We start from the raw sequence: 72089 nt of genomic DNA, 5'->3' as shown, positions 1-72089 counted from the left end.
TTTACGTGCTTGCTACCCGTCTGCTTTTCACTGTACTGACTTAGAGAGCTTATCTTTCCTAGTTCGGATATTTTTCTGAACCCTTTTTCTCACACGTTTAACCCTAAGGATTAGTATCGTAATCCACATGTTACTACCGTTCCACCGTTTCGGAGATTGAAACATTACTTCACGCAATCGAGGAGGAGTACCCCTCGGATTACACACCCACTAAGGTTGATCCTCGGAGGAGGAGATATGCGAGGACTTGTCGGAGTAACCACACCCCGTCCCACCGCCCGAGCTCACCCTAATTAGCCACGTACAATGTATGAACAACAGAAGGTTGTTCAGTTCCCGCAAGTTGACCCGTATCCCGTACGATTTCATGATCGTCACTTATCTCTTTCATCCTTCACCACTACTCGACGATCTAACGACACTTCTGGACTTAGGTCCCTAACACTCTTAGGCATTGGAGAAGTCAGGGAGGACATCTCCTTTCACAAGGTCATAGTATCTTTCACTGATGCTCAGCCATACCCAAAGACTTGGGAGTCGCCTCAAAACATATCGTATTACTACTTGCTACACGTACAGCTCGACGCGAGACCCAGATTGAATCTCTATAAAGGAACCTAACGACATTACCAGAACCCGAACATTTTAAAGAAATTTCGGGACCTTTAGGCATTGGTGCATGACCTACGGAACCTACGCACCCACACCGGGGAACCGTGAGATTAATTATGTTGATTTTGTTTTGAGATGGCATAGATAAGGCACCATTAGGTGGAATTGAGTAGAACTTGAAGTGAACACGTTACATTGACCATATGGAGTGATATTGGAATGAACGTACGATTTAGTACAATATAATGACGCCAGGCCAGCGTGATTATATTGACGTAAATCATGCAGAAATCTCAATGTTACTATATAAGGAATATGAAGCGATTCAAAGAAAATTTTGGTAGGAACCACTTGAGTATACGCATTATGGTCTGATAAAGGTAGGAATAACCACTTAGCCTAGGTACTGTAAGAGAAGGGCCTGGATTGCAGAACTGATAACCCGAAAATTTGTTATAGATATACACACCCTGGGCACTTAAGTAAAAAGTTCTCAAATAGGAAAAACTTTAGACTTACTTGCGGAAGAGCAATCGTTATCTCAGTTATGGAGACTCGCATGGATCCTGATTTTAGTTAGAGTGCATTTCTTCACAACGTTTATTGTCTCTGAGATGTTTAATACTAGAGTGATAGAAACCTTACATCTAAGAACTTTAGCGTTATGACTAGTAAGCCATTAACAACCATAAAAGTTAAGTATTCTATAGGACAAAGTAATGGTAATCTGGCAGAGATAGAGGAATGATTTAAGGTAGTATCTTATAATTAACAGGTGGGTCATTTGGAGATGACCTCATGCCGATGAAACTTGGAAGTTTTATAGTAGTAGTTGGAAAGGATTAGTTACCTACGCACAAGCAGATGTTATTTGAGAAGGTTGATGGAATTTTTCGAGATAGTATAATAAGATTTAGTTGGAATGGACTTTAGGATTAACCTAATACTCATCAAGTTAGGAAGCTTTGATGAAATAGTTAGAACAGATTGGCTTTCAAGGATGAAAGCGTGAGTTATTTATAGTAAGAATATTATTCGTATACCTCGCGAGAATGGTGAGCCAGAAGCCATCTGGGTTACTTCAACAACCCGAGATCCCACAATGGAAATGGGAAGGGATGACGATGGATTTCATCCTGAAGACTACCAAAAACAATAGGCAGTTATGACACCATATGGGTTATTGTTGACCGCCTCACCAAATCTGCTCACTTTCTAGTCATGAAAGGAACCGATACAATGGACAAACCTGCACAACGATACATAAAGGAAAATGTATCCCGTCACTTCGGCAATTCAAATTCTATCTTAAGGACTGGCCAGGAATCTTATTTGATACTCATTCTTACGCGACTCTAAATCCTAACTTACTCCGAGAGATTTCTTATTTGATGATAATCGTACCATCATCCTTCTTACGTCAATATTAGTCGTACCAGTTCGGAATTTCTAAAATCAATGGATAGATAATTCCCATCCTCATACTCTCTCACTCGTATCTCACTTATAAGCAACAACTTCACACTTAAGCATTTTTGGTCAAAGGACTTATGTCCTACTAAAAGTCATCAACCACATTTAAATTCAATAGTTTTTATTACCTCAAATGTCACCCGAAATTTTCAAAAATCTTTTACTCGATCTTTTCCCAACTTGTAATCTCCGAAATATGAAAATTTGTTTGCCAAAATTTTACACACACTATTTTACTGTGCGATCCTCTCAAAGTTTTATAAAAATTTATTTTATTGCCATTCGTACAAATTTTAAAAACCGTATATGTTAAATAATTACTTATTTTGACTAGTACACATGAAATTTTACTTTCACTTTTACAAATCAAAGCTTTTATTCAAAAGATATTTTACCTTAAATGGTACGTGTTGCACATAACCCTAGTTTGCTAAGAACTTCGTTTCTTTTCTTACATTGTCACCCTAAACGATTTTTATAAAATTTTCGTTGCTTGTCAATATAAAATTTTTCGTTGCTTATTCGTATCCAAGTCTTCATGGAGACTTTACAACCATCGAAACCGAGAGATTCATGGGTGTGTATGTGATGAAGGCACTTACTACCACATCATGCAGAGCCTTCGGGCATCCATCAACACTTAAACCATTCAAAATTACTGCGTTACCCTAGGGATCTTATCCTTCACACCTGTCGGAGCGATACTCTATCTTACACAACTCAAAGTCCTGACTTATTCCAAGGGATTCTCATCTAGCGATATTAACATCATCAGTACTCCGACTTTAATATTGGCCATAACCTGTTTGGCATTTTTGCAAAGTCAAGAAACAATTAACTTCTCATCCTCATGCTCTATCCTTCATACCTCACTTTTTAGCAACGGCTTCGCACGTGAACATTTTTGGTCCAAAGACTTAGGTCCTGATAATTTTCAAAACTACATTTAAGTCATTAGTCTTCATTACCTAGTAACATGTCAACCGATGATCCAAAGATTTTTCACTCGACCTTTTTCAACTCATAATCTCTGAAATACGAAAAAGTATATTTATCAAAATATTTTGATTTTACACGTTGCTTATTTGTGCGGTCCGCACGAGATTATGGACAAATGAAAGTAATAAAATTTTTCGGTCACTTACGCGATTTATAAAATCATATATGTATATATATAATTAAGTTAACAAATTTACCCTTACTTATTTTGGTTAATACCTACTAAGTTATACCTTCAAATTATTTAACAATCGCTCCTTTAATGAGTTGTTTAACTTAAGTCAAATAGTTTTATGCAAAATGGTACACGTTGTACATATTTCTAAATTTACTAGGAACTTCGTTCCATTTATGTTGTCACATCAAACGTTTAAAGGTTTTTCAAAACTTCCTTGGTTGATTTTAAAGGTTTTCGTATTAAGTTACACCATGTATGGATCACACTTCTTCTCGCCCTCCATTAGGGATGAAGCTTGCTATTAAAATCCTTGTTAAAAACGCTTGAGCCACTTTGGGTGGCAGTTTTTTTTTAAAAAAAAAAATTTGTGCTCATGAAATGTTCCTCTTAAGGTTAGACTTGGCAAAAACGCAAGCCGATAAATCAGTCTTCTGATGTACACTCAGTGTTTACCCGATTGTAGGAAAGGAACTAGTTAGGTTTCTACTCTCAATATTTCACGGCTAATCGCAACACCCTCGTAAACGTCATCTCTAGGATTCATTATGTTGAGGTGCAAGAAATCATTATTGGAGATTCTCTTAACTTGGAGTAAATCATTCTTTATGACCAGGAGTTCACGTATCTTCTCATCCGCGCATCCCCTTAAGTATAAGGATAAATTCAGAACGAACTGTTCGGAGAATTCACTCTCGTTCAAGGACCACACCTTTCGTGCTATTTTCTTTCGGAAATGTAACATAAGATACCTTAAGGATCTATGAATCTTGTTATCCTCTTGGAAGGGACTGCTTAAAACGTCTGTAACACGGATATGGTTACTCCACACATTCCTTCCTTCACCAGTAGCAACTATATGTTGTTCTAGTTAATGTTAACCCTAACCTCAACATGTAACTGAAAGGAAAAAGTTACATTATGGAACTGTTCACCTGTAGTATGGTAAACTAAGGTGATATACTTCATTGTTCGTTCAGACCGTCCTGAAGACACTATAGATAATTATGGCTTGCATTGCAAATAAGTCCGATTAGTCACTTTCAGCTAAAATTTCAATTCATTTAGTCAAATGAAACGTTCTTAAATATCGGGTTCTTTATGCCTGTGGTCTCCTTCTAAAATTAAGGGATTAGTAAAATCCGTGGCTAACACTATCCAGACATCAAATTGCATGGTTGTGAATCACCATGTTTTCCATTCTATCTGTCAGCTTTGTATTACTGCATAAGCGCTCAATGTTTTAGATAAGCTTAGTAACATTCATGATGCATTTCATGCATCCAGCTTGCTGAAGATGCCTGTAAGGCTAAAAACATCATCTTTCCTTTTGTGGGTATATATTCAGATGACATACTCATGTTAACCAGAAATGAAATCAATTTGTTGATCTCTTAGGACAAAAGACTTAAATAATGGCACATGCCTATTCTTACTTTTATACGCCCAAGTACCTTTCAAGGTAAATAGCTCACTTTGAGCCCACGAATCTTTTGGAACTTTGATACGCTACTTCTTATTTAAATACGGTACCATTTTTTTAGTCACTCCTCAAATTTTGGGACGAAATTTCCATTAACAGGTGGGTAATGTAACGACCAGGCTTTTTCGACTTGCTTTTATGCCTTGTATTTTTGCGAAACTGCGTATTTGTGCGTACTGTGTTACTTTATTACTTCGGAACCTTGGCACATGATAGTGCTCCAAATGAACATATATTTAGTAGCAATATCCTCCCAACATGTAAATTATTTAGTTGTAATTGTCCTATTTTAAGTTGTAATCGTTTATATTAAATAAGTGCGAAGACAAAAGGCGAAAACGATGATTTGAAGACGCAAATGACCAAAAAGCTCAAATGTACAAGATACAATCCAAGTGGTTCAATTTATTTATAAGAAATGTCTAAAAATGACAAAAGTACAAGTTGCGGGACGCAAAGTACAAGATATTAAATTATACGAAAGGACGTTCGAAAATCCGGAACCGGTACATGAGTCAACTATCAACGCCCGACGCAACGGACTAAAAATTACAAGTCTACTATGCACAAGAATATAATATAATATATAAATAATTATATTAATTATTTATACTTTATATTTATATATAAATTATGTCGACAAGCTAAGATCCAAAAAATTGTGAGCTGAAAAATCAAACTCCACGACTTGCGGAGTTTGAAGGCCAAAAACTCCACGACTCGCGGAGCAGCCAGATTCCAAAATGCCTATAAAAGGCCACGAGCTTCTGCAGTTTTAATAAAAATATATATATATACATAATAATAATAATACTCTGTAATATATAATAAATAAATATATATATAATATATATATATATATATATATATATATATATATATATATATATATATATATATATATATATATATATATATATATAGTATAGGTTAGTTTTATATTAGATTAGTTTGGGTTATGTAAAGGTTATTTTACGGATTTTAAAGTCGGAGCTCTGTCCGTGTAACACTACGCGATAAATAATCAATGTAAGCTATGTTCTCCTTTTTAAATTAATGTCTCGTACTTAAGTTATTATTATGTTTATTTAAGACGAAGTAATCATGATGTTGGGCTAAAAATATTAAAATTGGGTAATTGGGCTTTGTACCATAATTGGGTTTGGACAAAAGAACGACACTTGTGGAAATTAGACTATGAGCTATTAATGGGCTTTATATTTGTTTAACTAAATGATAGTTTGTTAATTTTAATATAAAGATTTACAATTGGACGTCCCTATAAATAACCATATACACTCGATCGGACACGATGGGCGGGGTATTTATATGTACGAATAATCGTTCATTTAACCGGACATGGGAATGGATTAATAGTCTTTGGAATTATTAAAACAGGGGGTGAAATTATGTACAAGGACACTTGGCATAATTGATAATAAAGTATTAAAACCTTGGGTTACACGCAGTCGATATCCTAGTGTAATTATTAAACAAAGTATTAAAACCTTGTTACAGTTTAAGTCCCCAATTAGTTGGAATATTTGACTTCGGGTATAAGAATAATTTGACGAGGACACTCGCACTTTAAATTTATGACCGATGGACTGTTATGGACAAAAATCAGACGGACATATTAAATAATCCAGGATAAAGGACAATTAACCCATGGGCAATAAATTAAAATCAAAACGTCAAACATCATAGTTACGGAAGTTTAAATAAGCATAATATATTTTATTTCATATTTCCTCGTACTTTTATTTATTGTCATTTTAATTATTGTTATTTATTTTATATTGGGTAAATATCGTCATTTACTTTACGCTTCGCTTAAAATATAAAATCGACAAACCGGTCATCAAACGGTAAACCCCCTTTTATATATTATTAATATAATATATTTTGTACAAATATAATTGTTTAAAAATATAGTGTGCAATAAGCCCGCTCCCTGTGGAACGAACCGGACTTACTAAAAACTACACTACTGTACGATTAGGTACACTGCCTATAGTGTTGTAGCAAGGTTTAGGTATATCCCATTTGTAAATAAATAATTAAAACTTGTGTAAATTGTAACGTATTTCGTAGTAAAATATAGTACTATCACGTACCCCCACGCTACCACATCAAGTTTTTGGCGCCGCTGCCGGGGACTCGGCGAAACGCTATATTTTTAATTTATTTTTGTATAAATATATTTATATATATTTTTAGAAAAACAATATAAAATTTAAAAAAAAAACGTTTTTCAAACTCCACGACTCGCGGAGTTTGCAGGCTTAAAACTCCACGACTCGCGGAGCCACCCTGACAGGCACACCCAGGAACCCTACTTCGCATTTATTACGGAATAATATTAATTATTATTATTTTAAAACCCTAATTAGGTTTAATTAATTTAATATTTAATTTTTAGTTTTAATTAAATTTGTAATAATTACTTTTAATTAGTTTTATTATATATAAAAATTAATACTTTTATAAAATAAAAATATAAAAATAATATTTTTATAAAAATTGTACTTTTTACAACTTTAAGTTTATTTTTATATTTTGTATTTTTTAGTGTAATATTTGTATCTTTATTGTTCGTAGCTAGTTTTAAGTTCTAGTATTTTGCCGTAGCTTATTTTTATTTTTAGATTTTTAGGCTTTGCCGTTAAATCCCTTAAGTGCTATTTCTTTAGACTAAGATTTAGGTGCTTTAGAATTTTGCGACTATTTTAAAATTTTAGTGCCTTTTAAGTCACGACTCGCTACTTTCTTATTTTTATTTTTCGACGTTTTTCGACGCGCATTCTTTTTCTTTCTTATTTCTCGACGCTTTAGTTTTTAGGACTTAGAAATTTTCTCTATTTCTTATCTAATATCTCAAATGGAAAGAAAAATTATTTAAGTGGTTAAATTAATGGACGTTGACAATTTTCTGCTTCGTAGTAATAGTTGGATTTGTTAGTGGCTGAGTTGTGAGCTTCCGATTTAAAGGGTTCTGGCTCCCTGCTGCATCTTTTGGCTATTCGAAACGTGGGCAAAAGCAGAAAAGTCTATTAATTGGACAACTTATATAAGTTTTTTTATTTTTATAACTAATAGGATAATTAGTAAATGCACCACATTGTAGCTAAAATTTGGCCATCGCAATAGAATGGAAAATTTTGAAAACAAGGCTATGGAAACTCTTTTTGATATCCAAAATCAATTAAATCAATACTCTCAAACAGGTGTTGATGACAATTCGTTCGGTCAATCTTGGATCACGAATGACGAAACAATAACTGGTTGTGAAATCTGTGGAGATTATCACTCAACATGGGAATGTTATTATTACGTTCCTATGGAAAATTACGCACCCACGAAACCTGAATGGAATGATTATGAAGAATACAATTTAAATTGGGATTATTCCCAAGAATATTTCCAAACTCAACAACTAGTAGACGAGGAAAATTACGTGTCTGGAAATTTATTAGACAATATGAAAATCAAACTCGAAGAACTCAATGCTCAAAATGAACAAATGAGAGAGTTTGTAAACCGGCAAGCTGAAACTCTATCAGATTACACACCTGTTGATCTGAGGAGTCGTGTGCAAGAAAATCTCATATCATCGAATTTTGATGAATTCGAGAGCTCCGAAATCACCAACTATCCCGATGATACTTTTTATTCAGTCTTACCAATTTCACAACATATCGACACATTAGCCTCTACCGACGAAATCATCGATCCATCAATGGATAAAGAAGAAGTAAGGGTGACAAATTGGTACTCTTGGGAATACGATAACGTTGAAAATTTTACCCCCGAGGCCAAACCGAACTTCACCATTCCACAACCTTCCAACCCAATATTCTCAATAGACCAGTCATCCACCGGAAATGAACTACGAGCTGTAATAGATAATGACACCTCGAATTTCACCCAATTGGGTAATAGAGGTGAAAACTTTGATCCTGAGAATAAAAGGAAGGAAATATTAGGAATTGTCCACCCTATAGAAATAAGTATGTCGGTGTATATCGATCCATTTGACCAAGAACCAGAAAAGAGACATCCATTTACTAAAAGCTACACTTAAAAAAGAATTAAGTAGTGACGATCGGGTGAGTCTAAACTTTAAACCCATTGATATATTATACACCACCCGAGATGTAAATAACTGGCTCACTATTTTAATTCGTGGAACTTATTCTACCGACTTCACATGTCGTCAGCTAAGTGTGAGGAAGTCTAACTCCACTTAATGTTAAATTAGGGGTTCGGGTTAGTGCATAACTCGTTAATAAACATGCATAATAAATTAGGGTAAAAGACGCATTTTTAAAGATTAGAAAACAGTTCAGAAAAGCAACCGTTTTTGAAGAAAAATATGTGTGATAAAACAAGAAGGAATGAACGATGAGACGCGCCATCTATCATTCGACGAGCTTTGTAATTACAAACTGGGTATTTTTAATTACTTTTCTACACTAATCACCCTCATAAATTTATAATTATAGTCTGATTTCATGCAAATGAGGGCATTGCATGATCTCAAGTGTGGGGAAGGGTTATAAATTCTCTCGGGTTTGCACTTAGTTTATTTGCCAAATTTTGTGAAAATTTGAAAATTTTTCAACTAAATGAAGTCAAAATCATGTTTATACATATTTATGAACGATGAAAACTAGGTGTTAATACGTAATTATCGTTACCTCGGAAAGGACATAAATTGAGAAACACCCTAAAACGATTGAATTCATTTAAAATGGAATAAAGGAGAATAAAAAGGCAAAGAAAGAAACTAAGTGTGGGGAAAATGTACCAAGTTATTCAATTAAAAACTATCTATCACATGTTTCTGCAAAGTTATTGCAGGTACTTTTTTTTTGGACGATTTTAATCAGTTTTACCCGATTTACTGTAATATATTTGAAAGAAAAGATGGATCTACACGATGAATCAATTCCATCATTAAAAGGAAGTAAAGTCTTCCGAAAAAGAAACTCGCTTCTTGATTTAGGTCATGAAGTTGTCGTCCAGACCAGCTGTAGGTTGACGAAAAATCTAGAAAAGTCATCTCTAAAATCAGCAGGAAATCCACGGACCTCAGCATCAAACAGGGTCGCCAAGTGGTCAGATTTATCCTAACCATGAGAAGGATTTATCTCGTACAATGGGGGGCACCGTGCAAATTAGCTTGATAAGACTAATGAATCAGATTCCCAGAAAGGATAATCTCCTTAAAGATCAAAAATCAGCTTTTAAGACTGATATTACTCAATCCTTGAGATTGACCTTAAAGATTGAGAATTACAAACTCATGGAATTCAATGATATCTAAACTCGAGCTTGAACGAGAAAATATTTTGATCAAAAATACAAACCGATTTGTATTCTGAAAAACCATTTTCAATGCGTTCATTACCATTGAACGTAAAATCCTAGGAATTCACCTGGAATTCATTAGGTCACCTAAACCAAATCGGGTGTCAACCGTAAGAACGGTGGTTGTATAGCTTGGTCGGAGACAGGACCTTGTGCCAGACCGAAAAATCATAGGATGATCTTTACTATTGTTCCTACAAAGGATAGTAATAGCATCCGACACGTTTATAGACCATAATCAAAAGCAAGTCACGGGACATTGCCTTAACAGTTTCTTGTTCATCGCTTTCCTTTACAACCGGACGGTAGTTTACCGAAAGGTAATATACGGAGCAAGTATAATGGACGTGTTGCTTTCCCAATACAAGGTTAGCAAGTGGGTAACACAAAATCACAAGTGTTGAGCTAAAATTTTCAAATCTGAAACCCACACAACCCACAAAAAAAATATTTTGTAAACACCGGTGAAGGGTTATTCCGGAAAACTTATCTAAGATAAAAGCTAGATTGAATTTTCAAAAGATCAAATATTTTCATAAAGATCCAATTTTCTTAAGGATCTACATTTTCATAGTCATGTGGGACTGTAAACCGCCTTTCAAATGTGCACTTTGCTTTGAAAACCGAAAGTAAATCGGCTATTTGATTGCAAGTGTCGTTGACCTAAACCCGAGGCAACTATGGATGGCACACCCACCTTTAACCATGGTTCTATCGTTACTATCATTGTTTATACCGCCGTATCAAAATCACTGATGTATAAAGTGTGAGAATAAAGAATTGATTCGTGTGATGTATTATATTTCAAGTTCTGTATTGCTTGAGGACAAGCAACGTTCAAGTGTGGGGATATTTGATAGTGCTCCAAATGAACATGTATTTAGTAGCAATATCCTCCCAACATGTAAATTATTTAGTTGTAATTGTCCTATTTTAAGTTGTAATCGTTTATATTAAATAAGTGCGAAGACAAAAGGCGAAAACGACGATTTGAAGACGCAAATGACCAAAAAGCTCAAATGTACAAGATACAATCCAAGTGGTTCAATTTATTGATAAGAAACGTCTAAAAATGACAAAAGTACAAGTTGCAGAACGCAAAGTACAAGATATTAAATTATACAAAAGGACGTTCGAAAATCCGGAACCGGGACATGAGTCAACTATCAACGCCCGACGCAACGGACTAAAAATTATAAGTCTACTATGTACAAGAATATAATATAATATATAAATAATTATATTAATTATTTATATTTTATATTTATATATAAATTATGTCGACAAGCTAAGATCCAAAAAATTGTGAGCTGAAAAATCAAACTCCATGACTCGCGGAGTTTGAAGGCCAAAAACTCCACGACTCGCGGAGCAGCCAGATTCCAAAATGCCTTTAAAAGGCCACGAGCTTCTGCACTTTTAATAAAAAAATATATATATATATATATACATAATAATAATAATACTTTGTAATATATAATAAATAAATAAATATATATATATATATATATATATATATATATATATATATATATATATATATATATATATATATATATATATATATATATATATATATATATATATATATATATATATATATATATATATATATATATATATATATAATATATATATATAGTATAGGTTAGTTTTATATTAGATTAGTTTGGGTTATGTAAAGGTTATTTTACGAGTTTTAAAGTCGGAGCTCTGTCCGTGTAACACTACGCGATAAATAATCAATGTAAGCTATGTTCTCCTTTTTAAATTAATGTCTCGTACTTAAGTTATTATTATGTTTATTTAAGACGAAGTAATCATGATGTTGGGCTAAAAATATTAAAATTGGGTAATTGGGCTTTGTACCATAATTGGGCTTTGGACAAAAGAACGACACTTGTGGAAATTAGACTATGAGCTATTAATGGGCTTTATATTTGTTTAACTAAATGATAGTTTGTTAATTTTAATATAAAGATTTACAATTGGACGTCCCTATAAATAACCATATACACTCGATCGGACACGATGGGCGGGGTATTTATATGTACGAATAATCGTTCATTTAACCGGACACGGGAATGTATTAATAGTCTTTGGAATTATTAAAATAGGGGTGAAATTATGTACAAGGACACTTGGCATAATTGATAACCAAGTATTAAAACCTTGGGTTACACGCAGTCGATATCCTAGTGTAATTATTAAACAAAGTATTAAAACCTTGTTACAGTTTAAGTCCCCAATTAGTTGGAATATTTGACTTCGGGTATAAGAATAATTTGACGAGGACACTCGCACTTTAAATTTATGACCGATGGAATGTTATGGACAAAAATCAGACGGACATATTAAATAATCCAGGACAAAGGACAATTAACCCATGGGCAATAAATTAAAATCAAAACGTCAAACATTATAGTTACGGAAGTTTAAATAAGCATAATATATTTTATTTCATATTTCCTCGTACTTTTATTTATTGTCATTTTAATTATTGTTATTTATTTTATATTGGTTAAATATCGTCATTTACTTTACGCTTCGCTTAAAATATAAAATCGACAAACCGGTCATCAAACGATAAACCCCCTTTTATATATTATTAATATAATATATTTTGTACAAATATAATTGTTTAAAAATATAGTGTGCAATAAGCCCGCTCCCTGTGGAACGAACCGGACTTACTAAAAACTACACTACTGTACGATTAGGTACACTACCTATAGTGTTGTAGCAAGGTTTAGGTATATTCTATTTGTAAATAAATAATTAAAACTTGTGTAAATTGTAACGTATTTCGTAGTAAAATATAGTACTATCACGTACCCCCACGCTACCACATCAGCACACGTGTTTTATATTCATATATACTTTAAAACGTGCCTTGGTGTATGTAGAATGCTTAACTTGTCCACCGGATGCTTTATAACCGTTGGTGTTACTTGCCGTTACGAATAAACCGCGGACTGCGCACACGTTTGACTTTTGTCGGAACCGGAATATTTGGACAGTGAAATATTAATTATTATTTTATAATAATAATTACTTGAGCCTTTGGATGCTTACTTTTATTTATTTAATTGCTAAAGCCCAATAGTTAGTCTTGTTGGACTTTCTACCTTGTTGGGCTCAAGCCCACCCTACTCTAGCTAGTGACCCAATTAATTAGCCCAAGTATTATTACTAGTGACCCATAATAATAAATAAATAAATTAATTAATTAATTAGTGAGTCATACTAGCATAATGGATAAGGTTTATCTAATTGTCACATGGGATTCTAGCAAAAGGACACACTTTAGACAACCACTAACCAAAAAGCAACATGGTGTCTCCCCTTCCCGCCTCAAAAATTTCGGCCACTATGGCCTCCATGTCATCAATCCATATCAAATTATGCCTATAAATACTAGCCTAATCCCATTCATTTACCACTTACTCTCATTTTGGTTTTTCACACACTTGTTCTTTCTTTCTTTCCATACTTGTAAGTTTTCTTTTTCTTCCTCTTTTCTTCATCAATTTCGTGTACATCATCATTATTTTTATGGAGATCAAGTTCCTTGTAGCTTTGATCTTACTTATATCTTGTTGATTCCAGCATGGATCTTTCAAGAACATGGAAGATTCAAGCTTTCTAGCTTGAATCTTCATATCTTTTGTAGATCTACTTCTTTTATACTTTAATCTTTCTATTTTGTGATAAAGATTCAAACTTTTGTTTGTAATCTTCATACATCTTCAAGATCCAAGCTTTATGCTTCAAGATCTTCAAGAACAATTAAGATGCAAGCTCTCTAGCTTGAATCTTCATATCTTTTTGTTAGATCTAAGTTCTTTTGCTTTGATCTTGTTATTTTGTTGAAAAGATTCAAACTTTTGTTTGTAATCTTCATGTATCTTCAAGATCCAAGCTTTATGCTTCAAGATCTTCAAGAACACTTAAAGGTTCAAGCTTTCTAGCTTTGCAACCTTGTAACTTGTGTGAAATGGATCCAAGCTCTCTAGCTTAAGGTTCCATCACCTCATTTGACTTAGATTGTGCTTATACTTGTTGAATTAATGTAAAGTTTGTAACTTTAGTTGTTATTGTGAATTGAAATTGTGTAAAGACTAAGGATATGATGTAACCTTGGTTCATCATCCATCTAAGACTCATGAATGAGTTGTGTTCTTACTTGGTCTTAATATATTGTGTATTGATGGTGAATCTTGGTCAAAAGTGATGCTAAACCATCAACGAGTTGTACACTTGAAGCTACAAGCATCAAGGATGAGAACCGTGATGAGCATCAAGCACCAAGAACCCCACCGGAGCACTTGTCGACTGATTTTCGTATCTGATCAGACCACCTGGGCTACTGTAAAGATGATTTTTAGTTATTTCGGTTCGAGTAGATGATTTTCCGTTTAGGCCTCGTCTTAATCCGATTTACGGTTTAGGATTTATGGCCCTCCGAGAGTCACTACACCCTATTAACGTTGTGCTGAAATTTCTGACCTACTCGCACTTAAACCGTCGCCACGGTTAAACGAAGATGAGTTAGGTTCTGGAAATTGATCAGTGGTTAGAGGACTAATATACTGAGCCATAGCCACTGACTATGCATCTTTTTGATTTACGTAGAGGTCGTAGCAGCTGACCGAAGTCAGCCTATTGTTGCGATCTCTATTCTTGTCAAAATTACTTAGCTTTTATGACGATGAATGATGATGATGATGACACTTAAACTTATTTTATGCACTATTTGAACTCGTAAAGACAACCTACTGACCTAGTAACATTTGATTTAGGATGACGACCTTTCGGACCGACTTACTACTTGCCCACTTTCGTATCAACTTGTATTGCTTATTCACTGTGAGTTATAGCATCCCTTTTTACTTATACTATTTTTGGGACTGAGAATACATGCACTTTTTACATTTTACATACTAGGCACGAGTACTTAAACTTTATATGTGTGTGGGTTATGCAACGGCATAAACTTTCCCCTTAGCACGGTAACGTTTAGTCATTGGTTTTTGAACCGGTGAACGCGAATCTTAGATATGGATCCATAGGGTTTGACATCCCCACTCGGGCTAGTCGCGCTAGCATTTAACGGGTGTTTAATACTTCGTGAACATACGCACTCGCCAAGTGTACTTTCAGGGGGATTATAAACGTTAAGTCTAGTTACCGAGTGCCCACAGTTATACATATACTTTATCATACTGATTTGAATTACTGATTTGAAACGCTTGTTTGAAGCACTGAAATCTCGTGGCCTACCTTACGTTACTGTTACAACTTAAACTATAGCTCACCAACATTCGTGTTGACTTTTTAAGCATGTATTTCTCAGGTGCTTAGACAATGTTGCTTCTGTTGTTAAACTTGCAGTCTTGGTGTTAGACTTGCTGTTATAGACTTGCTGTTACAGACTTGCTGTGTTAGACTTCCGCTGCATTACTTAGAGATGTCTCAAGCATGGAACTTTACTTTGCATTCGCAACTTATGTTATTTTCAAAACAATAGCTTTGTAATGACCTTTGTATTATGTACTCATGTTAATGTTTTCTAGTCATCTTTTGTAAAACGCTATCTTTTCATGAATGCAAAACTGGTTTTCAAACAGCATATAGTGTTTGACCTTGTAATGATCCTGTTGTTGATGATCCGTACACGATGGTTTTGTACGGGGCGTTACATTAAAGATGTAATAGAACACAAAAAACCAACACACTCACCTTCAATCTGTAGATTAACCTTCAATCTGTATGCATATTGAATCTTCGATCTGTAGGCATATTGAACTTCGATCTGTAGGGGATTAAACTTGCAAACTAAAAAAAATTTAAAAAGATTTTTTTATTTACGTGATACAGATTTAACTCAATCTGTAAAAGATTGAACTCAATCTTTACACGGATTGAAGTCAATCTGTTGCAGATTGAGGTCAATCTATGCCTATTGAGGTCAAATTTGTTGCAGATTGAGGTCATCGAATGTATAAGATTGAGTACATCTACCATATGCATCTACTGGAGAAGACGTAGTTAAATTAGGTGCATATGGTAGATGAATCTCACAAAAATCAAGTCGTAACCAAAATTAAAAACGCAGATATGTTGGGATTCATCTTGTGAATCTATTCACAAAGTTTCAGATTTTAACTATTATATTCGAGCTCGAATTCATGAGTTAAAGGTTTGTGGAAAAAAGTCAATAATTTCTTCATAATTCAAATTCATAATCTATATAATGTTTCAGCCTAAATTGACGATTTACGAGTATTGATGCGGTAGCGGAGTGGTATAAAATACTATTAAATTTTTGCAGGAAATACTATTAAATACGATACAATTTTACACAAGATATTTATTTATTTATAGAATGGATATACTTAAACCTTGCTACAACACTTATAGGCAGTGTACCTAATCGTACAGTAGTGTAGTTTTTAGTAAGTCCGGTTCGTTCCACAGGGAAAATCTTTAAACAAAGCTTAACGCTATATTAGTTTACTTTTATAAAAATACAAATATATATATATATATATATATATATATAAGTAATATTATTATTATAAAGGGGGGTTTTTACCGTTTAATGACCGGTTTGTCGATTTTAAAACTTTAGTCGCAGTTAAAACCAAATGTGAAATATTAAAAATGAATACAAGACTTAAATTAAAGCATAAAGTAAATAACGATAATGAAATTGCGAATAATAAAAGTGCGATAAAATAAACTTGCGATAATTAAAAAGTACGATAATTAAAAGTGCAATTAAATATAATAATAATAAAAATGCGATATTTAGAAGTGCAATTAAATATAAAATAAAGGAAATTAAATATGAAATAAAAGAATTATGCTTATTTAAACTTCCGTAATCATGATGTTTGACGTGTTGATTTTAGTTTTATGCCCATGGGTTAATTGTCCTTTGTCCTGGATTATTTAATATGTCCGTCTGGTTTTTGTCCATAACAGTCCATCAGTCATAAATATAAAGTGCGAGTGTCCTCGTCAAATTATCCTTATACCCGAAGTTAAATATTCCAACTATTTGGGGATTTAAACTGTAACAAGATTTTAATACTTTGTTTAATAATTACACCAGGATGTCGACTGAGTGTAACCCAAGGTTTTAATATTTTGTTATCAATTATACCAAGTGTCCTTTGTACATAATTTCACCCCTGTTTTAATTATTCTAGTGGCTATTAATCCATTCCCGTATCCGGTTAAATGAACGATTATGCGTACATATAAATATCCCGCCCATCGTGTCCGATCGAGTGTATATGGTAATTTATAGGGACGCCCAATTGTAAATCTTTATATTAACATTAACAAACTATCATTTAGTTAAACAAATATAAAGCCCATTAATAGCCCATAGTCTAATTTCCACAAGTGTCGTTCTTTTGTCCAAACCCCAATTATGGTACAAAGCCCAATTACCGAATTTTAGTAATTAGCCCAACATCATGATTACTTCGTTTTAAATAAGCATAATAATAACTTAGCTACGAGACATTAATGTAAAAAGGTTGAACATAACTTACAATGATTAAAAATAGCGTAGCGTTACACGGACAGAATTTCGACTTACACCCTTACAACATTCGCTAACATACCCTTATTATTAGAATTATAATTAAAATTAAAATTAAAATATAAATTATAAATATAAATATATCGTATGAATGAGGAGAAAAAAGATGATGAAAATGATCAGATTTCGGTTTGCTTTATAGGGAGTTTCAAAACTGGGGGCTCCGCGACTCGCGGCCATTTTGGCCTTCAAACTCCGCGAGTCGCGGAGTTTGAAATTACAGCTCACAACTTTGGAGTCTTTCTCTGCCGACGGTTTTTATTTATAAATATAATATATATATAATTAATATAATTAATTATATATTATATTATATTTATATACATAGTTAACTTGTAATTTTTAGCCCGTTGCGTCGAGCGTTAAGAGTTGACTCTGGTCCCGGTTCCGGATTTTCGAACGTCCTTGCGTACAATTTAATATCTTGTACTTTGCGTTTTGAATCTTGTACTCTTGTAATTTCGAGACGTTTCTTATCAATAATTGGAACCTTTTTGATTGTCTTTTGTACTTTTGAGTTTTTTGGTCGTTTGCGTCTTCAATTTGTCGAATCTGTCTTTTGTCTTCACCTTTTATTATTTAAACGAATATCACTTGTAAATAGAACAATTGCAACTAAAAGCTTGTCTTTCTTGAGGAATAATGCTATGAAATATATGTTCGTTTTTAGCATTATCAAATATTCCCACACTTGAGCGTTGCTTGTCCTCAAGCAATATCGTCTTGAAATACAAGAATCACTTCTTTATTCTTCACACTTTGTACATCAGTGATTTTCTATACGACGGTATAAACAATGGTAGTAACGATATGGTTTACAGTCCCACATGACTATAAAAATTTAGATCCATTAAGGAAATTGGATCTTTATGAAAACATTTGATCTTTTGAAAATTAAATCTAGTTTTTACCCTAGATAAGTTTTCCGGAATAACCCTTTACCGGTGTTTGCAAAATATTTTTGTGGGTTTGGTGGGTTTCAGATTTGAAAATTTTAGCTCAAAACTTGCGGTTTTGTGTCACCCACTTGCTAACCTTGTATTTGGAAAGCAACACGTCCAGTTTACTTGTCCCGTATATTACCTTTTGGTAAACTACCGTCCGGTTGAAAGGAAAGCGTTGAACAAGCAACTGTTAAGGCAATGTCTCCTGACATGCTTTTAATTATGGTCTATAACGTGTTGGACGCAATTACTATCCTTGGTAGGAGCAATAGTAAAGCTCACCCTTATAATTTTTCGGTATGGCACAAGGTTCTGTCTTTGACCACTATGCAACCACCGTTCTTACGGTTGACACCCGATTTGGTTCAGGTGACCTAATGAATTCCAGGTGAATTCCTAGGATTTTACGTTCAATGGTAATGAACGCATTGAAAATAGGGTTTTCAGAAATCAAATCGGTTTGTAATTTTGATCAAAATATTTTCTCGTTCAAGCTCGAGTTTAGATATCATTGAATTCCATGAGTTTGTAATTCTCAATCTTTAAGGTCAATCTCTAGGATTGAGTAATATCAGTCTTAAAAGCTGATTTTTAATCTTTAAGGAGATTATCCTTTCTGGGGATCTGATTCATTAGTCTTGTCCAGCTAATTTGCATGGTGCCCCCCATTGTACGAGATAAATCCTTCTCATGGTTAGGATAAATCTGACCACTTGGCGACCCTGTTTAATGCTGAGGTCCGTGGATTTCCTGCTGATTTTAGTGATGACTTTTCTAGATTTTTCGTCAACCTACAGCTGGTCTGGACGACAACTTCATGACCTAAATCAAGAAGCGCGTGTCTTTTTCAGAAGACTTTACTTCCTTTTAATGATGGAATTGATTCATCCTGTAGATCCATCTCTTCTTTTCTTTCATCAGTTAAAACAGTTTAGTTTAGTCCAAAGCAAAAGTATTTTCAGTTATTTGTTACAGATATATGTGACATATGTTTAAGATAACTTGGTAAATTTTCCCACACTTGGCTTTTATTTTCCTTTTTATCGTCCTCTATTTCATTTTAATTGAATTTTAACATTTTAGTTTGTTTCTCAATTTATGTCCTTTCCGAGGTAACAATAATTTCGGTGTTAAAACCTAGTTTTATCGTTCATAAATATGTATAAACATGATTTTTAGTTCATTTAATTGAAAATTTTGAAAAATTTTACTAGAATTGGGTAGTCAGTATATAAGACCAGGGTTGTTCTTTATTATCAGAGAGCACTAGATTCTAATACAACTACTGCTTTACTAGTATTTTTAATGGTAACCAAGTGTATAAAGTAAAAATTTTTAAAATCCGAAAGAATTTAACCCCTTCCCACACTTAAGATCTTGCAATGCCCTCATTTGCAAGAAATCAGTAACAATTTAAATTATTGAGGGTGATTTGTGTGATAATGATTAAATTTTACTAAAGTTTCTAAATATATTGGCGTTTGTTTGCTGAATGATAAATGGTGCACATCATTTGTTCATTCCGTCTTGTTGTTATTTCACATATATCTTGTCGTCAAAATTAGTTGCTTTTGCTGAACTTAATGTCAGTCTTTGAAAATGCGTTGTTTTACCCTGTTGTGTACATAAGATAAACTGCAAACATATATACATATTTTTGAAGTTTGGTATATTACCCCACATTCAAAAATTATTAAAATCTAAGAATAAAAGTTAGATAATTATAAAAATGATTACAATATTAACAAAAGTATTAAACGTATCAATAATTACAAATTACAAAATAAATAAAACTAAGTATACTAGGGATGATACTGGTACCAATAGGGGTTCCATGCATAACCATAGGTGCTATAGAATGCTTCGGCAGGGTTATACGTAGGATATGGTGGCTGCATCTCTATAGACCAGTGAGGGAAGATGGGTTTCGGTGTAGGAATATAGTTTCTACCTATATGTTGGCAATGAGCTATGATTTGGTTCTGATGAACTTGCCAATCTTCAAATGCTCTCTGTCTAGCATTTTCGTATTCCTGAGAAGCTATAAACCTTTGCATTTCTTGCATCTCATTCCCCCCTCCTACATTACCTTGCTGTTGGTTTCTCTCCACCTGTGGATGTCTACCATGGTATCGTACTGCGGCGTTATTTCGCCTCTTCAAAACTTTCGCACCATGGTATACATTTAAACCTATAGTATCGCGGGGTTCTGGTTCTTCTACTAATAATCCCCCCCGACTTATATCCACACCGAGATATTCACCAATCAAAATAATAAAAATACCACCTCCTATTATGCTATGCGGTCGCATCCCCCGAACCATAGCTGATAAATAATAACCCACAAAATATGGTATACTTACAGCGCTTTGTGGGTCTCGAATACACATATGGTAAAACAAATCCTGTTCATTTACTTTTTCCTTGTTTTTACCCCTTTGTGTAATCGAATTAGCTAAAAACCTATGAATCACTCTTAATTCGGCGCTATCTATATCCAAATAAGAGTAATTTCCCCCTTTGAAACGGTGATGGCTTGTCATTTGACTCCACACACCGTGTGTATCAAAATTTTCATCTATCTTTCTACCGTTTAGTATCAACCCTCTACAATCGGCAGATGCTAACTCCTCAGGCGTATATATACGTAAAGCCTGAGCCATGTCTAGTAAAGACATGTGGCGCATCGAACCGCCTAACAAAAATCTAATAAAAGAACGATCGGTTAAACTAGCTACCCGATCATTCAACTCTATACTACACAACAATTCTTCACACCATACTTTATATACAGGTCTACGCATGGTGAATAAACGTACCCAGTCATTAAAAGTAGAATTACCATACCTCTGTACAAGTAATTCCCTAATTGGCCCGGCCAATTCTACAGCTTCTAAGGGTCCCCATTCTATGACCCTCGGTACCTCAACAACCTTAGAATGAAGAGTATGCAAGCCCCTTTGGTATTTTGGATAATCTATCCAAAGTCTGTCAAATCTCAGGTTCGGGTGCAACTCTTCCAAGTGCATATCGGAAAAGGTCATGACTGGATGAGGTATATCCTGCTTGTAGTAGTTATCCACCTCCTGTTGTTCCGCATTCTCAGCAGGAGCATTGCGGGCTTGGGATGAAGATTCACCCCTTTCAGTCTGCAAAACACATCAAACATAAATTTTGTGCATACAAATATGCATTAGTGTCAGCAAAATCATCAATCAAAATAATTACAATGACATTATCAATTTATATCAAACTTAAGCTTATTTTCATATTTTCATCAAATCTACACTTTTTCAAATAAGCATATACGAAAATGTTCGCCAAGTTCATAATCATTCAACTCAAATAACATGTCAAAATAATCATTACTAGCAATTAAACAAGTCTCAAATGGCATTATCTTTCAAAAATCAAGTTCATGAATTTTAGACTTGAAAAAGTCCACTTTAATTCTCAAAATCATGTTTAGGCTCAAAGTTTGGATCATTTAACTACCTAGACATGTTACACTACTCAATTTAGCAACAATTCATGATAAAAATCGGCCATAACCTGTTTATATCAAAAAGCCCCAAATTTGCTCAAGAACACAAACCCTAGATTACTCAAAATTTGAAGTTTAAGGCTTCTAATCATGTTAAACAGCATCAATCTAGGTTATACAAGCATAATACATAAACAATTTAAGCATAATTACACTAAAAAGCATCAAAATCAAATTTTGGAAAAAAATGGCTCAAGAACACTAATTTCGGATTAAATGGTGTTTAGGTGTAGAAATTTACCGTTTTTCTTGAGTAATTCCTAGATAGCATCCTTCTCAACATGATTTTAGTAAAATATTTGGTGATTAACGGTTAAAAATTGTGATTTTGGGGTGTATTTTTCGGGTTTTTCGTGGGTTATTTCGCAGTTATTTTGCTGTTGTGGGGAGTGAACTGATCAGTTTCAGCTCTTTATTTTTTTTCTGATTTCTGGTCCTCCCGCGACTCGCGGTGAATAACCCTTCAAACTCCGCGAGTCGCGGAGTTTGATATTTTTTTTTTTTTTTTATAATCATTAACTTATAAAACAATTAAGTACTTAATTTTAAAATTTCGTTTCCTTTGTTATTTAGGACGAGGTCGTTTCGGATCGATATCCTAGTCCGTCCCTCGACAAAATTTTAAAATTTGTCTTTTTGTAGCGATTGTTTTAAAAGCTAAGATTTTTAGGTTTTTTAATGTTTTTGGCATACTTTAATTCAATAAGATTAAAAACAATGATAATAAAAGTTCTCGTCCCTCCCTCGGGTAAAGCAATTTCGGTTCAAAGACCTAGTCTTCAACTTACGACGAATTTTAAAAATCATATTTTTAACTTAATGAGATAAAGTAAATTTTTGTTTTTAAATTCACACAACTTAAATATAAAATTCAAAATTAATATTAAAAATTCACACCAAACTTAAAATTTGAAATGCATAAAATTAAAAATTCATATTATAAATTCACACCAAACTTATATTAATTTTTCAAATATTTATAATTTTAAATATATTGTTTTTACAAAGTTTACAATATTAATTTAAGATTTAAATATTAATTTTAAAAACATGGTAAAAATAAAATTAAAAATCTTTTTGTCTTTTTATCCCACTTTAATCAATCAAATATTATCAAAAATATGCGCCCCTCTTTTCGGTAAAGTAATTTCGGTTCCAAGACCTAATTTAACTCATGACGAATTTTTGAAATATTTTGGGTTGATTGATTAAAGATATTTATACCTTAAGAATAAACGTTAAATTTCGCAGTGATGTAATAAATTTTTGAATGATATCAATAATTTCGGTCGCCAAACCTAATTTTATTCAATACCAATTTAATACTTTTTAGCAAACAAATTAGCGTTTATTATCAAAAGGTTAAAAATAAAAATAAAAATAAAAACTGTACAAACATACCTGTGAAATAGATTTCTTAGTTATATGATCTATCCCATTCATAAGATAGTCGGTTTAATTGGTTTTCCATGGCTACATAGGCGTAACCTCGAGCATTCAGTGTCTTTTCTTCTAAACATATGAACGGTCCGTCTCTGCATAAAGTAACAAATTCGGTATTTGAATAGTTTTGATTATTTGAACATTTACCTCCATGTGACCATTTTCCGCATTTGTTACATCTTTCTAGGTGTCGTGCTCTTCTTTTCGCTGCGGATTTTGATTTTCCTTTACCAAATTGTAACTTATTATCTTCGCATCTGGATTCTTTTCTAACTCCGTCCATTCTTTCTCTGATTACTGATACTATTTCACTTGGTAGTATGTCATTATTTCTTTTAGTGATCAAAGCGTGTAGCATTAGACCATGGTTTAGTTCACAGGCAGTCTTCATTTTGTAAAAACCTAAAAAAAATAAAAATTCAGAATGGGGGGAGAAGACTAGTTCTTTAGGGTCTGCTAGGGAAAGACCATTCGGGTTCCATTTTCGAGAACTACAAGAAAACAGACAATCTAACTCTAACAGAAATACATATTATCCTTTAAAGACTTGATTCTCCCCACACTTAGTTAGCTGTGGTGTCAAAATTGTGATTAACTTCGTTGTCGACTTCCATCGGACCATGTATGTAATGTTTAACTCTGTGACCATTAACTTTAAATTCAATCCCATTTGAATTTATTAATTCTATCGTTCCGTATGGGAAAACTCTTTTGACTATGAATGGTCCAGACCATCTTGATTTCAATTTTTCAGGAAATAGCTTGAATCGTGAATTGAAAAGAAGAACTCTGTCTCCTTCTTTAAATTCTTTTGAACTTCTGATTCTTTTATCATGCCATTTCTTCGTTCTTTCTTTATAGATTAACGAATTATCGTATGCTTCATGTCTTAATTCTTCTAATTCGTTTAGTTGACTTAATCGTAGACGTCTGGCTTCATGTAAATCAAGATTACATGTCTTCAAAGCCCAAAATGCTTTGTGTTCAATTTCTACTGGAAGATGACATGCTTTTCCATAAACAAGTCTAAAAGGTGTGGTTCCAATTGGAGTTTTGTAGGCTGTTCTAAAAGCCCAGAGTGCATCCTCCAATTTAATGGACCATTCCTTCGGATTTGATCCTACGGTTTTTTCTAGAATACGTTTTAAAGCTCGGTTGGTATTTTCAACTTGTCCACTTGTTTGTGGATGATATGAGGTGGAGATTTTATGAGTTACTCCATATCTTTTAAGAACTTTCTCAAGTTGATTATTACAGAAATGAGTACCCCGATCACTTATTAAAGCTTTCGGTGTTCCAAACCTTGCAAAAAGACGTTTTAAAAAGTTGACTACAACTCGTGCATCGTTAGTTGGGAGAGCTTGTGCTTCCGCCCATTTAGATACATAATCAATGGCTACGAGTATATATAGATTATTATGATATTTTGGAAATGGACCCATAAAGTCAATACCCCAAATGTCAAATACTTCACATACTTGGATGACATTTTGTGGCATTTCATCACGTTGACTTATTTTTCCGGCCCTTTGACATGCATCACAGGATTTGCAAAGAAGGTGTGCGTCTTTGTAAATTGTAGGCCAATAGAATCCAGCTTCATAAACTTTTCTTGCTGTTAGTTGAGGCCCATAATGCCCTCCTGTTGGTCCTGTGTGACAATGGTTTAATATTCTACTAGCTTCATCTCCAAATACACATCGGCGTATTATTCCATCGGGACAACTTTTAAACAGATGTGGATCTTCCCAAAAATAGTGTTTTATATCACTGAAGAATTTCTTTCGTCTTTGGTACGTTAATCCTTTTTCAAGGAATCCACAAACTAAGTAGTTTGCATAGTCTGCAATCCATGGGATTTCTTTATAATCTATCTTCAATAGATATTCATCAGGAAAGTTGTCTTGTATGGCCGATTCATTTAGAACTTCTAACTCAGGATTTTCAAGACGAGAAAGATGATCAGCGGCGAGATTTTCTGCTCCTCTTTTATCTCGGATTTCAATATCAAACTCTTGTAAGAGTAAGATCCAACGGATTAATCTTGGTTTAGCATCTTGTTTTGAAAATAGGTATCTAAGAGCAGAATGGTCGGTATAGACCACCGTTTTTGCTAGAACGAGATATGATCGAAATTTGTCAAAAGCAAATACAATAGCAAGGAGTTCTTTTTCAGTAGTTGTATAGTTCGTTTGTGCTCCTTGTAACGTCTTACTAGCATAATATATAGGTTGAAATCGTTTTTCAATCCTTTGTCCTAAAACGGCTCCCATTGCAAAATCACTTGCATCGCACATTAGTTCAAATGGTAGATTCCAATTTGGTGTTATCATGATCGGCGCATTAGTGAGTTTCTCTTTAAGAATATTAAAAGATTTGATACACTCATCTGAAAAGATGAATGGAGCATCCTTTTCTAGGAGTTTATTCATAGGAGTGGCAATTTTAGAAAAATCTTTTATGAAACGTCGGTAAAAACCGGCATGCCCTAGAAAACTCCTAACTCCTCTAACATTGGTGGGATGTGGAAGTTTAGCAATTACATCTACTTTAGCTCTATCCACTTCAATTCCTTCTTTTGAAATTTTATGTCCAAGAACGATGCCTTCTTTAACCATGAAATGGCATTTCTCCCAATTAAGTACTAGATTTGATTTTTCGCATCTAATTAGCATTCGTTCCAGATTAACTAGACATGATTTAAATGTATCACCGAAGATTGAAAAGTCATCCATGAATACTTCCATGCATTCTTCTATCATGTCGTGAAAAATCGCCATCATACACCTTTGAAAGGTTGCAGGGGCGTTGCAAAGTCCAAATGGCATGCGTTTGTAAGCAAAAGTACCATAAGGGCACGTGAATGTGGTTTTCTCTTGATCTTCGGGTGCTATTGGAATTTGAAAATATCCGGAAAATCCATCTAGAAAACAATAGTAACTATTTCCGGCTAATCTTTCCAACATTTGATCTATGAAAGGTAAGGGAAAGTGATCTTTTCTGGTGGCGTCATTTAATTTTCTATAATCAATACATACACGCCATCCTGTTACAGTCCTAGTAGGAATAAGCTCATTTTTCTCATTTGTAATGACAGTCATGCCACCCTTCTTAGGCACGCATTGAACTGGGCTTACCCATGGACTATCAGAAATTGGATATATCAAACCTGCATCTAGCAGTTTAATAATCTCTTTCTTAACTACATCTTGCATATTAGGATTTAGTCTTCGTTGGCGTTGCACATACGTTTTATGACCTTCTTTCATAAAGATTTTATGTGTGCAATACGAAGGACTTATTCCTTTAATATCATGAATCTTCCATACAATGGCTGGTTTATGAGCTTTCAACACAGAAATGAGTTGTGATTTCTCATTTTCAGTAAGAGAAGACGATATTATTACAGGTAATTCAGATTCACCATGTAAATAAGCGTATTCCAAATGGTTTGGAAGTGGCTTTAACTCTAATTTCGGAGGTTCTTCTATCGATGATTTGTATCGATATCTGTCTTCTTCTTTTAGCATTTGAATTTCTTCTGTTGTTGGTTCATATCCATTAGCTATAAGTGTAGCTAACATTTCAGCTTCATCAATTGGTTCATTACCTTCTCCTAAAGAACATTCTCCTGTTCCTTGTAATTCTGGAAATTCTTCTAATAATTCTGCATGTGCATCTATAGTTTGAATATAATAACATGTATCATCTGCAGATTGTGGTTGTTGCATTGCTCTATCAACTGAAAAGGTAACACTCTCATCCTCTATACTTAGGGTCAGTTTCTTACCGAACACGTCTATCATTGCTTTAGCCGTGTTTAAGAATGGTCTTCCTAATATGAGAGGAACTTGAGAATCTTCTTCCATGTCCAAAACAACAAAATCTACTGGAAATACTAAAGTACCAACTTTAACTAGCATGTTCTCCATTATCCCTCTAGGATATTTTATTGATCTATCGGCTAGTTGTATGCTTATTCTGGTTGGTTTCAATTCTCCAAGGTCTAGTTTAGTGTATAGTGAATACGGCATTAGATTTATACTAGCACCTAAGTCTGCCAATGCTTCTATTGAACTAAGACTACCCAGAAAACATGGAATTGTGAAACTTCCTGGATCAGATAATTTTTCTGGTATCTTATTCAATAGCACTGCTGAACAATTAGCATTCATAGTAACAGAAGAGAGTTCTTCCATTTTCTTTCTATTTGAAATTAGATCTTTCAAGAATTTAGCATATCTAGGCATTCCTGAAATCACATCAATGAAAGGAAGATTTACATTTATCTGTTTAAACATATCCAAGAATTTGGATTGCTCGGCTTCAAGTTTCTCTTTCTTCATTTTACTCGGGTAAGGAAGTGGTGGTTGGTATGGTTTAACATAAGGTTTATCCTTAACTGTGTTATCTTCATTAACCTTTTCAACTACCGGTTCTTTTTCCTTATCTTGATCAGGTTGTGGTTCTTGTAGAGTAGGAATGGCTTCATCAGAAGTTACAGGTATTTCAGGTGGTTTAAGTGTTGTACCACTTCTTGTGGTAATGGCTTTAGCTGTTTCACTCGGGGGGTTAGCATTTGTATCACTAGGTAGACTTCCCAGTTTTCTTTCACCTATTAACCTTGCTAGGTTACTCACTTCTTGTTCCAGATTTTGAATAGAAGCTTGTTGATTTCTAAATGCTTGAGCATTTTGTTCATTGGTTTGTTTCTGAGATGTGAAAAATTGCGTTTGAGTTTCAACTAGCTTCGTCATCATATCTTCTAAATTCGGCTTTTTATCATCGGTTTGTTGTGGTGGTTTGTTTTGAAAATTAGGTCTTTGCTGATTATAAGTATTATTGGATACTTGTTGATTGCTAGGACCTTGTTGGTTGTTGTATGGAATATTTCTGTTATAATTCTGGTTTTGATTGTAAATCGGTCTTGGCGGTTGATAATTATTCTGATAATTATTTCCAGGCATTTGGTTTATGTATGAAATATTCTCTCTTTGTTCCATTGTTAATTCAATACTGAGACAATCTTTTGTCAAATGTGGTCCTCCACACTGCTCATAACTAATTCGTATTGAGTGAATATCTTTAGTCATCTTTTCCATTCGTCTCTCCACAGCATCTATCTTTGCGGAAATGGAATCTAAGTCATGGCTAGAATCGGCTCTAGCTGCTTTAGATGATCTAATGATATCTTTTTCTTGGTGCCACTCATGTGAGTGGGAAGCAGTGTTATCAATAATTTTGTAAGCATCAGTTTCGGTTTTCTTCATAATAGAACCACCAGCTGCTATATCTATGTCTTTTCTTGTAGTGATGTCGCATCCTTGGTAGAATATTTGTACTATTTGACAGGTGTCTAAACCATGTTGCGGACATCCTCTTAACAACTTTCCATATCTAGTCCATGCCTCATATAGAGTTTCATTTGGTTTCTGTGTGAACGTAACAATTTCTGCTTGAAGTCTTACGGCTTTAGATGCAGGAAAGAATTGTTTAAGAAATTTGTCAACTAAAACGTCCCATGTATCGATCGCCCCTTCAGGTAACGATTCCAACCAATCTTTGGCTTCTCCCTTTAAAGTCCAGGGAAATAACATGAGATATATCTGTTCATCCTCAACTTCTCGGATTTTAAATAGTGTGCAGATTCTATTAAAGGTACGTAGATGTTCATTTGGATCTTCCTTCGGCGCACCACTAAATTGGCATTGATTAGTCACCATGTGTAGAATTTGTCCTTTGATTTCATAATCTGGCGCATTAATGTCTGGATGAGTAATTGCGTGACCTTGGCCAGTGCGTTTAGCTCTCATTCGGTCTTCCATACTTAGAGGTTCCAGATTCTCCATAATTGAATTTGTTGAATCGGTATCACTAGATGATTCTGATTTAATGGTTCGTTCCTCAACAATCTCTGTTTGAATAATTGGTAGCTCCGGAGGAAAGTTTAATGGTTCGGGATCTACGAACCGTTCCTGAATATTTTCCGGATTCTCAATTGTGAGGTCGGGTTCAAAAAATGGATTATCGGAAATTTGAACTGAAGTACTTGGTCTACTGGATGACGATTCTAAAGAAAAATCAACGGCGGTTATATTTGCTAAATGTCTTGATCTAGTTACAGGTGGTGAATGTACAAAAGGTGGTGAACGTCTTGCTCGGTGCATTCACTGAATATCCTATTAGTTTTAAAAAGGAAAGAAAAATTATAATAAGTTATCCAATCAATAGACTTTTCTGATTTTGCCCACGTTTCGAATAGCCAAAAGATGCAGCAGAGGGGCAGGATTCGTTTGGTCTCAATATAATTGAGGACTGTTTGGCTCCAATAACCCGGTCCACGTACAAATCCAACTATTACTACGAACCAGAAAATTTTGATGTCTATCAATTTAACCACTTAAAATAAATTTTCGTAATTTTAAGAAATTTAGAGAAGAAGTAGAAAAAAAATCTATGTCCTAAAACTAGAATAGCGAAAATAAGAAAGAAAAAGAGTTCGTCGAAAAAGGTCGAAAAAGAAAAATGGTTGAAAAATAAAAGGTGACGAAAAAAATAAAAGAAACTTATAAAACTTAAAAATACTTGACTAACCTAACCTTATTACTACAACTAACTTAAAATTATAATCGCAAATTGAAATTACTAATTGGAATGATAATTGATACATAGGTAAAAGTCGTCTAAAAATATTAAAGCTTACAAGAAAAACTAAATCCCAAATGGAAATAACTTAAAAAGAAACTAAAACTTAAAAAGACGTCGCAAAATTCTAAAGTACCTAAATCTTAGTCTAAAGAAAAAGCACTTAATGAATTCTACGGCAAAGCCTAAAAATCTAGGAGTAAAAATGACTATGGCAAAAACTAAGTTTAAAATTAAATATGAGCGAAAAATACAAATATTACGCTACAACGATTAAAAAGAGACAAAATATAAAAATATACAAAAAGTTGTAAAAAGTACAATTTTTATAAAAATATTATTTTTATATTATTTATTTAATAAAACTACTAATTTTACAATTTAATTAAACTAATTTAACTAAAATATAAATTAAATAAAACTTAAATTAAAAATAAACTTAATTATAATAATAATAATAATTAGGGTTAATAATAATAATAATTAATAATAATCCGTAATAAATGCAGGATTAGGGCTTCCTGTTCGTGTGTCAGGTCCCCTCCGCGACTTGCGGTATTCAAAGCTTCAAACCCCGCGACTCGCGGGGTTCAGAAATTCAGATGACAGGTTTAATCTTCGACGCGTTTTTCTTTATTTATTTTTTTTTTTTCCGTTTTCTGTTTTTATATAAATAAAAGATATTTAAATAAAACTTATATTTTTATAAACTAAAATAAAAATAAAGAAACTTATAAAACTTAAATATTTAACAAAATCTTAAAAATACTTATATTTTTGTTTTTCTTTTTATATTTTCGAATATTTAAAACGTATTTTTACAAAAGCGAATTTTAATAGAAGTAAACTAAAAATCTCTTTTTTTTTATATTAGCGTTGCGCTTCCGGCGTTTAGAAAGTTCCCCGGCAGCGGCGCCAAAAATACTTGATGCGGTAGCGGAGTGGTATAAAATACTATTAAATTTTTGCAGGAAATACTATTAAATACGATACAATTTTACACAAGATATTTATTTATTTATAGAATGGATATACTTAAACCTTGCTACAACACTTATAGGCAGTGTACCTAATCGTACAGTAGTGTAGTTTTTAGTAAGTCCGGTTCGTTCCACAGGGAAAATCTTTAAACAAAGCTTAACGCTATATTAGTTTACTTTTATAAAAATACAATATATATATATATATATATATATATATATATATATATATATATATATATATATATATATATATATATATATATATATATATATATATATATATATATATATAAGTAATATTATTATTATAAAGGGGGATTTTTACCGTTTAATGACCGGTTTGTCGATTTTAAAACTTTAGTCGCAGTTAAAACCAAATGTAAAATATTAAAAATGAATACAAGACTTAAATTAAAGCATAAAGTAAATAACGATAATGAAATTGCGAATAATAAAAGTGCGATAAAATAAACTTGCGATAATTAAAAAGTACGATAATTAAAAGTGCAATTAAATACAATAATAATAAAAATGCGATATTTAGAAGTGCAATTAAATATAAAATAAAGGAAATTAAATATGAAATAAAAGAATTATGCTTATTTAAACTTCCGTAATCATGATGTTTGACGTGTTGATTTTAGTTTTATGCCCATGGGTTAATTGTCCTTTGTCCTGGATTATTTAATATGTCCGTCTGGTTTTTGTCCATAACAGTCCATCAGTCATAAATATAAAGTGCGAGTGTCCTCGTCAAATTATCCTTATACCCGAAGTTAAATATTCCAACTATTTGGGGATTTAAACTGTAACAAGATTTTAATACTTTGTTTAATAATTACACCAGGATGTCGACTGAGTGTAACCCAAGGTTTTAATATTTTGTTATCAATTATACCAAGTGTCCTTTGTACATAATTTCACCCCTGTTTTAATTATTCTAGTGGCTATTAATCCATTCCCGTATCCGGTTAAATGAACGATTATACGTACATATAAATATCCCGCCCATCGTGTCCGATCGAGTGTATATGGTAATTTATAGGGACGCCCAATTGTAAATCTTTATATTAACATTAACAAACTATCATTTAGTTAAACAAATATAAAGCCCATTAATAGCCCATAGTCTAATTTCCACAAGTGTCGTTCTTTTGTCCAAACCCCAATTATGGTACAAAGCCCAATTACCGAATTTTAGTAATTAGCCCAACATCATGATTACTTCGTTTTAAATAAGCATAATAATAACTTAGCTACGAGACATTAATGTAAAAAGGTTGAACATAACTTACAATGATTAAAAATAGCGTAGCGTTACACGGACAGAATTTCGACTTACACCCTTACAACATTCGCTAACATACCCTTATTATTAGAATTATAATTAAAATTAAAATTAAAATATAAATTATAAATATAAATATATCGTATGAATGAGGAGAAAAAAGATGATGAAAATGATCAGATTTCGGTTTGCTTTATAGGGAGTTTCAAAACTGGGGGCTCCGCGACTCGCGGCCATTTTGGCCTTCAAACTCCGCGAGTCGCGGAGTTTGAAATTACAGCTCACAACTTTGGAGTCTTTCTCTGCCGACGGTTTTTATTTATAAATATAATATATATATAATTAATATAATTAATTATATATTATATTATATTTATATACATAGTTAACTTGTAATTTTTAGTCCGTTGCGTCGAGCGTTAAGAGTTGACTCTGGTCCCGGTTCCGGATTTTCGAACGTCCTTGCGTACAATTTAATATCTTGTACTTTGCGTTTTGAATCTTGTACTCTTGTAATTTCGAGACGTTTCTTATCAATAATTGGAACCTTTTTGATTGTCTTTTGTACTTTTGAGCTTTTTGGTCGTTTGCGTCTTCAATTCGTCGAATCTGTCTTTTGTCTTCACCTTTTATTATTTAAACGAATATCACTTGTAAATAGAACAATTGCAACTAAAAGCTTGTCTTTCTTGAGGAATAATGCTATGAAATATATGTTCGTTTTTAGCATTATCAAGTATTATATGTAACATTTTAAGGAACTTTCATGTTGGAATCATCATCTAAAACGCCTTAGATTTATGAATTGAATTCATGTTCGTCGTTCATCATAGCAGCTTTTGTTTTTTTCTTTAGTTAGCTGGGTTCGCTCCTATCGAATGTTCGCTCCGGATCCTTTCAATATATATGTATATATATATATATATATATATATATATATATATATATATATATATATATATATATATATATATATATATATATATATATAGTGTTTTAATCAAGAGGAAAATACTTTTTTGTTTGAAGTAAAATTTTTTTCTTTTTTGAAATTTTGTTTTACAAACATCAAGATCACATGAAAATATGAACATTTAAAAAAGACACTTTGTGATGAATGTTACTATTTTGGCAGAAAAACTCTCGAAGAAATAAATGATAACATGCATCATGAGTAATGTTTTAATTAGAGTTTTTTTTAAGGATTTATAAATTAGGGTTTAAAGTTTAGAAATTAAGGTTTAGGGTTTAGAAATTAGGGTTTATATTTTATTTTTAATACAAACGATTTAGAGTTTTGAGTTTTGAGTTTAGGGTTTTGAGTTTTGGGTTTAGGGTCTAAACCCAAAACACTAAATCCTAAACCCTTAACCATAAACTCTAATCAGGCTAAATTTGAAGGAAAAAAAAACTTTAAATACGATGAAAGAAAATGATTAAAAAAAACTCTAATTAAAACATTACTCATGATGTATGTTATATTTATTTCTTTGAGGGTTTTTCCGCCAAAATAATAACATTCATCACAAAGTTTCTTTTTTAAATGTTTATATTTTCACGTGAATGCAGGAAAAAAAAATTCAAAACGAAAAATTAAAATTTACTTTACCCTTCCAACAAAAAAGTGTTTCCCCCTTGATTAGTCCTATATATATATATATATATATATATATATATATATATATATATATATATATATATATATATATATATATATATATATATATATATATATATATATATATATATATGGACATGATCAATGGGGAAATAACCAATTGGGGGGAAGTAAATTTTTTTTTTTTGGAATTTTTTTCAGGCATCAAGATCAAACGAAAATATGAACATTTAAAAAAGACACTTCGTGATGAATGTTACTCCGTATTATTTAGGCAGAAAAACGATCAACAAAAATAACATTCAAGATAATATTGATCGTGAAAATTGTTGACGTTTTTTTTTCCATGTTTTGTGAAGTAAAATTTAGTCCGATTTAGAGTTTAGGGTTTAGGGTTTAGGGTTTAGAGTTTCCTTAAACCCAAAACCCCAACCCTAAACCCTAAATCATAAACTCTAAACCGTTCATGTTAAAAACTCATTCTAAATCCTAAATCTAAACCCTAAATCTAAACCCTAAACCTAAATTTCTAAACCCTAACATCTAAACAGTATAAACCCTAATATCTAAACCCTAATATCTAAAACTTCAACATACACTCGAAAAACACGATAATTGTTATATATGACTTCCTCGAGCGTTTTCCCGCCAAAATAAAAACATTTATCACAAAGTGTCTTTATTAAATGTTCATATTTTCATCCAATCTATAATGTTCGTGAACAAAGTTTTTTCAAAAAATGAAAAAAAAGAAAAAGAAATTTGCTTTACCCCGCTTCCCCCCGATTGGTTACTTCCCCCTTGATCATACCACTATATATATATACATATATATATATATATATACATATATATATATATATATACATATATATATATATATATACATATATATATATATATATATATATATATAAAATCATTTTAGCTAAGGGTGTGTTTGGGTGACGAGCTTGTTGTAGCTTATGGGAGCTTATAGGAGTTTGAGCTTATGATTTTAATAAGCTCCAAGTCATAAGCTTCGTTTGGTAGAGAAAAAAAGTAGAGCTTATGAAAATCATAAGCTCTGAAAAAATAAGCTACTTTTAGTAGCTTATGAAAAAAAGTAGAGCTTATGAACTGAAAAATAAGTTCCAGCTAGTTTACCAAACACTTATAAAAAATAATAAGCTCCAGCTACCAGTTTAAAAAATAAGCTCCAGCTCCAACACTATCTCACAAGCTCCAGCTCCAACTACAAGCTCCAGCTCCAGCTACTTTCATCCAAACACACCCTAATTATGATTTACTTTAGAGCAAGTAATATCTAGTTATATTTAATAAGAAATTTAGAGTGTGTTAAAATACACACCATCACATAATTACATGCGTTAAAAGGGCACTGCCCCGTCTCTAGGGGCAGTGTCCCTTCATAGCTTCATAGCTTTAATAGTTTCTTAAATGACTTTTTCCGTCAAAAAATTGAATATGTATTTTCTCTAAAAAGAAGGGTTGTACATTTAATTTTAACCGTCACAGGTAATTGAATTAAGAATTCTTAATTTTATTTCGTTTTTTGTTTTCTAATATGCACAAAAATATACTCACTCTAATATTGAATTTTTTTATTTAATTGGTAAAACGCAAATTATTATTCTTATCTTATTTATGTACAGCTTTTGTAAACCTAAACGTCAACTATGTTGAAATACTTTATGAAAAAAAGTGTTTATATGATTCAAGAATTATCCAGATTATCACACTAAGTTTCTTAAGATCAAACTTTTTGTTAAAAACCAACCAACATTATAAATAATAGGTTACTCAAAAGAGTACCTTGCAACAAAAACACGAGGCTGCACAACTCGAGCAGGACATTTACAACCTGGAATCTAATTACATGTGAAATCTAAAAAAATGAAAAGGGCACGATAAATATTAATTGAAATGAGTTGGGAAAAACTCATTATCTCAATCGTAACTCCAAGTAGCTAGTGAACTTGAAGCCAAGCCAAGAAACTAGATGAGTCAACGACAAAGTATACGAATACCTCCTTGTTTAATCACTATTTGAAGAATCATTGAAACAATGAGTGAAAAAAACTCATGCTTAGCCAATTTCAACTTTTGCAACTCAAGCTACATTTAAACATTTTGGATTAACCAATTTTGCCAATCCAAGATGTCATTCTTCCAACGTGACTTGATCTATTTAAAATTATTGGTTTGAATCTCGGATATTATCTCAGGGCCACTAAGTGGATTATGGCCAAAGACGTGATCATTGCAATTCTTTCAAATGAAAAAAGTCGTGACCCAAACTATTGTTTGCCAAATGGTTGAGCTGGAAGTGGAGGAGAGATACGCGTTATGGGGTTTTGAAATGCCCACGAGGGTTGAAATATTAAGGTTGACAAAGTTCCACCACTTACAGATTCTATTCCAAATGTCTAGCGCGGTATTACAAGTCAAAAGTGTGTGATTTAAGGTTTCTAAATCATCATCGCATACCGGGCATCTAGTCGAATTTAGGTCGATTCCACGATTATCAAGTTTGGTTCTTACGGGAAGTTTATTTTGTTTTGCCCGCCAAACAAAAATACAAACTTTTTATGTGATTAATGGGTTTGTTTCTGTTGGCCCGAATGCAATGGTATTAGGAACAGATAATTCTGTTAGGAGAGACGTAAGGGATTTGGATGAGTAAAGGCCATTGTTGTTGAATTTCCACATCCACTGATCTTTTTTATCGGCTGCAAAGGATTAATTATTTAACAGAACCGAGAGTGAGCTTAACTCACTGGTTGCTCTCCATTTGGGAGTTGTGGACCAGGCCCATATGAAGCTATTGGGCTTGTGTTACCCGATCAGAGACCAAAGCATCTTTATGTGTTTCAAGTCGAAATAATCTAGGAAAGACATCCTTGAAAGGAGCGTCCCCGCACCATTTATCTAGCCAAAATTTTGTGTCTGAACCTTCACCTACAACTCTTACAAAAGCATAAGAAATATCACACCCTAACTTGTTTAGGGTGTCTTTAACATTGAAGATATCATACCAAGTTCTACCCGAAATGTTTTTCAAGTTGGGATCTCTAGAATTAGAGAGACAACCCAGTCCACCATGTTGACCGTAAATACTCTTGATTATTTATGCCCAAAATGAGTTGTTATTTGTGAGAAAACGCCACCACCATTTAGTTAGGAGTGCAAAGTTTTTAAGTTTTAAAGATCCCACATTTAAACCACAAAATTCATATGGTAACAAGATTTGACTCCAATTGACCCATGCCATTTTTTTTTACATTCATTTGACCCACCTCAAAAGAAGTTATGACGCAAACCTTCGAGGTCTTTTAACGCTCCAAGTAGTGCTTTGAAAAGCGAAAATAGTACAATGTGAGGCTACTCAAAATCGACTTGATAAGAGTAAGTCTACCACCATAAGAAATAGTTTTGGCTTTCCAATCCAAAAATATTTTATTAAATTTTCAAAAACGGTAAACCAATATTTATGCAACTTTAGATTTTCCCCAATCGGTAGTTCAAGTAATTGAATGGGAAAGTACCTTCTTTACATCTGAACCATGCAGCAAGAGAATTTAATTCACTTTTTGTGGTTCCGATACCGAACACACAACTTTTATTAAGGTAAATTTTTAAACCCGAGAGGTCTTCAAAACTTTTGAAAATTTTTAAAATGTTTCTTAATTCCGACTTGTTCTATTTTCCAAAAATAATTGTGTCATATTTGAAGTGGGACAAATTAACTTTATCATTCCCGATCTCAAGTCCTTTTATTAATTTTTCTATAGTTGTCATGTTAAGGAGATAATTAAGACCTTCACTTGCTAAGATAAACCAGAAAGGTGAAAGCGGGTCGCCCTGTCTTACCCCTCTTTTCGGAAAAAATTGATTGGTTGAAGAGCCGTTTATAAGAATAGAAATAGAAGTTTATCTAAGGCAAGCTTGGATCCACTTAATTCATTTTTGCTCGAACCCTATAAAGCCCATTATTGTAGATAAAAAATCCCAATCAATACAATCGAAAGATTTTTCAAAATCCACTTTGAAAATGAAACTTTTTTGATTTACGATCATCAATGGTTTTGGGAGCAATTAAAACTCCATCAAGAATGTATCTGTCATTTAGAAAAGCAGTTTTCTCAAAATCTATTAGCCTCTATATTATATTCCTAATTCTATTAGCAAGTATTTTCGATAGAATTTTATAATAACTATTGATGAGACTAATAGGGCGGAAGCTTTAATAATTTTAAGGGTCTCTTACCTTGGGGATTAAAGTAATAAAGGAAGCATTGCACCCATTAGATATAGATTCCGACTCCCAAAATCAGTTGAGTGCACACATGAGGTCGTCCTTGATGATATCCCAATATTTCGAGTAAAACAAAAGGTTGAAACCATCAGGACCCGACGCTTTGTTTTTGATAATGCTAAAAATGAACATATATTTCATATCATTATCCCTCAAGAAAGACAAGCTTTTAGTTGCAATTGTTCTATTTACAAGTGATATTCGTTTAAATAATAAAAGGTGAAGACAAAAGACAGATTCGGCGATTTGAAGACGCAAACGACCAAAAAGCTCAAAAGTACAAAGTACATTCAAAGTGGTTTAATTTATTGATAAGAAACGTCTAAAAATTACAAGAGTACGAGCCGCAAAACGCAAAGTACAAGATATTAAATAGTACGAAAGGACGTTCGAAAATCCGAAACCGGAACCAGAGTCAACTCTCAACGCTCGACGCAACGGACCGAAAATTACAAGTCAACGGAGTACAAGAATATAATATAATTTATAATTAATTATATATAATTAATTATATTATATTATAAATATTATAAAAATCAAAGCCGCCCACGTTTTTGGTACATTATGAGCTGTCACAGAAGGCCATGCGATCGCATGGCCACAAAGCCTATATCCCATGCGATCGCATGGTGGCTAAAGTCAGGCCACATCTATAAATTCAGCATTTTTCGGACGTTTTGTACACATCTTTCTCTACTCTCTATCTCTCACGTAATATATATATATATATATATATATATATATATATATATATATATATATATATATATATATATATATATATATATATATATATATATATATATATATATTATAATTTTAATTTTAATTTTAATTTAATATTATTAAGGATATGTTAGCGAATGTTGTAAGTGTGTAAGTCGAAATTATGTCCGTGTAACGCTACTCTATTATTAATCATTGTAAGTTATGTTCAACCTTTTTAAATTAATGTCTCGTAGCTAAGTTATTATTATGCTTATTTAAATTGAAGTAATCGTGATGTTGGGCTAAAATATTAAAGACGGGGTAATTGGGCTTTGTACCATAATTGGGGTTTGGACAAAAGAACGACACTTGTGGAAATTAGACTATGGGCTATTAATGGGCTTTATATTTGTTTAATTGAATGATAGTTCGTTAATTTAATATAAAGATTTACAATTGGACGTAATTATAAATAACCATATACACTCGATCGGACACGATGGGCGGGATATTTATAAGTACTAATAATCGTTCATTTAACCGGACACGGGAATGGATTAATAGTCAATGGACTTATTAAAACAGGGGGGAATTATATACAAGGAAAATTGGTGTAATTATAGTTTAAGTCCCCAATTAGTTGAAATATTTGACTTCGGATATAAGGATAATTTGACGAGGACACTCGCACTTTATATTTATAACTGATGGACTGTTATGGACAAAAACCAGATGGACATATTGAATAATCCAGGACAAAGGACAATTAACTCATGGTAATAAACTAAAATCAACACGTCAAACATCATGATTACGGAAGTTTAAATAAGCATAATTCCTTTATTTCATATTTCATCGCACTTTTATTTACTGTTATTTTGTTTAATTGCACTTTTAATTATCGTACTTTAATTATTGTAATTTTATTTATTGTCATTTTATTTATCGCACTTTAAATTATCGCACTTTAAGTTATCGCACTTTAATTATTGTCATTTACTTTACGCTTTAAATTAAGTTATATTTATTTTTAATATTTTACATTAGGTTTTAACTGCGACTAAATTTTTAAAATCGACAAACCGGTCATTAAACGGTAAAAACCCCCTTTTATAATAATAATACTACTTTTATATATATTTATATATTTACAAATATAGTTTTAAAAATATAGCGTTAAACTTGGCTAGATCCCTGTGGAACGAACCGGACTTACTAAAAACTACACTACTGTACGATTAGGTACACTGCCTATAAGTGTTGTAGCAAGGTTTAGGTATATTCACTCTATAAATAAATAAATAACTTGTGTAAAAATGTATCGTATTTAATAGTATTTCCTAGTAAAATATAAGCTATTTCGTATATAAAAAGAAAAACAAAATATATATATATATGTATATATATATAACAAAATATATATATATATGTATATATATATATATATATATATATATATATATATATGTATATATATATATGTATATATGTATATATATACATATATATATATATATATATATATATATATATATATATATATATATATATATATATATATATATATATATATATATATATATATATATATATATATATATATATATATATATAGTGGTAGGATCAAGAGGGAAGTAACCATTCGGGGGGAAGCGGGGGGAAGCAAAAACTTTTTTTTTTCATTTTTTGAAAAAACTTTGTTCACGAACATTATAGATGAGATGAAAATATGAACATTTAGTAGAGACACTTTTTGATAAATGTTTTTATTTTGGCGGAAAAACGCTCGAAAAAGTAATATATAACAATTATTGTGTTTTTCGAGCATATTTTGAGGTTTTAGCTATTGGGGTTTAGATATTAGGGTTTAGATATTAGGGTTTATAGGGTTTAGATATTAGGGTTTAGAAATTTAGGGTTTAGATTTAGGATTTAGATTGAGTTTTTAACACGAACGGTTTAGAGTTTAGGGTTTAGGGTTTAGGGTTTGGTGTTTTGGGTTTATGGAATAAACCCAAACACCAAACCCCAAACCCTAAACCCTAAAACCTAAACTCTAAATCGGGCTAAATTTTACTTCACAAAACATGAAGAAAAAAAACGTTCATATTCTTCACGAACAATATTATATTGAATGTTATTTTTGTCGATCGTTTTCCCGCCTAAATAATAACATTCATCACGAGGTGTCTCTTCTAAATATTCATATTTTGGTGTGATCTTGATGGCGGAAAGAAAAATTTTAAAAAAAACGAATTTTTTTTTTTTGCTTCCCCCCGCTTCCCCCCGATTGGTTACTTCCCCATTGATCCTGCCCCTATATATATATATATATATATATATATATATATATATATATATATATATATATATATATATATATATATATATATATATATATATATATATATATATATATATATATATATATATATATATATATTTTAAGAGTTTTTTTAAAATATATAAAATTATAAAATATTTCTGTTTCTATTTTAGTTTTTAAATTTAAGTTTTTATTTATTTTACATAAATACTTTATATAATTTTAAAACAGAAAATTAAAAACAGAAAAAAAAGTAAAAAAAAAGTATACGGGCCTGACACTGTTGCAGCCCAGAGTTCTGGCCTGGTTTCCTAATTCATGCGACCGCATGAAATTTTAACGAGCACTCCATGCGATCGCATGGAGTGATTTGACAGGCCTGGTACCTTAGTTAAATCGAATTAGGGTTTAATTTATATATAATTATTAATTAATTTAGATTTAGGGTTAATTAAAATAATAATTAGTTTAATTTAGTTTTATTTTTACTTTTAATTAGTTTTATTAAGTTTAATTAAATATATAAAACTAATACTTTTATATAAATAATATAAAAATAATATTTTTATAAAAAATTGTATTTTTATAACTTTAAGCTTATTTTTACATTTTGAATATTTTTATCGTTAATTCATAATTTATATGTTTTTCGTTCGTAACTAGTTTTAAGATATAGTTTTTGCTGTAGTTATTTTATATTTCTAGATTTTTAGGCTTTGCCGTAAAATCCCTTAAGTGCTTTTTCTTTAGACTAAGATTTAGGTGCTTTAGAATTTTGCGACGCCGTTTTAAGATTTTAGTACTTTTTAAGTTATTGCCGTTTTGGATATAGAATTTTCTTTTAAGCTTTAATATTTTTAGACGTAAGTTTTAATTCTTAGTTTTTAGACTTTTAAGTTTAGACGCGCTACGTTCTTTTTATTATTTTTCGATCTTTTATTTTTCGACGTTTTCCGACGCCCTCTTTTTCTTTCTTATTTCTCGACGCTCTAATTTTTAGGACATAGAATTTTCTATTTCTTCTCTAAAATTTCTTTAAATTTCGACGAAAAATTATTTTAAGTGGTTAAATTAATTGACATCCAAAATTTTCTGGTTCGTAGTAATAGTTGGATTTGTTAGTGGCGAGTTGTGGGCTTCCGATTTAAAGGACCCTGGCTACCAGCTGCATCTATTGGCTATTCAAAACATGAGCAAAAGCAGAAAATTCTATTAATTTGATAACTTATATAATTTTTTATCTTTTATAACTAATAGAATATTCAGTGAATGCACCGAGCAAAACGTTCACCACCTTTTATACGTTCACCACCTGTAACTCGATCAAGACATCTAGTCGACCAAGTACTCCAATTCAAATTTCCGATAATCCATTTTTTGAACCCGACCTCACAATTGAGAATCCGGAGGATATTCAGGGACAATTCAGAGATCCTGAACCACTAATCTTTCCTCCGGAACCACCAATCATTCAAACAGAGATTGTCGAGGAACAAACCATTAAATCAGAATCCTCTAGTGATTCAGATTCAACAAATTCAATCATGGAAAATCTGGAACCTCTAAGTATGGAAGACCAAATGAGAGCTAAACGCACTAGCCAAGGTCATGCAATTACTCAACCAGACATTAATGCGCCAGATTATGAAATCAAAGGACAAGTCCTACACATGGTAACTAATCAATGCCAATTTAGTGGTGCGCCGAAGGAAGATCTAAACGAACATCTTCGTACCTTTAATAGGATCTGTACTTTATTTAAAATCCGAGAAGTGGAGGATGAACAGATATATCTCATGTTATTTCCCTGGACTTTAAACGGAGAAGCCAAAGATAGGTTAGAATCGTTACCTAAAGGGGCGATTGATACATGGGACGTTTTAGATGAAAAATTTCTTAAACAATTCTTTCCGGCATCTAAAGCCGTGAGACTTCAAGGAGAAATTGTTACGTTCACACAAAAGCCAAATGAAACTCTATATGAGGCGTGGACAAGATTTGGAAAGTTATTGAGAGGATGTCCGCAACATGGTTTAGACACTTATCAAATAGTACAAATATTCTACCAAGGATGCGACATCACTACAAGAAAAGACATCGATATAGCAGCTGGTGGTTCCATTATGAAAAAAACCGCAACCGAAGCTTACAAAATTATTGATAACACTGCTTCCCACTCACATGAGTGGCATCAAGAAAAAGATATCGTTAGATCATCTAAAGCAGCTAGAGCCGATTCTAGCCATGACTTTGATTCCATTTCTGCAAAGATAGATGCTGTCGAGAGATGAATGAAAAAGATGACTAAGGATATTCACTCAATACGAATTAGTTGTGAGCAGTGTGGGGGACCACATTTGACAAAAGATTGTCTCAGTATTGAACAAACAATGGAACAAAGAGAGAATGTTTCATACATAAACCAAAGGCCTGGAAATAATTATCAACCGCCAAGACCAAACTACAATCAAAATCAGAATTATAACCGAAATGTTCCATACAACAACCAACAAGGTCCTAGCAATCAACAAGTATCTAATAATACTTACAACCAACAAAGACCTATTTTTCAAAACAAACCATCACAAACCGAGGATAAAAACCCAAATTTAGAAGATATGATGTCGAAGCTAGTTGAATCTCAAACGCAGTTTTTCACATCTCAGAAACAAACGAATGAACAAAATGCTCAAGCACTTAGAAATCAACAAGCTTCTATTCAAAATCTGGAACAAGAAGTAAGCAACCTAGCAAGGTTGATAGGTGAAAGAAAATCGGGAAGTCTACCTAGCGATACAAATGCTAACCCCCAGAATGAAACAGCTAAAGCCATTACCACAAGAAGTGGTATTTCACTTAAACCACCTAAAATACCTGTAATTTCTGATGACTCTATTCCTACTCCACAAGAACCACAATCTGAGCAAGATAAGGAAACGGAAACGGTAGTTGAAAAGGTTAATAAAGATAACACAGTTAAGGCTAAACCTTATGTTAAACCATACCAACCACCACTTCCTTACCCAAGTAAAATGAAAAAAGAAAGACTTGAAGCCGAGCAATCCAAATTCTTGGATATGTTTAAACAAATAAATGTCAATCTTTCTTTCATTGATGTGATATCAGGAATGCCTAGATATGCGAAATTCTTGAAAGATCTAATCACAAATAGAAAGAAAATGGAAGAACTATCGGCTGTTACTATGAATGCTAATTGTTCTGCAGTGCTGTTGAATAAGATACCAGAAAAATTATCAGATCCAGGAAGTTTCACAATTCCATGTTTTCTGGGTAGTCTTAGTTCAATAGAAGCATTGGTAGACTTAGGTGCTAATATAAATTTAATGCCATATTCATTATACGCTAAACTAGACCTTGGAGAATTGAAACCAATACGAATAAGTATACAACTAACCGATCGATCCGTAAAATATCCTATAGGGATAATGGAGAACGTGCTAGTTAAAGTTGGTACTTTAGTATTTCCAGTAGATTTTGCTATTCTGGACATGGAAGAAGATTCTCGAGTTCCTCTCATATTAGGAAGACCATTCTTAAACACGGCTAAAGCAATAATAGACGTGTTCGGTAAGAAACTAATCCTAAGTATAGAGGACGAGAGTGTTACCTTTTCTGTGGATAGAGCCATGCAACAACCGCAATCTGCAGATAATACATGTTATTATATTCAAACTATAGATTCACATGCAGAATTGTTAGAAGAATTTTCAGAATTACAAGGAACGGGAGAATGTTCTTTAGGAGAAGGAACTGAATCAATTGATGAAGCTGAAATGTTAGCCGCACTCATGGCTAATGATTATGAACCAACAACAGAAGAAATTCAAATGCTAAAAGAAGAAGACAGATATCGATATAAATCATCGATAGAAGAACCACCGACATTAGAGTTAAAGCCACTTCCAAACCATTTGGAATACGCTTATTTACATGGTGAATCTGAATTGCCTATAATAATATCGTCTTCTCTTACGGAAAATGAAAAATCTCAACTCATTTCTGTGCTAAAAGCTCATAAACCAGCTATTGCATGGAAGATTCATGATATTAAAGGCATAAGTCCTTCGTATTGCACACATAAAATCCTTATGGAAGAAGGACATAAAATATATGTGCAACGCCAACGAAGACTAAATCCTAATATGCAAGATGTTGTTAAGAAAGAAATTATTAAACTGCTCGATGCAGGTTTAATTTATCCAATCTCTGATAGTCCATGGGTAAGCCCAGTTCAATGCATACCTAAGAAGGGTGGCATGACTGTCATCACAAATGAAAAAAATGAGCTTATTCCTACTAGGACTGTAACAGGATGGCGTGTTTGTATAGATTATAGAAAATTAAATGACGCCACCAGAAAAGATCACTTTCCCTTACCATTCATTGATCAAATGTTAGAAAGATTAGCCGAAAATAGTTACTATTGTTTTCTTGACGGTTTTTCCGGATACTTTCAAATTCCAATCGCACCCGAGGACCAAGAGAAAACCACGTTCACGTGCCCTTATGGTACTTTTGCTTACAATCGCATGCCATTTGGACTTTGTAACGCCCCTGCAACCTTTCAAAGGTGCATGATGGCGATTTTTCACGACATGATAGAAGAATGCATGGAAGTATTCACGGATGACTTTTCAGTCTTCGCTGATACATTTGAATCATGTCTAGTTAATCTTGAACAAATGATAATTAGATGCGAACAATCAAATCTTGTACTTAATTGGGAGAAATGCCATTTCATGGTTAAAGAAGGCATCGTTCTGGGTCACAAAATTTCAAAGGAAGGAATTGAAATGGATAGAGCTAAAGTAGATGTAATTGCTAAACTTCCACATCCCACCAATGTTAGAGGAGTTAGGAGTTTTCTAGGGCATTCTGGTTTTTACCGACGTTTCATAAAAGATTTTTCCAAAATTGCCACTCCTATGAATAAACTCCTAGAAAAGGATGCTCCATTCATTTTTTCAGATGAATGCATCAAATCTTTTAATATTCTTAAAGAAAAACTCACTAATGCGCCGATCATGATAACTTCAAATTGGAATCTACCATTTGAACTCATGTGCGATGCAAGTGATTTTGCAATGGGAGCTGTTTTAGGACAAAGGATTGAAAAACGATTTCAACCTATTTATTACGCTAGTAAGACGTTACAAGGAGCACAAACGAACTACACAACTACTGAAAAAGAATTCCTTGCTATTGTCTTTGCTTTTGACAAATTTCGTTCATATCTCGTTCTAGCTAAAATGGTGGTTTATAATGACCATTCTGCTCTTAGATACCTATTTTCGAAACAAGATGCCAAACCAAGATTAATCCGTTGGATCTTACTCTTACAAGAGTTTGATATTGAAATCCGAGACAAAAAGGGAGCAGAAAATCTCGCCGCTGATCATCTTTATCGTCTTGAAAATCCCGAATTAGAAGTTCTAAATGAATCGACCATACAAGATAACTTTCCTGATGAATATCTATTGAAGATAGATTATAATAAAATTCCATGGTTTGCATACTATGCAAACTACTTAGTATGTGGATTCCTTGAAAAAGGGTTGTCATACCAAAAACGAAAGAAATTCTTTAGTGATATAAAACACTATTTCTGGGAAGATCCTCATTTGTTTAAAAGTTGTCCCGATGGAATAATACGCCGATGCGTATTCGGAGATGAAGCTAGTCAAATCTTAAACCATTGTCACACAGGACCAACAGGAGGGCATTATGGGCCTCAACTCACAGCAAGAAAAGTCTACGATGCTGGATTCTATTGGCCTACAATTTTCAAAGACGCACACCTTCTTTGCAAATCCTGTGATGCTTTTCAAAGGGCCAAAAAAATAAGTCAATGTGATGAAATTCCACAAAATGTCATTCAAGTATGTGAAGTATTTGACATTTGGGGTATTGACTTTATGGGTCCATTTCCAAAATCTCATAATAATCTCTACATTCTCGTTGTCATTGATTATGTATCTAAATGGGCCGAAGCACAAGCTCTCCCGACTAACGATGCACGAGATGTAGTCAACTTTTTAAAACATCTTTTTGCAAGGTTCGGAATACCGAAAGCTTTAATAAGTGATCGGGGTACTCATTTTTGTAATAATCAACTTGAGAAAGTTCTTAAAAGATATGGAGTAACTCATAAAATCTCAACCGCTTATCATCTACAAACAAGTGGACAAGTTGAAAATACCAACCGAGCATTAAAACGTATTCTAGAGAAAACTGTAGGATCAAATCCGAAGGAATGGTCCATGAAATTGGAGGATGCACTATGGGCTTTTAGAACAGCCTACAAAACTCCAATTGGTACCACACCTTTTAAACTCATTTAAGGAAAAACATGTCACCTTCCAGTAGAAATTGAGCACAAAGCATTTTGAGCTTTGAAGACATGTAATCTTGATTTACATGAAGCTGGACGTCTACGGTTAAGTCAGCTAAACGAATTAGAAGAATTAAGACATGAAGCATATGAAAATTCGTTAATCTATAAAGAAAGAACGAAGAAATGACATGATAAAAGAATCAGAAGTTCAAAAGAATTTAAAGAAGGAGACAGAGTTCTTCTTTTCAATTCACGATTTAAGCTATTTCCTGGAAAATTGAAATCAAGATGGTCAGGACCATTCATAGTCAAAAGATTTTTCCCATATGGAACTGTAGAATTAATAAATTCAAATGGGATTGAATTTAAAGTTAATGGTCACAGAGTTAAACATTACATAGATAATCTAATGGAAGTTGAAGATGAAGTTAATCACAATTTCCACACCACAGCTAACTAAGTGTGGGAAAATTCAAATCTTTTAGGGTAATATGTATTTCTGTTAGAGTTAGATATTCTGTTTTCGTGTAGTTCTCGAGAATGGAATCCGAATGGTCTTTCCCTAGCAGACCCTAAAGAACTAGTCTTCTCCCTCCATTCTGAATTTTTATTTTTTTTAGGTTTTACGAGATGAAGAATTCCTTTGATTTGAACCATGGCCTAATGCTACACGCTTTGATTACTAAATGTAATAATGACACACTCCCGAGTGACCTGGTGTCAGTAATAAGAAGCAGATGTGACGAAGTAAGGAAAGAACTCAGGAAAGATCATCATAAGACACATTTTGGTAAAGGAAAATCAAAATCCGCAACAAAAAGAAGAGCACGACACCTTGAAAGATGTTATAAATGCGGAAAATGGTCACACGAAGGTAAATGTTAAAATAATCAAACATATTCAAATACCGAATTTGTTACTCTATGCAGAGAAGGACCGTTCATATGTTTAGAAGAAAAGATATTGAAGAATCGAGGTTATGCTTACGTAGCTATGGAGAACCAAATCACACGACTCTCCTATGAGTCGGCTAAAGCAGGTCTCTGAGAATTCTATCTCACAGGTAAGTATGTACAGTTTTTATTTTTTTTTATTTATTGCTTTTAACCTTTTGATAATAAAGCTGAATCGTTCACTATAAAGTATTAAATTGGTATTGAATAAAATTAGGTATGCATAACCGAAATTATTGATATCATACAAAAATTTATTACATCACTGCGAAATTTACCGTTTATTCTTAATCAATCAACCCAAAATATTTCAAAAATTCGTCAGGAGTAAAACTAGGTTATGGAACCGAAATTACTTTACCGAAAAGAGGGGCGTATATTTTTGATAATATTTGATTGGTTAAAGTGGGATAAAAAGACCAAAAAGATTTTTAATTTTAATTTTTACCTTGTTTTTAATATATAAATATTAAATTAATATTGTAAACTTTTTAAAATCAATATATTTAAGTTTGTACATATTTGAAAAATTAATATTTTTAATATAAGTTTGTATGTATAAAAACAAAAATATAATATAAATTTGGTGTGAATTTTTAATTTTAATAATATGAATTTTTAATTTTATGCATTTTGGTGTGAATTTGAAAACAAAAATTTACTTTATTTCATTAAGTTAAAATTTTGATATCTAAAAATTCGTCGTGAGTTGAAAACTAGGTCGTTGAACCGAAATTGCTTTACCCGAGGGTGGGACGAGAAATTTTGTTATCATTATTTTTAATCTTATTGAATTAAAGTATGCCAAAAACATTAAAAAAACCCAAAAATATTTGCTTTTAAAATGACGCTTAAAAAGTAACAAATTTTAAAACTTTGTTGAGAGACGAACTAGGACAACGATCCGAAACGCCCTCATTCTTACAAGAAACAAATTTTTAAAAAGTTAATAATTTATGTTTTATTAAGTAAAGGTTTTTAATAAAAAAAATCACCACATGCGATCGCATGGGGTTTCCTCTTAAACCTCATGCGGTCGCATGAGGCCAAATTCCTGGCCAGAAAGTCCATCGAACTGCTTCTGCACTCCCACATTTTACACACATACATACGAGCAAACACACACATAAACCCCTAAAATTCGCCTTTTTTATCAAATTCAACCAAATCTCTTGCTATAATCCGCTCTAATCATGAATTTGTTAAGAAGTTTTTCAAGATAGGTAACAACTACAACCCTAAACTCTTTAAATTCGATTTTTAGTGTTCTTGAGCTATAATTTACCTAATTTGATTTTGTTAATTTCTAGTGTAATTAGAGTTAAATTGTTAGTATATTATGCATGTATAACCTAGATTGACGCTATTTAACATGATTTGAAGCCAAAAACTTCAAAATTTTTAGAAATCTAGGGTTTGTGTTTTTGAGCAATTTGGGGATTTTTGATATAAACAGGTTATGGCCGATTTTTGTCATGAATTATTGCTAAATTAAGTAGTGTAACATGTTTAGGTAGCTAAATGATCCAAACTTTGATCCTAAACATGATTTTTGAGAATTAAAGTGGACTTTTTAGGTCTAAAATTCATGAACTTGATTAAATTGATGTAAATGCCATTTGAAACTTGTTTAATTACTAGTAATCGTTATTTTAACATGTTATTTGAGTTTAATGCTTATGAACTTTGTAAACATTTTCATATATGCTTATTTGAAAAAGTGTAGAATTGTTAAAATTGTGAAAATGTATATAAGTTTAATTTTGATTAAACATGTTATTGTAATTGTTTCAAGTTGTTATTTTGCTAACACTAATGCATATTTGGATGCGCACATTTTGTGTTTAATGTGTTTTGCAGAGATTTACCGATACTGATGGTGCATCATCATCATCTAGGCAACCTGCTCCAGAATCTGAACCAGAAATACAATATGAACCGGAGCAACAACAGGAACAACAACAACAACCTGATCAACACGTACCATACTATGATCCGCAACAAGAATATGTTAATGCCTACATAATTTTTCCGATTAATCCCATAATAGAACACCCAACGATTCATGAAGAACAGTTGCATCCCAATTTGAGATTTGATCGAAGTTGGAGAGATTACCCGACATACCAAAGTAACAAATTTAAACTGGTAACAAAGAATGTAGAAGTACCGAAGGTAATTGATTGGGAGCCTTTGGAAAGAGTCCAACTAGTTAACTCAGTTAGATAGCATCTGGTCCAAAAGTATGGCAGCTCTTCTTTTCCCGATTGGGAACGTCTATTCACCATTCGTAGGCCTGTATATAAAGAGTGGTGCGTTGAGCTTATGAGTACTATTTCACTTAATGCGGATGTAGTTAGGTTAGATGATAGAAGTTTTCTTAGATTTTTACTTGGCCGTAGGATGTACAGGATGTCCATGCTGGACATGGCCATGGCTTTACAGATTTACACTCCTGGTGAATTACTCCTACCCGATTGTACAAATTTGATTTATCATGGGGAGCGGGTAGATAGGAATTTTGACGCGGACGCCGTCTGGAGGCGTATGTCAGATTATAATGTTTTTATGCTGGGAGGAAGACACTCCTATTTAGATATTAACAAAGCAGAGCTACGTATTATACATAGATTTTTAGCTAATTCGATTACACAAAGAGGTAAAAACAAGGAGAAGATGACCTTACACGACTTATTTTACCTTAAGTGTATTCGAAACACTAGAAGCTTTGTTAATATCCCCTACTGTGTTGGTTTTTATCTGTCCAAAATAGTGGCAGGAATACAGGACGGGGGAATAATAGGAGGAGGTATTTTTGTTACTCTTATTGGAGAGTATTTGGGTGTAGATAGTGAAATGTCCCGTTCATATTGATTATAAATGTTCCATATTAATTGATTTCGTTGCGAGGTTTTGACCTCTATATGAGATGTTTTTCAAAGACTGCATTCATTTTTAAAACAACCATAACCTTTATTTTATCAATAAAGGTTTTAAAAGCATTACGTAGATTATCAAATAATAATAATCTAAAATATGCTGTTTACACATGACTATTACATAATGGTTTACAATAGAAATATATTACATCGACATATGTTTCTTGAATGCAGTTTTTACACAATATCATATAAACATGGACTCCAAATCTTGTCCTTATTTTAGTATGCAACATCGGAAGCTCTTAGTATTCACCTGAGAATAAACATGCTTTAAACGTCAACAAAAATGTTGGTGAGTTATAGGTTTAACCTATATATATATATCAAATCGTAACAATAGACCACAAGATTTCATATTTCAATACACATCCCATATATAGAGATAAAAATCATTCATATGGTGAACACCTGGTAACCGACATTAACAAGATGTATATATAAGAATATCCCCATCATTCCGGGATACCCTTCGGATATGATATAAATTTCGAAGTACTAAAGCATCCGGTACTTTGGATGGGGTTTGTTAGGCCCAATAGATCTATCTTTAGGATTCGTGTCAATTAGGGTGTCTGTTCCCTAATTCTTAGATTACCAGACTTAATAAAAAGGGGCATATTCAATTTCGATAATTCAACCATAGAATGTAGTTTCACGTACTTGTGTCTATTTTGTAAACCATTTATAAAACCTGCATGTATTCTCATCTCAAAAATATTAGATTTTAAAAGTGGGACTATAACTCACTTTCACAGATATTTCCTTCCTCGGAAATAAGACTTGACCACGGATCGATTCACGAACCTATACAAATATGTACATATATATCAAAGCATGATCAAAATATAATTACAACCATTTTTATTATGTTTTAAAGATTTGAGTGTATTAAGTCAGCTGTCCTCGTTAGTAACCTACAACTAGTTGTCCACAGTTAGATGTACAGAAATAAATCGATATATATTATCTTGAATCAATCCACGACCCATTGTATACACGTCTCAGTCTAGATCACAACTTAAAGTACATATATTTTTGGAATCAACCTCAACCCTGTATAGCTAACTCCAACATTACTGCATATAGAGTGTCTATGGTTGTTTCAAATAATATATATACATGGGTCGATATGATATGTCAAAATATTTGCATACTTGTCTATGGTATCCCAAGATTTCATAATATATTAGAATACATGTATAATACAATATAAGTTAGCTAGGATATGATTTGTATAGATTTGTTAAACATTTCCCGTAGCTAAAAAGATCAGAAAATATCAAATCTTGTTTTACCCATAACTTCCTCATTTTAAATCCGTTTTGAGTGAATCAAATTTCTATGGTTTCATATTGAACTCTAATTTAAGAATCCAAACAGAAAAAGTATAGGTTTATAGTCAGAAATTTAAGTTACATGTCAATTACTAAAGAGGTAGTCATTTCCGTCGAAAGAACGACATCTTGATGACCATTTTGAAAAACATACTTTCACTTTGAGTTTAACCAAGATTTTTGGATATAGTTTAATGTTTATATGAAAAATAATTTTCCCAGAAGAACAACTTTTAAATCAAAGTTTATCATAGTTTTTAATTATCCAAACCAAAACAGCCCCCGATTTCACTACGACGGCGTATATCCGATTTTATGGTGTTCATCTTGTTTTCAGGTTTTAAATCATTAAGTTAGCATATCATATAGATATAGAACATGTGTTTAGTTGATTTTAAAAGTCAAGTTAGAAGGATTAACTTTTGTTTGTGAACAAGTTTAGAATTAACTAAACTATGTGCTAGTGATTACAAGTTTAAACCTTCGAATAAGATAGCTTTATATGTATGAATCGAATGATGTTATGAACATCATTACTACCTCAAGTTTTCTGTATAAAACTACTGGAAATGAGAAAAATGGATCTAGCTTCAAAGGATCCTTGGATGGCTTGAAAGTTCTTGAAGCAGAATCATGACACGAAAACAGTTCAAGTAAGATTTTCACTCGAAATAAGATTGTTATAGTTGTAGAAATTGAATCAAAGTTTGAATATGAATATTACCTTGAATTAGAAAGATAACCTACTATAAATAACAAAGGTTCCTTGATCTTAGATGATTACTTGGAATGGATTAGAAAGCTTGGAAGTAGACTTGCAAACTTGGAAGTATTCTTGATTTTTATGAAACTATACTTATGGAATTTATGAAGAACACTTAGAACTTGAAGATGGAACTTGAGAGAGATCAATTAGATGAATAAAATTGAAGAATTAAAGTGTTTGTAGGTGTTTTTGGTCGTTGGTATATGGATTAGATATAAAGGATATGTAATTTTGTTTTCATGTAAATAAGTTATGAATGATTACTAATATTTTTGTAATTTTATGAGATATTTCATGCTAGTTGCCAAATGATGGTTCCCACATGTGTTAGGTGACTCACATGGGCTGCTAAGAGCTGATCATTGGAGTGTATATACCAATAGTACATACATCTAAAAGCTGTGTATTGTATGAGTACGAATACGGGTGCATAGGAGTAGAATTGTTGATGAAACTGAACGAGGATGTAATTGTAAGCATTTTTGTTAAGTAGAAGTACTTTGATATGTGTCTTGAAGTCTTTCAAAAGTTTAAGAATACATATCAAAACACAACATGTATATACATTCTAATGGAGTCGTTAAGTCTTCGTTAGTCGTTATATGTAAATGTTGTTTTGAAACCTTTAAGTTAACGATCTCAATTAATGTTGTTAACCCAATGTTTATTGTATCAAATGAGATGTTAAATTATTATGTTATCATGATATTATGATATATGAATATCTCTTAATATGATATATACATTAAAATATCGTTACAACGATAATCGTTACATATAAGTCTCGTTTCGTAATTCTTGAGTTAGTAGTCTTGTTTTTACATATGTAGTGAAATGTCCCGTTCTTATTGATTAAAAACGTTCCATATTAATTGATTTCATTGCGAGGTTTTGACCTCTATATGAGACGTTTTTCAAAGACTGCATTCATTTTTAAAACAAACCATAACCTTTATTTCATAAATAAAGGTTTAAAAAGCTTTACGTAGATTATCAAATAATGATAATCTAAAATATCCTGTTTACACACGACCATTACATAATGGTTTACAATACAAATATGTTACATCGAAATCAGTTTCTTGAATGCAGTTTTTACACAATATCATACAAACATGGACTCCAAATCTTGTCCTTATTTTAGCATGCAACAGCGGAAGCTCTTAGTATTCACCTGAGAATAAACATGCTTTAAACGTCAACAAAAATGTTGGTGAGTTATAGGTTTAACCTATATATATCAAATCGTAACAATAGACCACAAGATTTCATATTTCAATACACATCCCATACATAGAGATAAAAATCATTCATATGGTGAACACCTGGTAACCGACATTAACAAGATGCATATATATATATATATATATATATATATATATATATATATATATATATATATATATATATATATATATATATATATATATATATATATATAAGAATATCCCCATCATTCCGGGACACCCTTCGGATATGATATAAATTTCGAAGTACTAAAGCATCCGGTACTTTGGATGGGGTTTGTTAGGCCCAATAGATCTATCTTTAGGATTCGCATCAATTAGGGTGTCTGTTCCCTAATTCTTAGATTACCAGACTTAATAAAAAGGGGCATATTCGATTTCGATAATTCAACCATAGAATGTAGTTTCACGTACTTGTGTCTATTTTGTAAATCATTTATAAAACCTGCATGTATTCTCATCCCAAAAATATTAGAGTTTAAAAGTGGGACTATAACTCACTTTCACAGATTTTTACTTCGTCGGGAAGTAAGACTTGGCCACTGGTTGATTCACGAACCTATAACAATATATACATATATATCAAAGTATGTTTAAAATATATTTACAACACTTTTAATATATTTTGATGTTTTAAGTTTATTAAGTCAGCTGTCCTCGTTAGTAACCTACAACTAGTTGTCCACAGTTAGATGTACAGAAATAAATCGATAAATATTATCTTGAATCAATCCACGACCCAGTGTATACGTATCTCAGTATTGATCACAACTCAAACTATATATATATTTTGGAATCAACCTCAACCCTGTATAGCTAACTCCAACATTCACATATAGAGTGTCTATGGTTGTTCCGAAATATATATAGATGTGTCGACATGATAGGTCAAAACATTGTATACGTGTCTATGGTATCTCAAGATTACATAGTATACAATACAAGTTGATTAAGTTATGGTTGGAATAGATTTGTTACCAATTTTCACGTAGCTAAAATGAGAAAAATTATTCAATCTTGTTTTACCCATAACTTCTTCATTTTAAATCCGTTTTGAGTGAATCAAATTGCTATGGTTTCATATTGAACTCTATTTTATGAATCAAAACATAAAAGTATAGGTTTATAGTCGGAAAAATAAGTTACAAGTCGTTTTTGTAAAGGTAGTCATTTCAGTCGAAAGAACGACGTCTAGATGACCATTTTAGAAAACATACTTCCACTTTGAGTTTAACCATAATTCTTGGATATAGTTTCATGTTCATAATAAAAATCATCTTCACAGAATAACAACTTTTAAATCAAAGTTTATCATAGTTTTTAATTAACTAACCCAAAACAGCCCGCGGTGTTACTACGACGGCGTAAATCCGGTTTTACGGTGTTTTTCGTGTTTCCAGGTTTTAAATCATTAAGTTAGCATATCATATAGATATAGAACATGTGTTTAGTTGATTTTAAAAGTCAAGTTAGAAGGATTAACTTTTGTTTGCGAACAAGTTTAGAATTAACTAAACTATGTTCTAGTGATTACAAGTTTAAACCTTCGAATAAGATAGCTTTATATGTATGAATCGAATGATGTTATGATCATCATTACTACCTTAAGTTCCTTGGATAAACCTACTGGAAAAGAGAAAAATGGATCTAGCTTCAACGGATCCTTGGATGGCTCGAAGTTCTTGAAGCAGAATCATGACACGAAAACAAGTTCAAGTAAGATCATCACTTGAAATAAGATTGTTATAGTTATAGAAATTGAACCAAAGTTTGAATATGATTATTACCTTGTATTAGAATGATAACCTACTGTAAGAAACAAAGATTTCTTGAGGTTGGATGATCACCTTACAAGATTGGAAGTGAGCTAGCAAACTTGAAAGTATTCTTGATTTTATGTAACTAGAACTTGTAAAATATATGAAGAACACTTAGAACTTGAAGATAGAACTTGAGAGAGATCAATTAGATGAAGAAAATTGAAGAATGAAAGTGTTTGTAGGTGTTTTTGGTCGTTGGTGTATAGATTAGATATAAAGGATATGTAATTTTGTTTTCATGTAAATAAGTCATGAATGATTACTCATATTTTTGTAATTTTATGAGATATTTCATGCTAGTTGCCAAATGATGGTTCCCACATGTGTTAGGTGACTCACATGGGCTGCTAAGAGCTGATCATTGGAGTGTATATACCAATAGTACATACATCTAAAAGCTGTGTATTGTACGAGTACGAATACGGGTGCATACGAGTAGAATTGTTGATGAAACTGAACGAGGATGTAATTGTAAGCATTTTTGTTAAGTAGAAGTATTTTGATAAGTGTCTTGAAGTCTTTCAAAAGTGTATGAATACATATTAAAACACTACATGTATATACATTTTAACTGAGTCGTTAAGTCATCGTTAGTCGTTACATGTAAATGTTGTTTTGAAACCTTTAGGTTAACGATCTTGTTGAATGTTGTTAACCCATTGTTTATTATAAAAAATGAGATGTTAAATTATTATATTATCATGATATTATGATATATAATATATCTTAGTATGATGTATATACAGTTAAATGTCGTTACAACGATAATCGTTACATATATGTCTCGTTTCGAAATCATTAAGTTAGTAGTCTTATTTTTACATATGTATTTCATTGTTAATACACTTAATAATATATTTACTTATTATTTAACATAATTAACCAAGTGTATCAATATCTTAATATGATTCATATGTACCTAGTAAGACGTTATAACGATAATCGTTATATATATCGTTTTCGAATTTCTTAAATTAATAGTCTCATTTTTGTGTATATAACTCATTGTTAAAATACCTAATGAGATACATACTTATAATAAAAACATGTTAACTATATATATAACCATATATATGTCATTGTATAGTTTTTACAAGTTTTAACGTTCGTGAATCACCGGTCAACTTGGGTGGTCAATTGTCTATATGAAACATATTTCAATTAATCAAGTCTTAACAAGTTTGATTTCTTAACATGTTGGAAACATTTAATCATGTAAATATCAATCTCAATTAATATATATAAACATGGAAAAGTTCGGGTCACTACAGTACCTACCCGTTAAATAAATTTCGTCCCGAAATTTTAAGCTGTTGAAGGTGTTGACGAATCTTCTGGAAATAGATGCGGGTATTTCTTCTTCATCTGATCTTCACGCTCCCAGGTGAACTCGGGTCCTCTACGAGCATTCCATCGAACCTTAACAATTGGTATCTTGTTTTGCTTAAGTCTTTTAACCTCACGATCCATTATTTCGACGGGTTCTTCGATGAATTGGAGTTTTTCGTTGATTTGGATTTCATCTAACGGAATAGTGAGATCTTCTTTAGCAAAACATTTCTTCAAATTCGAGACGTGGAAAGTGTTATGTACAGCCGCGAGTTGTTGAGGTAACTCAAGTCGGTAAGCTACTGGTCCGACACGATCAATAATCTTGAATGGTCCAATATACCTTGGATTTAATTTCCCTCGTTTACCAAATCGAACAACGCCTTTCCAAGGTGCAACTTTAAGCATGACCATCTCTCCAATTTCAAATTCTATATCTTTTCTTTTAATGTCAGCGTAGCTCTTTTGTCGACTTTGAGCGGTTTTCAACCGTTGTTGAATTTGGATGATCTTCTCGGTAGTTTCTTGTATAATCTCCGGACCCGTAATATGTCTATCCCCCACTTCACTCCAACAAATCGGAGACCTGCACTTTCTACCATAAAGTGCTTCAAACGGCGCCATCTCAATGCTTGAATGGTAGCTGTTGTTGTAGGAAAATTCTGCTAACGGTAGATGTCGATCCCAACTGTTTCCAAAATCAATAACACATGCTCTTAGCATGTCTTCAAGCGTTTGTATCGTCCTTTCGCTCTGCCCATCAGTTTGTGGATGATAGGCAGTACTCATGTCTAGACGAGTTCCTAATGCTTGCTGTAATGTCTGCCAGAATCTTGAAATAAATCTACCATCCCTATCAGAGATAATAGAGATTGGTATTCCATGTCTGGATATGACTTCCTTCAAATACAGTCGTGCTAACTTCTCCATCTTGTCATCTTCTCTTATTGGTAGGAAGTGTACTGATTTGGTGAGACGATCAACTATTACCCAAATAGTATCAAAACCACTTGCAGTCCTTGGCAATTTAGTGATGAAATCCATGGTAATGTTTTCCCATTTCCATTCTGGGATTTCGGGTTGTTGAAGTAGACCTGATGGTTTCTGATGCTCAGCTTTGACCTTAGAACACGTCAAACATTCTCCTACGTATTTAGCAACATCGGCTTTCATACCCGGCCACCAAAAATGTTTCTTGAGATCCTTGTACATCTTCCCCGTTCCAGGATGTATTGAGTATCTGGTTTTATGAGCTTCTCTAAGTACCATTTCTCTCATATCTCCAAATTTTGGTGCCCAAATCCTTTCAGTCCTATACCGGGTTCCGTCTTCCCGAATATTAAGATGCTTCTCCGATCCTTTAGGTATTTCATCCTTTAAATTTCCCTCTTTTAAAACTCCTTGTTGCGCCTCCTTTATTTGAGTAGTAAGGTTATTATGAATCATTATATTCATAGATTTTACTCGAATGGGTTCTCTGTCCTTCCTGCTCAAGGCATCGGCTACCACATTTGCCTTTCCCGGGTGGTAACGAATCTCAAAGTCGTAATCATTCAATAATTCAATCCACCTACGCTGCCTCATATTCAGTTGTTTCTGATTAAATATGTGTTGAAGACTTTTGTGGTCGGTATATATAATACTTTTGACCCCATATAAGTAGTGCCTCCAAGTCTTTAATGCAAAAACAACCGCGCCTAATTCCAAATCATGCGTCGTATAATTTTGTTCGTGAATCTTCAATTGTCTAGACGCATAAGCAATAACCTTCGTTCGTTGCATTAATACACAACCGAGACCTTGCTTTGATGCGTCACAATAAATCACAAAATCATCATTCCCTTCAGGCAATGACAATATAGGTGCCGTAGTTAGCTTTTTCTTCAATAACTGAAACGCTTTCTCTTGTTCATCATTCCATTCAAATTTCTTCCCTTTATGCGTTAATGCAGTCAAGGGTTTTGCTATTCTGGAAAAGTCTTGGATGAACCTTCTGTAGTAACCAGCTAGTCCTAAAAACTGGCGTATGTGTTTCGGAGTTTTCGGGGTTTCCCACTTTTCAACAGTTTCTATCTTTGCCGGATCCACCTTAATACCTTCTTTGTTCACTATGTGACCGAGGAATTGAACTTCTTCCAACCAAAATGCACACTTTGAAAACTTAGCGTACAATTCTTCCTTCCTCAATACTTCTAACACCTTTCTCAAATGTTCACCGTGTTCTTGGTCATTCTTTGAGTAAATAAGTATGTCATCAATGAAAACAATGACAAACTTGTCAAGGTATGGTCCACACACTCGGTTCATAAGGTCCATGAACACAGCTGGTGCATTAGTTAAACCAAACGGCATGACCATAAACTCGTAATGACCGTAACGTGTTCTGAAAGCAGTCTTTGGAATATCATCTTCTTTCACCCGCATTTGATGATACCCGGAACGTAAGTCAATCTTTGAATAAACAGACGAGCCTTGTAGTTGATCAAATAAGTCGTCGATTCTCGGTAGTGGGTAGCGGTTCTTGATGGTAAGTTTGTTCAACTCTCGGTAGTCGATACACAACCTGAATGTACCATCTTTCTTCTTGACAAACAAAACAGGAGCTCCCCACGGTGATGTGCTTGGTCGAATGAAACCACGCTCTAAAAGTTCTTGTAATTGGCTTTGTAGTTCTTTCATCTCACTGGGTGCGAGTCTGTAAGGAGCACGAGCTATTGGTGCAGCTCCTGGTACAAGATCTATTTGAAATTCAACGGATCGATGTGGGGGTAATCCCGGTAATTCTTTCGGAAATACATCGGGAAATTCTTTTGCAATGGGAACATCATTGATGCTCTTTTCTTCAGTTTGTACTTTCTCGACGTGTGCTAGAACAGCATAGCAACCTTTTCTTATTATTTTTTGTGCCTTCAAATTACTAATAAGATGTAGCTTCGTGTTGCCCTTTTCTCCGTACACCATTAAGGGTTTCCCTTTTTCTCGTATAATGCGAATTGCATTTTTGTAACAAGCGATCTCTGCTTTCACTTCTTTCAACCAGTCCATACCGATTATCACATCAAAACTCCCTAACTCTACTGGTATCAAATCAATCTTAAATGTTTCGCTAACCAGTTTAATTTCTCGATTCCGACATATATTATCTGCTGAAATTAATTTACCATTTGCTAATTCGAGTAAAAATTTACTATCCAAAGGCGTCAATGGACAACTTAATTTAGCACAAAAATCTCTACTCATATAGCTTCTATCCGCACCCGAAACAAATAAAACGTAAGCAGATTTATTGTCAATAAGAAACGTACCCGTAACAAGCTCCGGGTCTTCTTGTGCCTCTACCGCATTAATATTGAAAACTCTTCCGCGGCCTTGTCCATTCGTGTTCTCCTGGTTCGGGCAATTTCTAATAATGTGGCCCGTTTTTCCACATTTATAAAAAACTACATTGGCATAACTTGCTCCGACACTACTTGCTCCGCCATTACTCGTTCCGACACCATTTATTCCTTTCGTTCTATTAACCCCTGGTTCGTAGACCTCACACTTCGCCGCGCTATGACCATTTCTTTTACACTTGTTGCAAAATTTGGTGCAGAACCCCGAGTGATTCTTTTCACACCTTTGGCATAGGTGCTTCTGATTGTTGTTGTTGTTGCGGTTATTATTATTGTTGGGATGATTGTTGTAGTTGCTGCTGTTGTTGTTGTTGTTGTTGTTGGGCCGTTTGTTGTAGTTGCGATTGATGTTGCGATTGTTGGGATAATTGTTGCGATTATTGTTGTTGTTGTATTGGTGATTCTTATCACCGTTTTCCTCCCACTTTCTTTTGACTTGCTTCACATTGGCCTCTTCAGCAGTCTGTTCTTTAATTCTTTCTTCAATCTGGTTCACTAGTTTGTGAGCCATTCTACATGCCTGTTGTATGGAGGCGGGCTCGTGTGAACTTATATCTTCTTGGATTCTTTCCGGTAATCCTTTCACAAACGCGTCGATCTTCTCTTCCTCATCTTCGAATGCTCCCGGACACAATAGGCACAATTCTGTGAATCGTCTTTCGTACGTGGTAATATCAAATCCTTGGGTTCGTAACCCTCTAAGTTCTGTCATGAGCTTATTGACCTCGGTTCTGGGACGGTACTTCTCATTCATCAAGTGCTTGAATGCTGACCACGGTAGTGCGTACGCATCGTCTTGTCCCACTTGCTCTAGATAGGTATTCCACCATGTTAACGCAGAACCTGTGAAGGTATGTGTAGCGTACTTCACTTTGTCCTCTTCAGTACACTTACTTATGGCAAACACCGATTCGACCTTCTCGGTCCACCGTTTCAATCCGATCGGTCCTTCGGTTCCATCAAATTCCAAAGGTTTGCAGGCAGTGAATTCTTTGTAGGTGCATCCTACACGATTTCCTGTACTGCTAGATCCAAGGTTATTGTTGGTATGTAGCGCAGCCTGTACTGCGGCTATGTTTGAAGCTAGAAAAGTATGGAATTCCTCTTCATTCATATTCACGGTGTGTGGAGTAGTCAGTGCCATTTCCTTCAAAATAGTCAAATGGAACAAGTTAATCATACAGAATATTAAGAGTAGTTAATAGTATTTCGTAGCATAATATGAACTCATTTATAAAAGCTTTTTCTTCATATTAGCGTTTTATAAGTTTAAATTCGGGTAGTACCTACCCGTTAAGTTCATACTTAGTAGCTAATATACAATTCAACTACTACAATTCTATATGAAAAACTGATTATAATAATATTTCGCGTTCAAACTTTTATACAATATTTTACAAACTTACAATATCGCTTATTGTACATAAAGCATGAAATATAGCACACAATAACTTTGATACAAGATAGTTGTGAAGATAATTCTAGCTAGTACACAAGTCGTTCAGCAAAGGCAATAAAGACACGTAATTCATACGTCCAGAAACAAGTCATGCATTCTGGTTTTACTAGGATTACTTCCCATCCTTGGTCTTGTGGAACATAACCGTTATGGCCGTTGATAAGACAGTGTGTTGTAACGTCGTCAAAGGGACGAGGGTTACGTAATGTCCAACAGTCCCGTAACAATCTAAAAACCTCATTTCTTACCCCAATTACCGACTCCGTCACTTGTGGAAACGTTTTGTTTAATAATTGTAGCCCGATGTTCTTGTTCTCACTTTGGTGAGAAGCGAACATTACTAATCCGTAAGCATAACATGCTTCTTTATGTTGCATGTTAGCCGCTTTTTCTAAATCACGAAGTCCAATATTCGGATATATTGAGTCAAAATAATTTCTTAACCCGTTGCGTAAAATAGCATTTGGATTCCCCGCAATATATGCGTCAAAGTAAACACATCGTAACTTATGGGTTTCCCAATGTGATATCCCCCATCTTTCAAACGAAAGTCTCTTATAAACCAAGACATTCTTGGAACGTTCTTCGAATGTCTTACAAACTGATCTCGCCTTAAATAGTTGTGCCGAGGAATTCTGACCGACTCTAGACAAGATTTCATCAATCATGTCTCCGGGTAGGTCTCTTAAAATATTGGGTTGTCTATCCATTTTGTGTTTTTAAACTGTAAAATAGACAAGAGTTAGATTCATAAAAAAATACTTATTAATACAAGCAATTTTTACATATATCATAAAGCATAAGCACACTATATTACATATATTACACCACACGAATACAACTATCTTATTCCGACTCGCTCGTTTCTTCTTCTTCGGTTTTGGTTCGTTTTGCCAGGTGTCTAGGGATATATGATGTTCCCCTAATACGAGCCGTAATTTTCCACATTGGTTTAGAAAAACCTGGTGGTTTAGAGGTTCCCGGGTCATTGTTACAACTTAAGGACTTCGGGGGTTGACGATACATATAAAGTTCATCGGGGTTGGAATTAGATTTCTCTATTTTTATGCCCTTTCCCTTATTATTTTCTTTTGCCTTTTTAAATTCAGTTGGGGTAATTTCTATAACATCATCGGAATTCTCGTCGGAATCCGATTCATCGGAGAATTGGTAATCCTCCCAATATTTTGCTTCCTTGGCGGAAACACCATTGACCATAATTAACCTTGGTCGGTTGGTTGAGGATATTCTTTTACTTAACCGTTTTATTATTTCCCCCACCGGTTCTATTTCTTCATCCGGTTCCTCCTCTTCCGGTTCTGATTCTTCTTCCGGTTCCGACTCTTCTTCCGGTTCCTCTTCGGGAACTTGTGAATCAGTCCACGAATCATTCCAATTTACATTTGACTCTTCATTATTATTAGGTGAGTCAATGGGACTTGTTCTAGAGGTAGACATCTATCACATAATATCAAACGCGTTAAGAGATTAATATATCACATAATATTCACATGTTAAAAATATATAGTTTCCAACAAAATTTGTTAAGCAATCATTTTTCAAGTAAACGCGGTCGAAGTCCAGACTCACTAATGCATCCTAACAAACTCGATAAGACACACTAATGCAAAATTCTGGTTCTCTAATGAAATGTCCCGTTCTTATTGATTAAAAACGTTCCATATTAATTGATTTCGTTGCGAGGTTTTGACCTCTATATGAGACATTTTTCAAAGACTGCATTCATTTTTGAAACAAACCATAACCTTTATTTCATAGATAAAGGTTTTAAAAAGATTTACGTAGATTATCAAATAATGATAATCTAAAATATCCTGTTTACACGCGACCATTACATAATGGTTTACAATACAAATATGTTACAACAAAATAAGTTTCTTGAATGCAGTTTTTACACAATATCATACAAGCATGGACTCCAAATCTCGTCCTTATTTAAGTATGCGACAGCGGAAGCTCTTAATAATCACCTGAGAATAAACATGCTTAAAACGTCAACAAAAATGTTGGTGAGTTATAGGTTTAACCTATATATATCAAATCATAATAATAGACCACAAGATTTCATATTTCAATACACATCCCATACATAGAGATAAAAATCATTCATATGGTGAACACCTGGTAACCGACATTAACAAGATGCATATATAAGAATATCCCCATCATTCCGGGACACCCTTCGGATATGATATAAATTTCGAAGTACTAAAGCATCCGGTACTTTGGATGGGGTTTGTTAGACCCAATAGATCTATCTTTAGGATTCGCGTCAATTAGGGTGTCTGTTCCCTAATTCTTAGATTACCAGACTTAATAAAAAGGGGCATATTCGATTTCGATAATTCAACCATAGAATGTAGTTTCACGTACTTGTGTCTATTTTGTAAATCATTTATAAAACCTGCATGTATTCTCATCCCAAAAATATTAGATTTTAAAAGTGGGACTATAACTCACTTTCACAGATTTTTACTTCGTCGGGAAGTAAGACTTGGCCACTGGTTGATTCACGAACCTATAACAATATATACATATATATCAAAGTATGTTCAAAATATATTTACAACACTTTTAATATATTTTGATGTTTTAAGTTTATTAAGTCAGCTGTCCTCGTTAGTAACCTACAACTAGTTGTCCACAGTTAGATGTACAGAAATAAATCGATAAATATTATCTTGAATCAATCCACGACCCAGTGTATACGTATCTCAGTATTGATCACAACTCAAACTATATATATTTTGGAATCAACATCAACCCTGTATAGCTAACTCCAACATTCACATATAGAGTGTCTATGGTTGTTCCGAAATATATATAGATGTGTCGACATGATAGGTCAAAACATTGTATACGTGTCTATGGTATCTCAAGATTACATAATATACAATACAAGTTGATTAAGTTATGGTTGGAATAGATTTGTTACCAATTTTCACGTAGCTAAAATGAGAAAAATTATCCAATCTTGTTTTACCCATAACTTCTTCATTTTAAATCCGTTTTGAGTGAATCAAATTGCTATGGTTTCATATTGAACCCTATTTTATGAATCTAAACAGAAAAAGTATAGGTTTATAGTCGGAAAAATAAGTTACAAGTCGTTTTTGTAAAGGTAGTCATTTCAGTCGAAAGAACGACGTCTAGATGACCATTTTAGAAAACATACTTTCACTTTGAGTTTAACCATAATTTTTGGATATAGTTTCATGTTCATAATAAAAATCATTTTCTCAGAATAACAACTTTTAAATCAAAGTTTTTCATAGTTTTTAATTAACTAACCCAAAACAGCCCGCGGTGTTACTACGACGGCGTAAATCCGGTTTTACGGTGTTTTTCGTGTTTCCAGGTTTTAAATCATTAAGTTAGCATATCATATAGATATAGAACATGTGTTTAGTTGATTTTAAAAGTCAAGTTAGAAGGATTAACTTTTATTTGCGAACAAGTTTAGAATTAACTAAACTATGTTCTAGTGATTACAAGTTTAAACCTTCGAATAAGATAGCTTTATATGTATGAATCGAATGATGTTATGAACATCATTACTACCTTAAGTTCCTTGGATAAACCTACTGGAAAATAGAAAAATGGATCTAGCTTCAACGGATCCTTGGATGGCTCGAAGTTCTTGAAGCAGAATCATGACACGAAAACAAGTTCAAGTAAGATCATCACTTGAAATAAGATTGTTATAGTTATAGAAATTGAACCAAAGTTTGAATATGATTATTACCTTGTATTAGAATGATAACCTACTGTAAGAAACAAAGATTTCTTGAGGTTGGATGATCACCTTACAAGATTGGAAGTGAGCTAGCAAACTTGAAAGTATTCTTGATTTTATGTAACTAGAACTTGTAGAATATATGAAGAACACTTAGAACTTGAAGATATAACTTGAGAGAGATCAATTAGATGAAGAAAATTGAAGAATGAAAGTGTTTGTAGGTGTTTTTGGTCGTTGGTGTATGGATTTGATATAAAGGATATGTAATTTTGTTTTCATGTAAATAAGTCATGAATGATTACTCATATTTTTGTAATTTTATGAGATATTTCTTGCTAGTTGCCAAATGATGGTTCCCACATGTGTTAGGTGACTCACATGGGCTGCTAAGAGCTGATCATTGGAGTGTATATACCAATAGTACATACATCTAAAAGCTGTGTATTGTACGAGTACGAATACGGGTGCATACGAGTAGAATTGTTGATGAAACTGAACGAGGATGTAATTGTAAGCATTTTTGTTAAGTAGAAGTATTTTGATAAGTGTCTTGAAGTCTTTCAAAAGTGTATAAATACATATTAAAACACTACATGTATATACATTTTAACTGAGTCGTTAAGTCATCGTTAGTCGTTACATGTAAGTGTTGTTTTGAAACCTTTTGGTTAACGATCTTGTTAAATGTTGTTAACCCAATGTTTATAATATCAAATGAGATTTTAAATTATTATATTATCATGATATTATCATGTATGAATATCTCTTAATATGATATATATACATTAAATGTCTTTACAACGATAATCGTTACATATATGTCTCGTTTAAAAATCATTAAGTTAGTAGTCTTGTTTTTACATATGTAGTTCATTGTTAATATACTTAATGATATTTTTACTTATCATAGTATCATGTTAACTATATATATATCCATATATATGTCATCATATAGTTTTTACAAGTTTTAACGTTCGTGAATCACCGGTCAACTTGGGTGGTCAATTGTCTATATGAAACATATTTCAATTAATCAAGTCTTAAAAGGTTTGATTGCTTAATATGTTGGAAACATTTAATCATGTAAATATCAATCTTAATTAATTTATATTAACATGGAAAAGTTCGGGTCACTACAGTACCTACCCGTTAAATAAATTTCGTCCCGAAATTTTAAGCTGTTGAAGGTGTTGACGAATCTTCTGGAAATAGATGCGGGTATTTCTTCTTCATCTGATCTTCACGCTCCCAGGTGAACTCGGGTCCTCTACGAGCATTCCATCGAACCTTAACAATTGGTATCTTGTTTTGCTTAAGTCTTTTAACCTCACGATCCATTATTTCGACGGGTTCTTCGATGAATTGAAGTTTTTCGTTGATTTGGATTTCATCTAACGGAATAGTGAGATCTTCTTTAGCAAAACATTTCTTCAAATTCAAGACGTGGAAAGTGTTATGTACAGCCGCGAGTTGTTGAGGTAACTCAAGTCGGTAAGCTACTGGTCCGAGACGATCAATAATCTTGAATGGTCCAATATACCTTGGATTTAATTTCCCTCGTTTACCAAATCGAACAACGCCTTTCCAAGGTGCAACTTTAAGCATGACCATCTCTCCAACTTCAAATTCTATATCTTTTCTTTTAATGTCAGCGTAGCTCTTTTGTCGACTTTGGGCGGTTTTCAACCGTTGTTGAATTTGGATGATCTTCTCGGTAGTTTCTTGTATAATCTCCGAACCCGTAATCTGTCTATCCCCCACTTCACTCCAACAAATCGGAGACCTGCACTTTCTACCATAAAGTGCTTCAAACGGCGCCATCTCAATGCTTGAATGGTAGCTGTTGTTGTAGGAAAATTCTGCTAACGGTAGATGTCGATCCCAACTGTTTCCGAAATCAATAACACATGCTCGTAGCATGTCTTCAAGCGTTTGTATCGTCCTTTCACTCTGCCCATCAGTTTGTGGATGATAGGCAGTACTCATGTCTAGACGAGTTCCTAATGCTTGCTGTAATGTCTGCCAGAATCTTGAAATAAATCTGCCATCCCTATCAGAGATAATAGAGATTGGTATTCCATGTCTGGAGACGACTTCCTTCAAATACAGTCGTGCTAACTTCTCCATCTTGTCATCTTCTCTTATTGGCAGGAAGTGTGCTGATTTGGTGAGACGATCAACTATTACCCAAATAGTATCAAAACCACTTGCATTCCTTGGCAATTTAGTGATGAAATCCATGGTAATGTTTTCCCATTTCCATTCTGGGATTTCGGGTTGTTGAAGTAGACCTGATGGTTTCTGATGCTCAGCTTTGACCTTAGAACACGTCAAACATTCTCCTACGTATTTAGCAACATCGGCTTTCATACCCGGCCACCAAAAATGTTTCTTGAGATCCTTGTACATCTTCCCCGTTCCAGGATGTATTGAGTATCTGGTTTTATGAGCTTCTCTAAGTACCATTTCTCTCATATCTCCAAATTTTGGTACCCAAATCCTTTCAGCCCTATACCGGGTTCCGTCTTTCCGAATATTAAGATGCTTCTCCGATCCTTTGGGTATTTCATCCTTTAAATTTCCCTCTTTTAAAACTCCTTGTTGCGCCTCCTTTATTTGAGTAGTAAGGTTATTATGAATCATTATATTCATAGATTTTACTCGAATGGGTTCTCTGTCCTTCCTGCTCAAGGCATCGGCTACCACATTTGCCTTCCTCGGGTGGTAACGAATCTCAAAGTTGTAATCATTCAATAATTCAATCCACCTACGCTGCCTCATATTCAGTTGTTTCTGATTAAATATGTGTTGAAGACTTTTGTGGTCGGTATATATAATACTTTTGACCCCATATAAGTAGTGCCTCCAAGTCTTTAATGCAAAAACAACCGCGCCTAATTCCAAATCATGCGTCGTATAATTTTGTTCGTGAATCTTCAATTGTCTAGACGCATAAGCAATCACCTTCGTTCGTTGCATTAATACACAACCGAGACCTTGCTTTGATGCGTCACAATAAATCACAAAATCATCATTCCCTTCAGGCAATGACAATATAGGTGCCGTAGTTAGCTTTTTCTTCAATAACTGAAACGCTTTCTCTTGTTCATCATTCCATTCAAATTTCTTCCCTTTATGCGTTAATGCAGTCAAGGGTTTTGCTATTCTGGAAAAGTCTTGGATGAACCTTCTGTAGTAACCAGCTAGTCCTAAAAACTGGCGTATGTGTTTCGGAGTTTTCGGGGTTTCCCACTTTTCAACAGTTTCTATCTTTGCCGGATCCACCTTAATACCTTCTTTGTTCACTATGTGACCGAGGAATTGAACTTCTTCCAACCAAAATGCACACTTTGAAAACTTAGCGTACAATTCTTCCTTCCTCAATACTTCTAACACCTTTCTCAAATGTTCACCGTGTTCTTGGTCATTCTTTGAGTAAATAAGTATGTCATCAATGAAAACAATGACAAACTTGTCAAGGTATGGTCCACACACTAGGTTCATAAGGTCCATGAACACAGCTGGTGCATTAGTTAAACCAAACGGCATGACCATAAACTCGTAATGACCGTAACGTGTTCTGAAAGCAGTCTTTGGGATATCATCTTCTTTCACCCGCATTTGATGATACCCGGAACGTAAGTCAATCTTTGAATAAACAGACGAGCCTTGTAGTTGATCAAATAAGTCGTCGATTCTCGGTAGTGGGTAGCGGTTCTTGATGGTAAGTTTGTTCAACTCTCGGTAGTCGATACACAACCTGAATGTACCATCTTTCTTCTTGACAAACAAAACAGGAGCTCCCCACGGTGATGTGCTTGGTCGAATGAAACCACGCTCTAAAAGTTCTTGTAATTGGCTTTGTAGTTCTTTCATCTCGCTGGGTGCGAGTCTGTAAGGAGCACGAGCTATTGGTGCAGCTCCTGGTACAAGATCTATTTGAAATTCAACGGATCGATGTGGGGGTAATCCCGGCAATTCTTTCGGAAATACATCGGGAAATTCTTTTGCAATGGGAACATCATTGATGCTCTTTTCTTCAGTTTGTACTTTCTCGACGTGTGCTAGAACAGCATAGCAACCTTTTCTTATTAGTTTTTGTGCCTTCAAATTACTAATAAGATGTAGCTTCGTGTTGCCCTTTTCTCCGTACACCATTAAAGGTTTTCCTTTTTCTCGTATAATGCGAATTGCATTTTTGTAACAAACGATCTCTGCTTTCACTTCTTTCAACCAGTCCATACCGATTATCACATCAAAACTCCCTAACTCTACTGGTATCAAATCAATCTTAAATGTTTCGCAAACCAGTTTAATTTCTCGATTCCGACATATATTATCTGCTGAAATTAATTTACCATTTGCTAATTCGAGTAAAAATTTACTATCCAAAGGCGTCAATGGACAACTTAATTTAGCACAAAAATCTCTACTCATATAGCTTCTATCCGCACCCGAATCAAATAAAACGTAAGCAGATTTATTGTCAATAAGAAACGTACCCGTAACAAGCTCCGGGTCTTCCTGTGCCTCTGCCGCATTAATATTGAAAACTCTTCCGCGGCCTTGTCCATTCGTGTTCTCCTGGTTCGGGCAATTTCTAATAATGTGGCCCGGTTTTCCACATTTATAACAAACTACATTGGCATAACTTGCTCCGACACTACTTGCTCCGCCATTACTCGTTCCGACACCATTTATTCCTTTCGTTCTATTAACCCCTGGTCCGTAGACCTCACACTTCGCCGCGCTATGACCATTTCTTTTACACTTGTTGCAAAATTTGGTGCAGAACCCCGAGTGATACTTTTCACACCTTTGGCATAGCTGCTTCTGATTGTTGTTGCTGTTGCGGTTATTATTGTTGTTGGGATGATTGTTGTAGTTGCTGTTGTTGTTGTTGTTGTTGTTGGGCCGTTTGTTGTAGTTGCGATTGTTGGGATAATTGTTGCGATTATTGTTGTAATTGCTGTTGTTGCTGTATTGGCGATTCTTATCACCGTTTTCCTCCCACTTTCTTTTGACTTGCTTCACATTGGCCTCTTCAGCAGTCTGTTCTTTAATTCTTTCTTCAATCTGGTTCACTAGTTTGTGAGCCATTCTACATGCCTGTTGTATGGAGGCGGGCTCGTGTGAACTTATATCTTCTTGGATTCTTTCCGGTAATCCTTTCACAAAC

The sequence above is a fragment of the Rutidosis leptorrhynchoides genome, chromosome 5, assembly GCF_046630445.1.
Source record: "Rutidosis leptorrhynchoides isolate AG116_Rl617_1_P2 chromosome 5, CSIRO_AGI_Rlap_v1, whole genome shotgun sequence".
Classification (NCBI taxonomy): Eukaryota; Viridiplantae; Streptophyta; class Magnoliopsida; order Asterales; family Asteraceae; genus Rutidosis; species Rutidosis leptorrhynchoides.
Note: the sequence above shows the minus strand (reverse complement) of the source record.